Consider the following 62,156-nt stretch of genomic DNA (forward strand, 5'->3'; position numbering starts at 1 on the left):
AAGGAAAGAAAATAATATGGGTAAAGAAGGAAAAAATGTTAACAAAGATTTTTTGAATAGGGAAGGGTGAGGGATGAAAGGGAAGGAAGGATAATGGGAAAAAGGAAGAATCAAGATATATCATGTACAGGTACAAATTCCCAATGATGAATGTGATCATAATATATACCTAAAATGTAACAGTAAATTTAATGAATAAAAAATACTATGATGTAGAAAATGAATTTGAGAGAACTATGATTCTGATTAGCTTAGTTATCATTACATAAAATTGTTCCTGTAATTTAGGTAGTGCTATGTGCCTGAAAATCAAATTGCTTTAGGATTACAGAAATTTTGTGTATAGATTCTGATGTCAAATGTTGCTTCTTCCAATAAAGTTGTGAGAATCCATTTTCATAGCATATATAAGCATAAGTCCAGATCATTTTACCCTTACTATATATTCTTCCTTGTATTTCTTCAAACTCTGTACACCAACATCTGTGCAGTCTTTTCGACTGAGGGAAATCCATCTGGAACAAATCCCACCCAGTTACTTGTAAGACACCTCTATCAATTGTTCGCTTCCTTGATATATTTCCATTGAATTCTACTTTGATCACACTGTTGCTCATTACTTCCTACTGATATAACTACTGAACCCCATTTACTACTGTGTTCTTCCACATGTTGTTTCTTCAATTATAGTACATTTCATGATCTAATATGTTGTATCATTTATTTTTGCATTTTTCTGCATTGAGGGGAATGTGTCATCTATGACTCCTACTGTTGTCAAAACCAGATCCCCAGATCACTTTTTGAATCCTTTCCTGCTCTGTAAGTTATTTATACCACTTGATGACATGTGTTCCATAGATTTCTATAAGTTTGCAAAGCTTAATTACAATGAGTCATATTTTCTGCCTACAATGAAATAGAACATAAAATTAGTATTTCATAGATTTAAAAATGGTTAACTAATATGCATTTTAAAGGTGAATTCAGAAATTCATACTCTATTTAGCTAGAAAAATGTAAAACACATTCTACATATGTAATGTACAAGAATAGTAGAGAGCAAAAGCAAAACACATAAGTGAAAAATACAGTGACAGGCACATGATAAATGGATTCATTTTAGTACCATGCAACACACAAAAATTATGGAAAGCAGCTCCTAGTACTTGATGCTAGTTAGAAAAATAAGTTCAACCTAGAAAAATTGGAAAAATAAAATATAGCAATGAAAGTACTATAATTTGTCCAAATATTACATACTCTATCATAAATGAAAAGAGCAAATTATTAATCACAAAGAAATGATAAAGGTATATTTTGATGAGTATGGTAATACAGTTGAGTTGAACACTACTCATAGGCATAAATCAATTTATCACAATCTACTTTGTAAATTGGTGTAAGTATTGTCATTCAAAAATGAAAATAAGATAAATAAACATTTGATTCTTTAATCAGTCAAAGCTGAAAGGAACGAAAAACTACCATGACCATATTAAAGAGAGTGAGAGAATTACAGAAAGGGAAAAGAATAAGGAGGGAAATAAAAGTAGGAATTTAAACTATGATGAACTTGAAGTTAAAATACAGAAATGTTTACACTGAAAGGGATTATAAATCCTTGTTGTGACTTTGGTTGCTGCTGTGAAACGGAAGTTACAAGAATTGCTCTGCCATTTTAAGCAGCTCTATACATGGCCCCAGTGTGTTTCAATGATAGAAAATCTTGAGTCAAAAAATGTTCCTTGGGACATCTTGCAATCTCATGCTTATGGAGGTGATATTGGCTTAGACATTCACCCTCAGCCTCTTATTTGCCTTAAACCTCAATGTTAGGGTTATGGTTATGGTTAGGGTTTAGGGTTAGCATGAGCATTGTTAAGGTTATGGTTAGGGGTAGGTTAAGGTTGTTAGGGTTATGGTTAAGTTTAGGATTAAGATTGTTAGAGTTAAAATGTGGATGAACAGCACTGCCTTTCTATAAGACCAAGAATAATATAATACTTAACAGAACTAGCCCTTATTCTAAGTGACAAATTTTCTCTTGAAATTTCCAAAACATTTTTTTCCTCAGAGGTCACTTTTCTCAATAAATTATAGTGGATTTCATGGGGTTTGATGCAAGATTTACAATATCTATGTACTTTGATGCTCACTGTCTCTTTTTACAATTGTACATTTGCTTTCTCTTCTTGGATTGAAAATATTTAATGATATACTTCAGGTTTATTATTTTTTAATTTATTTTTTATCTTTTCAAAACATCTGATTTGATTATACATAATTAAAGCAAGTTTATCTCCACTGAATTCATTGCAAAAATTATGTTTGATTCAGTGTTGATTTTGTCTTTCTGATCATTTTATTTTTGTAAAATAAAAAATAAAATTCAGTGCCACAAAACAGGAAAATACATTCAACATGTATAGATTGTAGTTGAAGCAGGTGACACTGGCCAATTGGAGTGGAGGTTCTCATTCCTGTGGGGCATCAGAATATGCATTTATCATCTGTGAATAGATAGCTCACTCAGTGAAGAATGAGGCACCATAGAATATGTAACACAGGGAGGTGTTGGTTAGTAAAAGGCTGACCTAACATATGTCATGTTAGATTAGAGTGTTTTAGTTACAACATAAGGATGGGACTGAGAACAATAATTCTATAGAGCTATAAGTACACATCCAAATAAACTTCATGGGCACAAAGGAAAATAATTGGAAGAATTACTACTATGTAAACAAAAGGTTAACAAGTCTTGCATTCCTTCATTTTTATCTGTGAGTTTTCTGGGTTTTTTATATTTTTCTAATGAATATGTCTAACTTCTATCATCATGTCATACTTCTAAGTGCAAAATTTTTCTGGTGAAAATTGTATTTTCCATCCTTTAGAGTCTGTCTTTAAGTAAATATGTCTCTCGAAATGCATTCTCTATCACCCTAATTCTAAAAGTTCCTGATTGGTCACTTAAATCAAACATTATACTTTACAAATTAAAGTATTTGTGTGTGTGGATTTAAGCAGTAACTAAGATGCAGTTTATCCACATTTAGAGTATCTCAAGAAAACATGAAGTGATTTTTGGCTTTCAGGGTGTTGCTTCTGATGGAACAGGCAAAGTCTTTGTTTACTTAGTCCTTGAACTTTTGTCCTTGGAACCAAGCCAAGTAATCCTTCCTAGAAAACTGTACCCTGAGGATAGCTAAATGATCCCTTGTTCTGAATGCTCATTAAATGAGGCCCCCTGAGGTCAGCAGATGGGAGAGTAGGTGAAAACTCTTTGCTGTATATTCACTGCTCCTTCCTCCATTCTTTTCAGACAAGACTTCTTGGTGAAGTTTCCATGTGACTAGGCCCTGAAAAAAAGTTTCTACCATGATATAATTTATCTCATTAAAAATGTATTCACTGATACATAACAATAAGTTATATCAACAAAAACAAATATGTCTAGGTTTAATGCAATCCCAATTGAAATTCCAACAATATATTTCACAGAACTAGAGAAATCAATCCAAAAATTTATTTGGAAGCAGAAGAGACCTAGAATAGCAAAAGAAATTTTAGGCAACAGAGATGTGGCTGGGGGTATTACAATCCCCAACTTGAAACAATACTATAAAGCTACTGTGATAAAACAGCATGTTATTGGCAAAGAAACAGACCTGAGGATCAGTGGAATAGATTAGAAGATGCAGAAACAACTACAGATATGCTCAGCCACCTCATCTTTGACAAAGGAGCCAACCACCCTCACTGGAGGAAAGATAGCCTATTTAATAAATGGTGTTGGAAAAACTGGATTTCAACTTGCCAAAGATTAAAACTTGACCTATGCCTAACACCATGCACTACATTAAGATAGAAGTGGATTAAAGTTTTAAATATTAGGACAGAAACACTAAATTTGCTGAAAGATAAGTTAGGTAGAACTCTTGAAGATATTGGTATAGGAAAAGATTTTATGAACAAGACCTCAGTTGCACAGGAACTTGCACAAAGAATCAACAACTGGGATTTTATCTTATTAAAAAGCTTCTGCACTGCAAGAGAAACCACCAACAGAGCTAAGAGACAACCTACAATGTGGGAAAAATTTTTCAGCAACTGTACTTTAGACAAAGGACTACTGTCTAGAATATTTAAAGAACTGAAAAAATATCACACCTCCAAAATTCAAAGACCCAATAAAAGCAAATTTCCAATGATGAATGTCATTATAGTGTATACCTAAAATGTACCAATGATTAGAATGAATAATCAATAATGTAAAATAGGAAGAAAAGGTCCAAGGGGGTAGGGGTAGTGGGAGGGGTAGGGGAAAGGAAAGAAGGGGAAAAAATTGTTGAGAAATGGAAAAAATGGAAATAAAATCTTTGTAAATAGGGAAGGTTGGAGGGCATGAAGGGAGGGCTAGGAATGGGGAAAAAATAAGAACCAAGATGCATTATGTAAAAGTACAATTCCCAATGAGAAATGTAATTGTGTTGTATAACTACAATGTACCAATAAAAGAATTTAATTAAAAAAAAAGGGGTAGGGGAAGTGGGAGGGGTAGGGGAAAGAAAAGAAGGGAAAGGAAAAATTATGAGAAAAGAAAAAATTGGAAACAAAGTCTGTGTAAATAGGGAAGAGTGGAGGGGGTGAAGGGTGCACAGGTAATGGGGGAAAAATAAGAATTAAGATATATCATGTACAGGTACAAACACCCAATGATAAATGCAAATGTATTGTATACCTAAAATGTACCAATAAAAGAATTTAAGCAAAATTTTTTTAAAAGACCCAATAAAAAAATGGGCATCTGAAATGAATAGACATTTCTCAGACAAAGAAGTAAAGGCAGCAAATAAATGCAAAAAAATGTTCAACATCACTGGTTATTCAAAAGATGTAGATGAAAACAACACTGAGGTTCCACTTCACCCCAGAAAGAATGGCTGCTATTAAGAAATCATCTAATAACAAATGCTGGCAGGGGTGTAGGGAGAAAGGAACCCTTCTCCATTGTTGGTGGGAGTGCAGATTGGTCCAAACACCGTGGAAATCAGTATGGAGTTACCTCAAAGAACTAGGCTTGGAGGTCCCATTCGACCCAGCTATCCCCCTGCTGGGTGTCTTCACAAAAGAATTAAAAGAATCTTACCACAGCAATATATGTGCACCCATGTTTATAGTGGCACAGTTCATAATAGTGAAAGGTTGGAAACAGCCCAAGTGTCCATCAACTGGAGACTGGATCAAGAAGATGTGGGTTTTTTTATAACCTGGAGTACTACTCAGCCATAAAGAGTGAGAAACTACAGACATTTATAGCTAAATGGATGCATATTGAGGCCAGCCTCTGAAGTGAAATATATAGGACACACGTGTAAATACCGAATAGTTTCTCTAGTGTGAGAAACTGAAAGTGTAATTAAGGACACACAAGGATGAAATTGCCTCATAACATATTTCTTGGATTGTGTTTCCATCACGTGCCATATGAATGTATCAAAATTTAAATTAGGGAGAAGTTTGGCTTATGTGGATTCCGCTACCTGGAGTTTTTTCTATACCATTGTTTGTTCAATGTTGGTTTTGGTGACCTTTCTGAAATAAATCACATCCTCTGGTGTCTTGTTGGTGCTTGAGATGCTTTTTTAAGTTATGTGGAAAAATGTTTAAGTGCTTTTCAGTTTTGTTTTGGTTGAGTTATACTGTATTTGAATATTATTGTAGATTTTTCCCCTTGCATTGTTCTTCTTTGAGTGGTTTTAATTTTTTGCATGAGTGTGTTTGATAATAAAGTAATTTAATAAAAAATAAGAAAAACAAATATGTCTGAGAAATTTTCAGCTTCTTAAATGGATTTCATATTTTATTTCTCAGAGTAACTTGAGGTTGACCAGTTTTTACCCAGATAATCTTAAAGAAGTTTTATTTTTCACCAACTTTGTGTCACAGTATCATCACTCACATTCTAGTGGATTACATCATACAAAAAAATGGGTAATTCATCAGAAAAATTTCTATTTAGATACCTCTTAGGTCTTACTATGAGACCTAATAATGGTAAGATCTGTGCAGCAAGAATATAGAGCTGTTGGTTTCAAAATGTACATATTTTTAAAATTTAATATTTTTATGTAATGTCATTTTGAACAATCACTTTAAGAAAGGGTGGTAAGAGACAGACATCCATATTGCCCTTGCTACAGCAAATTGAAACAATCTTTCACAGACAGGAGAGTTGAGTAAAATAAAAAAAGAAGTTTATTGCCAGACAATAGACAGCCTCAGGAAAATGAGTCTTTCTAGGCTGACCAGGGGTTAAGAAAGTTTCTCCTTTATATACCATTTACAGAGTAAGATGTTCAAGTTGAAGTTACACAGCTGTGTGGCAGGACAACAAGGAATTTTCCATAGCTTCAAGGTTGAGGGCTTACATAAACAATTTCAAGGCTGTTCTCTTATCTTTCTGGGAACAACCTGCCCCATCTGAGGGGAAAGGACCACCCGGTGTTTTTTTTAAAAAGGGACAAGTTGACACAGATGGGGTTTTGAGATCAGTCACACAAAGCACAAAAAAAAACAACATATTTCTGCTATATTGTTATTTTAAGCTGACATACAGTTCATAGATAGATGTGCTACAGTAATTATTCATTCCAAGTTATGTTTGGCAGCTCCTTTCACTTCACCCTCACTCCAACCCCAATCCTCAAAAAATTGGAAGAAGGTTTATTTTGTTCAAAAGAAATGTGTTTCTGAATAGTTAGTTTAAAAGTAGACAAAGGGACCTGTTATCCCTCATATCACTACCTCCCCATGCCAGGGCTTCCAAGGATTTTATATCCAGGTCACTCTCAGGTCCCGTCCCCTCTTGTCCAAATAGACCCAGACCTTGGCTTCCTGATACCTGCATCTGCACATGATTTTCAAAGGGATCTGATAATTTTCTGACAGCATCACTTCTCTGTCTGCTCTTCTAAGCTGAGGTCAGGAGTGGTGGATATTTGAACCTGAGTGGGAGAAATTTGGAGAAGCAGAATATCATTAAAAATCCCAGGGCTTAAAAATTAATTTTGCCCTCACATCAAGAATATTGTAGTCAGGATAAGTACTAATTTTAATTATTCCACTGTTAATGGCAAAGGAACACCATGAGTAGAACGAATTCCAGCAGTGTACCTGGCTTCATCCTCATGGGGCTGACAGACTCTGCAGAGACACAGCTGGTCCTCTCTGTGCTCTTTCTCCTGATTTACCTGATCACAGTGCTGGGGAATGCAGGGATGATACTGATCACGCACCTGGATCTCCAGCTTCACACCCCCATGTACTTTTTTCTCACTCACCTGTCACTTCTAGACCTCTGCTACCCAAGTGTCATCACCCCTAAAACCTTACAGAACTTCACTGTCTTCTACCAAGAGCATCTCCTTCCTGGGCTGCTTCACTCAGATGTTCTTTTTTGGTTTCTTCTTTGCTGCTGAATATTTCCTTTCCTCCTCCATGGCTTATGATCACTATGTAGCTATCTGTGGCCCCCTGCACTATCCAGTCATTATGTCCACAAGACTGTGCCATGTCCTGCTCACTAGCTCCTATATGTTTTGGGTTTATAGATTCCATTATTAGTGCAGCCTACAATAGAAATCTGCACTTCTGCAACTCTATTGTCATCCATCACTTTTTCTGTGACTCATCTCCTATTTTAGCCCTGTCCTACAGTGACACTCATGATGTTGAAATCACAATATTCACTTTTGGTGGATCCACCCTGGTGCTGTCCCTCATCACCATATCTGGATCCTCTGTGTCCATTTTGTCCACTATTCTGAAAATTAATTCCACTTCTGGAAAGAAAAAAGCCTTCTCCACCTGTGCCTGCCATCTCCTGAGAGTCAACATTTTTGATGGCACTCTAATTTTTACTTATTTAAAATAGAAGACGTCCTACTGCTTGGGAAGGGATCAGGTGGCTTCTGTGTTTTACACGATTGTGATCCCCATGCTTAACCCTCTAATTTACAGCCTCAGAAACAAAGAGGTGAAAATGCTGTTGTTTGAACCATGCATAAGAGATTGGCACTAAAATAACAGTGAGGATAAATATTTATACTTGCCTTTTCTCTTTTTCCTTTTGAGAGATTCTTTGGTGTTTCTCTTAAAGCGATTTAATGTCTTTTTTTTTTTTTTTTTTTTTGGCTGAGGCTGTGTTTTACTTAACTTTTATTTAACCCATTCTTTGACATTATAATGAGAATTATTTTATAAATTAATTTTAAGTGGAAATAATGAAGTCTGTGTGGTCCATTATGGAATTTCCTGTGATGTTAAGAGCACTAATATGCAACATAAGAAAATTTGCTTGTCATTTTAAAAAAAATTAATATCATTTTAATATTATACAGTATCCACCGTAACTCTATCTTTAGAGAATTTTATAATAAAACAGAACTCTACATTTCTCATAACTCATTGTTGATAGTACAGTGAATAAGAGCAGATTAGTTAGTAGAAACTGTTTTCAAAACAAACATTATGAGAAAAAAAACAACATTATGACATTCAGATACTGGGTCTTCCAACTTTTCATTTTGTAACCCTCATTAATTTACTGAAATGTTATTGCTCAATTCATCCACCTGCACAAGATAAATAAAAATTCCACATGCACCTCATCATAACATCAGTGTAAAACCTTTGGGGCAATAATAGGATTGTTGAACCTTATCTTGAGAAGACTGGGATTCTTACCATATTTAGTTACCTAATAAATTTTTTGAAGAATATTTGGTTGTATTTTATAAATTTTTGTTGGTTAATTTAATTGACCAACACAAAAATAGAAGAAAAATATCAGAAGCCTTTAGTTCCCAATTTTCTATTCAGAAATTAAACAAAATGTTGAAATAGAATTAAATTATAAGAAACATATACATGTTAATGTTGTAGACAGTTTGGAAAATAATGAAAAACAAAGATATACTCCATTACAATTATTAAAAGTGCTGTGAATATTCCTCTAGATAACTGGTTATTAACATACATTATTTAATACAATTTCTGATATTTCCTGTGTGATATTTGCTGCTTTCTGTATTCATTTTAAAATTTATCATCTAATAATTTCTTTGTAATTGAAATCAATGAGATGAATATAGTCTCAGTATATGAGCTAAATTAATACTGTCATTGTGCATTGCTTTGAAACTAAAATACCGTGAATTAACCAAGGTAAAAAATCTGCATGTGGTAGTATCTTTTAGCTACATATTCGCTAACCATTCTGAAACCATAACATTATGTGACACACAGAGAACATTCAGCCTCCTGTGTCTTTGCCTTTCACCAGATGTCTTTAGATTTGTAATGTTATATAAAAATAAATTACAGAACTCATTGTAAGCATCACTTACTTTACATTTTAATGGGAATAATTTGGCCTAAAGAATTGAGAATGAATTTTGAATAAGCTTAGGTCAATAGAGAAATAAAATCTCATTTGAAACATTTTATCTATATTTCTATAAATGCATGTTTCAATTTCTTTTCTATATTTCAGGTTATTTTATATTATATAGTTTCATTTTCTAAGTACATGTTTTATTTCAACTTATTAATCTTTTATTATATTATCTTAATCTCAGCATGTGGTCATTTAAATGGTTTATTTTTTGAAATTTGTTACATTTTGTAAAATAGTATTTGCTTATTTTTATTGTCTTAAGTGCAATATCTCTATTTTAAAAGTTAGAAATTTATTGATGTATTACTAATTCAAGCAATTAGTTTGTAAATATCATGTAAATATGTAGTATATTATTCAAATTTCTAAATCTTTCACAAAGTTGTACCGTTCCCTAAATCAATATTACCTCAAATTATTATTTATTTTTTCTTTGATACTTGTATTTTTAAAATCCATTTTATAAATATTCCTGGTTTTCTTTGTAATTCAAATCAAGATTTTAATAAGCTTGCATTGTTCAATATGATGTTTGGGCTCATCTGTCATCACATATATATCTTCATAATTTCATATATTTATGATCTATTCCTGCTTTCCCAACATTTTGTAAGATGTGAATTTATATTGTTCTAATTTGCATGAATTTCTATTAACTAGACACGTTATGCTTTTTTTGCCAAAGTACTCAGTTGATATTATGACTTTATAAATGATATTTACTTAGAAGAAATTCTTAAATTTTTATTAAATTAAGACTAAGATATTTTCTTTAAAACACATGCTGGAAAGCACTTATATTGTATTATTAAATAAGCATCATACTAGTCAATGGCAATTGGAAACAAAAAAAATGACTTACAATGCCCAGTTACTTTATTAGATCACTGCATAGCTCACATAATGAAAGTTATTTTTCTGAAATAATTTATTATCAGCTGTTAAATGGTGCCAGGTCAGGATGTTATACAATATAAATATAATTTTTAAAAGAACATAATACATCACCGCAGAATATGAACAGCTGCTCTTACTTCTACACAGTTAATGTAGAGATACCAGTGACATTATATCTTGCTAAACACTAACCATGTTTCAAACAGTAACTGAACAGGCTGAAGATATCCAATTCACATAGTTTATCCTTACAGATTAATACTCAGGTAAGTACTGGTTCTATACATATTGAGGGTCATGTAATAGAAAATCATCCTTTCTTGGTTCAAGCAAAGGCTTAAAAAATTTTTTTCTGGAATTTTCTTTATATCTAACTGAGTTCACATTCTTTTCAACAGAATAATGATTCTTAAGATAGGTCGTATTTGGAGTCTACTTCATCACTTTTTCTATTACTGTTCTGGAATGAGGAACAATCATTTCAGTTTTAAATTATTGCAGTAGCACCTTAGCTTCTCTCTGGCTTTACTTAGCCAATTATGAAGCACACTGAAAAAGACTCTCAGGGAATGAAGGTAAAACACATGGGCTAAGAGCAGTCTCATCTCTACCACTGGAGAGTGATACTGTTTCATGGTAGTGTATGCTTTTCACAAACCCTACAAGACTTCATCATATGAGACATACATGTCTAAGCCTTTATAAGGACCCACTGCTAAGAAATGAAACTTCGCTCTCCCTACACCTCTAACTCTTGCCATACAGTGCTGTCACTCTCCAAGTTTCCACTGAGGGATCTCCTCATTCTTCCCTGGAAATATACATCCTCAAATGGCCCAGGACACTTTCAGTGGTCTGGCTTCAAACTTTCTGCTGTCAAATATTAGCAATGAAAAAAAGGCTACCCCTCAACACCTTATCTATAACTGAATCTGTCTGCATCCCTCTCCGGGCATTCTTTTCCATAGCAGTTTTCTCCCACCTTTCTCATTCCATATCTTTTGCTCTTGCCTTCTGTTTTGTATCTATTTTTCCATGTGATCACATAAGACTGTGGGCCCAGATATTTCCTCAGCACTTAGAGCAGGGTGGCAGTAAGTGTATTTGGAGGCTGAATTTATAGTGGATGCCTCTGAGTGGAGCACAGAAAAGTTAAATAACTCACTTGCAGTGTCTCCACTGGTTACAACCCATGCTCATTTGCACTTAGAGCAGCAATAATGATCATTATCTGTTACATGATGTTATTTATAATAATATGCTGTTAAAATCCGATTGAATTCCTTAATACATTAAGAAAAATCATACAATACAGGTCATTGATTAGTGTACATTGTAGTGAATTGTTTTGTGGAATTTCTGATATAAGATACAGTGATTTGGTATTAGGAGTTAATTTTTTTGAAGTACACAGGTATAAACTTATTTACAGAAAAAATCAGAGTTATATGATGGTTGGTGATGGGAAGGTTAATCATGTTAGTTAGAAAACAGGCTTTCCTAAAATAACAACAGGACTCAGGAAGACTGGCTCAACAGAAAAAACATGCCTGGATATAACCTGAGGTCTATTTAGTGTTTAGTTATTTATTCTTCTTACTCTAATTATAATTTTGGGATGGCTATATTTCCCAAGCTGATTCTGGGACCCAGGCTCTTCTCTGCTTTTGCTCTGTTACTTTGTAACTGTCACCCTCTTACCCATGGTTAAATAGTTAAACTGCTACAAGTCCATAATTTCCATGTGAGGAATAGGTGAGAATTATTTTACAAATGAAAAACTTTATAATTTCCTTTCAGATGAATGAATGGGCCTCACACAACAATGTAATTTATAAGATAGATATAGGACTATTCAGATGACCTATTTATTCTAATGTACCTTCAAAGAATTGTGTTTCTTAATTACCAAATTATTAGCAAAATTTGATTTACAACATGTTTCACTTCCCATTTTGATACTTTTGATTTCTATAGTGAGAATTGTATTTCATTCTTGATATAACAATACTTGTTTCTCTCTTTGAAGTGATAACCTTTGAATTTAAAATTGCACAATGTATTAATTTTGACTTAAAATGGTATTTAAGATGACCTTTAAAATAAGACCTTTTGAGGAGAACAGATGAAACTTTTCTTTCCAATTCTTTGTGATTTTTGACAAGGATTTATTTCTATGTTGGGTTTAAATACATAATGTATTAGTATAATTTTATTCCAGTCCTTTATTTTTAAAATAATTGTAATTACATTTTCTAATATTTTTCATATTTATATATGTATTTTATACTTTTAATCTTATTTCTTTATTTTCATAGATTTTTTTCATAAAAATTGTTCATATTGATCCTTCTAGAGTCCTCTGACCACCTAGACAGATGATTTCATGCATTTCTTATTTAAAAGTAACTGACTAGTATTTCCTCAAATTTTGCCTGTTTAATATTATTTCTACATTAGACTCTTTAGTACTGCTCTGTAATTATTGTATACTTTTATTACTTCCATTTTTTAACATTCTTTTTGCTTAGTCAACTTCTATTGGTTTATTTTTGATTTCACAATGATTTCTCAATTTGCACTGACTCTACTGATGACCCTGTAGGAAAGCCATACACATCTGATGTCTGATTATTTGTGTGTGTGTGTGTGTGTGTGTGTGTGTGTGTGTGTGTGTGTAGGGTGGGGTGGCTTCTGGAGGACTGGAGTCTTCTTCTGGAGCTGGTGTCTAGCTTCTCCTAGTTTGGAGCAATGCATGGAACAAGACAAGCACAAATGGTGACAAAGTTTGTTTGAAGAAGTAAAAGTGAACAATAAAGAGACATTGGCTGTGCACAGAGAATTTGGGCTGAATAACAGAGGGAACAAAACCTCCAACCTGAGGAACAAAGGGAAGACACCTTGGCTGTGTCCTTTTGTGCTGTCCACACCTGGTGGGAATCTCTGAGGACTTCTACATACAAAGTCCTGAGAGTGGGGTGCTGCATAGACTGTGGGATCCTGACATGCCTTTCTTCCCAGCCAGAGGCCCTTCTCCTGTCTCCTGGATGTGTGTATTTCACTATTTCACTTGCCTCTCGCAGCTTCCATTTGTCTAGTGATAATATTGGTACATTCATGCATTTATTGTTTATCTTCTCCAGGAAAATTGTTTTTCAAGCCACTGTGAATGTCTGTAGACAAATCCCACAGGAATGCCTGTATTTGAACTAGCTGACTTTATTAGTCATTCTGACAGCAACCTGCAAAGAACCCTTTGAGATTAAACAAGCTGCGCATTCTCCACTTTTGCTACATGCTCAGAGTTGACATTCAGTCCAAGGCCAGGTTCAGTTATATAGTGAGTTTAAGGCCAATCTGAACTACACAGTGAGACCCTGTCTCAAAAAAAAGAGCAATGTATTTAAAACTTTTGTATGCAGTTTTCTCATCTGTGTTTAGAAATAGTATAGTAATTTCTTGGAGATGTTATTAGAAAATATAGATACATTAAAATATGAAAAGTATTAGCACAATTTTCTTGTACCTAATAAGCTTCATATAAATGGATGTTATTACTTTTTCAAGGGAAGAATATTTCCTTAACAATTCTAGGTTTTCTGCCAGTGAAAATAAAACAGGCAAAGAGAGTTTACTTAGAATGAACATGAAAATTTATTGCATAAAATTTTACATAAAGGAGGGCTGAAAAGTGGCAGACAGGAGTCAGCACCCATAAACATTCCAGGATATTAAAAAAATAATCCACACATGTTCACTGTGCAAAATAGTTCCATTTGTTTTGGGGAGTTGGTGTACATACATACTGCATCCTGATCTTTTTAATCCCCTTACTCTCCCCACCCTCATCTCTCCCTTTTCACATCACCAATTCTCTACCTCCCTGTTTCCTCCTCTCTCCTTCATGTTGATTTTTAAATTATTTACACTTGAATTTCTCATATGTGACTAATCATACTAGTCAGTGCATTTGTGCAAGTCAACATATACCTGTGTGTGGAAACAGGGGAATCAGAGAAAATTACTCCTTTGCAATTTCAGTGAACCAGGAACCAGGCTAAACCCAGGCATATTGGTGTGTCAGGAGGTATGCAAAGGAAGTAATGCATAGCACTGAGTGAGTGACTGCCCTGTGAGGGAAGGAGGGAATTTCTCCTGTGCCTGAAGTAAGCGAGGCCTCAGCACACTCTCAGGACTGCTGGCTTTGACACCTAACAGAGCCACAGCCTGAACAGGAGGAAACCTGAGTGCAGCCAAGTGAAAGGGCTGACAGTGACAATTTGATCTTTCCTCCTGTCTCAGACAGTGTTGTGTCAGGAGTCATCTTAGAAGCCCCCACTTCCTCTGCCTCTTCATAAAAAGCAGGAAAAGGACAGAGAAGAAAACCTCTGAGTGACTAGCCCTCTGCTCTGCTGGAAGTCATTGAGAGCAAGCAGGGCAGTGCATAGACATGGGCCAGCTGTACCTCTCAAGCCAGGGCTGGAAATTGAGGTGCTAGGGCCATGGTCAGGACCTGAGCACACATTATGCAGACACCATGTTTTCCCCTCACCCTCCATCCTAAGAGCAGAGGGGATGAGGGCAGCTGTGTTCCAGGCTCCATAAGGGCAAACCTGGCAGAGGTCAGAGGTCATTATGGAGGGTGGAGCTCAACTCCAGACTCCCCTCAAAGGCTCCTCATATTTGTGCAGAGGCTGAGAAGGATACAGGAAAGAAGAAAAGTAAGATAATTGTGCTGTTCCTTCTTTTACAAGGCATCATCCACCAACAGACACAAACAAGGCTGCAACTCTCCTGTCAGTGTGGTGCCCTCCCCTTGAGAAGGTGGTGCTGTGTTTTGGAGGTGGGCAGAGCCACATGACACACTGAAATCACAGAGGGAGTGTCCTGTGTCCACTGCTAATATCTCCAGTCCTAAGAATGGCCTTTCAGAGAATTCACTGGTTTCAGCAGCACCTCCTCACTGGATCCCAGCCATGAATCCAGAGGCTCTGTGGAGCCAGGTACCCATCATAGGCCTGCAGCTGTTGTATGAGCAGCACTGCCTACCACTTCCTGGAACAGTCTAGAAGGCTCTTCCTGTGGACTGAACCCTTGTGCTATAGCACAGGTCCCCATAAAATAGACTGGCTTTGGTGGTCTTGTAAACAAGCTCCTGATTTATCTTTTGGGTAATGTGGGCTCAAGACATCATGTCTATCTGCTCAGGAGTCATGTTCATGAGTAGGGTATGTAGAGGGGTGGATTCCAAAGAAAGAGCAAAAAGGATTGGAGGAGGTTATGGTTGGGGAGCTGCAGAGAGCAGCAGCCAACAGAGCTCAGTAATGGAGATCAGCACCCAGCAGTGTTCAGAGACAGTGTTTGGTACAAACCAACTCTGGAAGGCAGTGACTGGCAGCCTCACAGGCCAGCACTTGATACAGTTGCTGAACCTTGTCCAGCAGAAGCCGGCACCACAAAGAGGAAAGCAACAGCTAAGACCAGCACCCGGGTGGATGACCATGATCAGCACAAGCTTGTGGTGGATGGCGGTGGCCAACAGAAGCCCTGACTGTCAGCTCCTGGGGCATATGTACCAGCCAGCATTGTCTGGTGTCATCATGAACCAGCAGAACTGCAAGCTGAGCTACATTTTGCCAGTTCAGAAATTCCATCTTAATTTGACCAAAAGACCCCTACTTTCATTGGCAACACAGTCAGTCCCCCTCCCAACACCACCAAAGAACAATACTTGCACTCTGTGGACCTCCTTGATAGTAATCAAAGTCTACACACTTGCATCTACACATGGGTTTCCCCTGGTGAGTCTCCACCTCATACAGGCTCCTCCCAGGTACCTTTAGGCCTCCTCCTTCAAGTCTCTGCTTCAGAGACCGATTTTTATTGAAGTCAACCTTGACCACATGGTTTCTCATTACTGCCTCCTCCTACAACTACTGAACCACCATTGATTGTGTTCTTTCCTAAGCTATTTCCTCATTTGGAGTGCATTTTATGACTTAATATATTATGATATCACTTGGGGTTTTTTGGTTTTCTTTTTCCTTGATGGGTATTTATAATCTATTCTTCATTTGTTACACTCAGATGTACACATCTACTTCTGCACCACATTCAGATTCTATGAGTTATTATACTTGATTACAAGTGTTCTATACATTTCTGTAAGTTTATTGAATTAAATGAAAAGAAGTCCTATTGTCCGATCACAGTATAATGGACTATAAAATTCATATTTAAAAACTAATGCACCAGCTGTTGACCAATATTTTAAAAATAAAACATGATTTTAGAATGTTGTTAGATGAAAATTACCTATAAAATATATGAGAATAATAATAATCCAAAGCAATATATATGAGTGAAAAATAAAGTGACACTCATAGAACAAATGCAAATATTACATTTCAGTGTGACTGAACAGGGAAAAAGTAAAATAAGGAGCTACTACTACTAAATATGAGAGAGAAAAGTTAAACTGAATAAAGTTGGGGAAACAATATAATAAAATATAGCAATCAAAGTATTATAACTTTTTATTTTTATTTACCTATTTATTGGTACAGGGGATCAAATTCAGGACCTTGTGCTTGCAAGGCAGGTGTGGTACCATTAAGCTAAATCCCTGGCTTTATTATAACTATTTAAAGTAACACCTATTAAAAACTGAATATAACCAATGTATTCACCTTGAAGAAATTGCAAAGGTATAAGTTGTTGCAAAAGCTAATTAATCTGAATCTATTACTACTCACATGCATGAATCAAAATGTCAAACATTACTTCATAAAGTTATGTCAGAATTATGTCATTTAAAACTAAAATAAAATAATGAAAATAATATACAAATATTTATGAAATCAAAGATGAATGAGAAAAAAATATATAGGGAGAATAATCCAGGGACTGGGAATTTAGCTCAGTGGTTCTGCTGCCTGCCTCTCAAGTGCAAGGTCCTGAGTTCAATGCCTGGTACAAAAAAATAATAGTAATCCGGGAGACAAGGTAGGAAGAGAAAGAGAAAAAAGAGTTAAAAAAAAAGTGATGATTTAAACTGTGATGACTATGTCCCGTTTTGTCCATATTTCCTACTAAGAAAACAAAAACTGAAAAGAATTGTTATGACTAATTAGTTAAAATATATCATGATTTAAATTGAAATGGATTATACATCCCTGGCTTCACTTTGGTTGCGATTGTGAAACAGTTGTCACAACCATTTCTCTGCTATCATAAGTAGCTCAATACATGGCTCAAATGTGTTTCATTGATAGAAAATCTTGAATAAGAAAATCTAGCTCATGGCATCTTTCAATTGCATGCCTTCTGAGGAGATATTGGCATAGAAATTCACCCTTAGTTTTTCATTTAGTTTAAATCCCAACATTATGTGGTAGGCACATAGTGTGATACTGGCTTCTAAATTTCTAAATCTACCTGGCTCAGTGAATCTAAGATATTGATGAATGGTATTTTGTCTAAACAAGTCCATTGGCAATATAATACTTGACAGATATACTCCTTTATACACCACCACGTATTTCCAATCATGAGCACCTTTTCCTAGGAGATTCTAATATATGTTTGTTCATGAATTAAGGCAGAATTCACAATAATTTTTTCTCAGATTCAAACTGTGCCTCATTTTATTCACTCTTTGCTTCCACTTTTAAGATAAATAATGCTGGATGAAATATTTCAGCTTCACTATTGTCATCATTTCTTCTTATCCCTTTTAAGACATTTGATTAGATTACACAAAAAGTGTTTGTCTACTGAATTCATTGTAAAAATTGATGTTAGATTCAGGGCTAATTGTGTCTTTCTGTTCACTTTTCTTAAAAACAAAATTAAACACACAGAGACAGTAATGCGCATTGCAGAGCATGGACTAATATGGATGGAACTGGTGACACAGTCAAACTGGGATGGAGATTCCAACCCATTTCAGTGACACCTTAAGATGTCCATTTATCAGCTGAGAGCACTCAGTTTACTCAATGAGGGATTGGACACAGTAGAATATGTAACACATGAATCTGTTGGTTAATAAGATGTCAGCCTACTATAGACACGGGATATTATGATATTTCAGCTATCTAATTAGGATGACATTGAAGACACAGAATTATGATAATTAGGTAAATCTAGCATTATGCATTAAAAATAACTTTTACAGACACAAAGGAAAACACTTTGGAGAGAGCATTGTGTAAGCAAAATATTAAGGAGTAATGAATTGTGGCATGCTTTTCATTGAATTTTGCTGTTTTCTATTTTTTTAAATAATGATGACTTACTTCTATGGTCAAATCATACTTTTAAGTATGAAATATTTCCTGGTAAGATTTTTATATTCCATCCTTTATATTGCTTGTCATAAATATATCTCTGAAAATATTTTCTCCAGCAACTTAGTCAAAAATTACTGACTAAGCAGACCTTTCACTGCATGTAAGCCCTGTTCTCAGAGGCAGCTATTGATGAACTGATAACCCCAAAGAGGAAATAGATGGCTAAGCTCAGCGTTGGTACTGGACCTTGAAAATACCTCTGTTGCATGTTACGAATGAAATTCTAAGTGGAGATTTGATTCCATTACAGAAGAATGGTTTAAAGAGCAGGTACCATAGGGAAAAGATGAAAGGAGATTTTTTTATCTCTGCATTTCCCTGAGCATTATTTGCCATAAAGGCATGGGATTTTAGGATATTAAGAATTAAAGGAGCCCACTGGGAGGGGCTTCCAGGCTACCATTCAAGCACTCTCAGCTCAGAGGTAGGGGCTTCCAGGCTGCCATTCCACTGCTCCCAACCCAGAGTAAGGGTCTTCCAGGCTGCCATTTCACCACTCCCATCCCAGAGGAAGGGGCTTCTGGGCCACCATTCCACCTCTCTCAGCCCAGAGGAGATGAGCCATGCAGGTGCTCACAGCACCCCCCACCCTGTCAAAATGAGAAGACATGTAAACAAGTCTCAAAACCAAACTTCCAGATCACCTACAACAACCCCAAAGGGAAATGAGATGGAACACTCTGATACTCAAAAACATGGACTCCCTGAACTGGCAACAAAAGAGGATCTGGAAAAAATGAAATCAGAAATAATTTCTCAGATAACAGCAGAGATTGTGCTCATAGTGCAAGACATGATTAATAAATCCAGAGAGCACAGATTAAAAAAGAAAAAGGAGGACCTGAGGAACATGATGGAATCCCAACATAGGAAACAATGGAATACATAAAACAGATGCAAACAGATTTCCAGGAGATCAAAAACTCCATTGAAAGTCTAAACAGCAGAATGAGCCAATGTGAGGACAGGATTTCAGATATAGAAGATAAGATTGCAATTAGTGACCAGCAAAAGAAAAATTGCTTCAAAATTGTAAGGGACCATGAGAAATCAATCAGAAAGTGTTAGACAATGCAAAGAAGAATAACATAAGACTGGTTGGAGTCAACAAAGAAACAGGAAAGAGTGCAGATGACATAAAAAAAACTGTTCAGAGAAGTAATGGCAGAAAACTTCCCAAGCAGGGGAAAAGAGCTTGACATACAGATAAGTGAGGCATATAGGACTCCAAATAGCCTTGATCAAAAAAAAAAAAAAACTACACATAGGCATATAATAGTGAGGATTCCAGAAACCCAATAGAAGAACAAATTTCAACAAGCAGTTAGAGAAAAGAAACAAATCACATACAAAGGAAAGCCCATCAGAATCACAACAGACTTCTCAACACAAACCATCAAGGCAAGAAGAACTAGATATGATGTATTCCAAGCCGTAAAGGAAAACAGCCTCCAACCCAGATTGATGTACCCTGCAAAACTATATTTCAAAATGGATGGAGAAATAAGATACTTTCATGACAAAGACCACTTTAGGAACTTCATGAATACTGAAGAAGCACTACAAAAAATGTTAGACTATATCCTAGGAACAGACAATGAGGATCACAACCATAGGAAGCACAGCAGAATGAACCCATCAGGTATGACAAGAAATTAAATGTAAAGGGGAAGAATCCAACAAAAAGAAAACGTCATGACAATGATATGTTAATACATATCAGTTATGTCCATCAATGTTAATTGTCTTATTTCACCAATCAAAAGAAATACACTGGCAGAATGGGTCAAGAAGCAAAATCCAAAAAAATGCTGCATAGAAGAAACAAACTTAATTCAAAATGAAACTCATAGACTGAAAGTTATAGGGTGGAAAACAATTCTCCATGTGCTGTGAACTGGAAAAACACCAGGAGTAGCTATCCTCTTTGCAAATCAAGTGGATTTCAAACTAACACTGATTAAGAGAGACAAAGAAGGACACTACACCCTTATATAGGGAACAATCCAAGGGGAAGAGATGACAATTATAAATATCTATGCACCCCAAACAGTAGTGCACCCAACTATATAAAACAAATATTAATGGACATGAAAAGTCATATTTGCGCTAATACAATAGTAGTGGGATACCTCAATACCCCACTGTCAGAAATAGATAGATCAACTAGACAAAAACTAAGTAATGAAATACTAGAACTCAATCAAACTCTTGAACAAAAGAACTTACCAGATGTTTACAGAGTCTTCCACCCCACAAAATCAGAATACACATTCTTTTCAGCTGCACACAGATTGTTCTCCAAATTAGATCACATACTCACTCATACAACATTTAAGTAAGTGCAAAGGAATTGAAGTGATCTGCTGTATATTATCAGGCCATAGTGTGATGAAATTGGAGATCATTGCAAAAGAAACCAGAAAAATATTATAAACACATGGAAATTGAACAACACACTTCTGAATAACCAATGGGTCACAGAAGAAATTAAGAACTCAGACAGTTGCTACAATTAAATGACAATGACAATACAACATATCAGTATCTATGAGACACAATGAAAGCAGTCTCAAGAGGGAAATTCATAGCAGTGAATACACATATTAGGAAAACAAAGTGAGCCCAATTAAACAACCTGATGCTGAACCTCAGTCTTCTAGAAAAAGAAGAGCAGGGCAAACCCAGACCTCATACAAGTGAGGAAATTGTAAGGATCAGAGCATTGATATTCAATGGAGACTAAGAGAATGATATAAAAAATTAATGAGGCCAAGAGTTGGTTCTTTGAAAGAATAAAAAAAATTGACAAACTCTTACCCAACCTTATCAGAAAATGTAAAGAAAAGGCCCAAATCCATGCAATTAGGAATGAAAAGAGTGAAATTACAATGGACCCAACAGAAACCCAGAAGATCATCAATACCTGCTTCAAGATCCTATACACCTATAAGATGGGAAACACAGAAGAAATGGACAGATTCCTAGATACATAAGAATTATCAAAGTTGAACAAAGAAGATCTAAAAGACTAAACAACAAAATATCAACCAATGAAATTGAAAACGTAATTAAAAACTTACCAACTAAGAAAAACCCATGTTCTGATGTCTTCACTGCTGCATTCTGCAAGACATTTAGAGAGGAACTACAGCCACTGCAGTTTAAACTCTTCAGTGAAATTGAAAGGGAAGCAATACTCCCAAATTCATTCCTGGAGGCCAGTATCACCTTGATCCCCAAAGCAGAGAAAGAGCCAACCAAAAAAGAGAACTATAGACCAATCTAACTAATGAGCATAGATGCAAAAATTCTTACTAAGATACTGAGGAAAATAGAATCCAGAAGATCATCAAGAAGATCATACACCGAGATCAAGTGGGATTCATCCCAGGAATGCAGATATGGTTCAACATACACAAATCAATCAATGTAATACACTATGTCAATAGAGCCAATGACAAAAACCATATGATTATCTCCATAGATGCAGAAAAAGCATTCGACAAAATCCAACATGCATTTACAATAAAATCCTACCAAAAATTGGAATAGATGGTCCCTACCTCAATCTGATAAAAGCCATCTATGAAAAACCAATAGCCAATATCATACTAAATGGTCAAAAACTGAAATCCTTCACACTAAAATCAGGAACAAGTCAAGGATATCCACTATCACCCCTCTTGTACAATATAGTTTTAGAAACATTAGCCACAGCAATTAAAGAAGAGAAAGAAACAAAAGGAAAAAAGATAGGAAATGAAGAAGTCAAATTGTCATTATTTGCAGATGACATGATACTCTATATAGAAGACACCAAGAACACCATCAAAAGTCTTCTAGACTTAATAACAAAATTCAATAGAGTAGCTGGATACAAGGTCATTCACAGAAGTCAATAGATTTCCTCTACAAGAACAACAGACTCCCTGAGACACAAATAGGGCAAACAATTCCTTTCACAATAGCATCCAAAAAACTGAAATAACTAGGAATCAATCTAACTAAAGAAATCAAAGACCTCTTTTCTGAAAACTATAGCACTCTTAAAAGAGTGATTGAAGATGATATCAGAAAATGGAAAGATACCCCGTGCTCCTGGGTAGGAAGGATCAATGTAGTGAAAATGGCTAAACTTCAAAAACTGGTATATAGATTCAATGCAATTCCAATTGATATCCCAGCAGCATACTTCATGGACCTTGAGAAAACAAACCAAAACTTCATTTGGAACAAGAGGAGACTGAGAATAGCAAAAGCAATTCAAGGTAACAGAGACATGGCACTGCATATCACAATCCCAACTTGCAACTATACTACAAAGTAACTGTGATAAAAACAGTATGGTATTGGTAAAGAAACAGACCTGAGGACCAGTGGAACAGATTAGAAGATGCCGAAATAACTCCAGACACACTCAGCCATCTCATCTTCAATAAAGGAGCCAAATCCTCCCACTGGAGGAAAGATACCCTCTTTAATAAATGGTGCTGGAAAAATTGGGTTTCAACTTGTCAAAAATTCAAACTAGACCTATATGTCTTGCCATGCACTAAACTAAAATCAAAATGGATTAAAGATCTAAATATTAAAATAGAAACACTGAACTGGCAGGAACAGAAGTTAGGTAGAACTCTTGAAGATATTGGTGTAGGAAAAGATTTTTTGAAAGAAACCTCAGTTGTCTGTGAACTAGCACAATCAACAAGTGGGATCTCTTCTTACTAAATACCTTCTGCACAACAAGAGAAACCAGCAACAGTGTGAAGAGACAACCCACAATGTGGGAAAAAATCTTCACCTGCTTTTCCTCAAACAAGGCCTACTATATTAAATCTATAAAGAACTTAAAAAGATCAAACCTCCCAAATTTGAACCAATGCAAAAAATGGGCATCTGATATGAACAGACACTTCTCAGACAAAGAAGTAGAAATAGCAAAGAAACATATGAAAAAATGTTCAACATCACTGGTCTTTTGAGAGATGCAAATGAAAACAATGGTGAGATTCCACCTCACTATGGAAATAATAGCTGCTATCATGAAATCAACCAATAACAAATGCTGCTGGGGCTGTAAGGAAAGAGGAACACTCCTCCACTGCTGGTGGGGGTGTCTACTGGTGCAACCACTGTGTAAATCAGTATGGAGATACCTCAAAAACTAGAACTGGAAGTCCCATTTGACCCAGCTAGTCCCCTGCTGGTTATCTTACTCAAAGAACTAAAAGAATCATACCACAGTGATATAGGTGCACCCATGTTTATAGCAGCATGGTTTGTAATAGCTAAAACTTGGAAACAGCCCAAATGCTCATCAACTGGAGGCTGGATCAAGAAAATGTGTTTTTTAATAAAATGGAGTACTACTCAGCCATCAAAAATGAGAAATTAGACCTTTATTGCTAAAGGGATGCACACTGAGGCAATATTCTTAAGTGAAATAAACAGGACACACATGTAAATACCAAATAGTTTTTCTAGTGTGTGAAACTGAAAGTGTAAATAAGAACTAAAAGGTATAATAGAAAATGTGATATAGGAAGAAAAGGGCAAAGGGGAGGGGGAAATGGGAGGGGTAAGATAAATGAAAGAAGGGAATGGAATTAATATCAGAAAATGTAAAAATGGAAACAAAGTCTTTGTAAATAGTGAGGGCTGGAGGGGTTGAAGGGAGAGCAGCAGAAGGGGGAAAATAAGAATCAAGAGATTATGTCAAGGTCCAAATTTCCAATGATGAATGTCATTATATTGTGTACCTAAAATTTACCAATGATTAAAATGAATAATTGTTAATGTGAAATGGGAAGAAATGTCCAAAACGGTAAGGGAAGTGGGAGGGCTTGGCTAAAGAAAAGAAGGGAAAGGAAAAATTATGAGAAATAGAAAAAAATGGAAGCAAAGTCTTTCTACGTAGGGAAGTGTGGGGGGTGAAGGAAGGGCAGGGAATGGGGAAAAAATAACAAGCAAGATACATCGTGTAAAGGTACAAGTTTCTAATGGGAAATGTAAATGCATTGTATACCTAAAATGCACCAATAAAAGAATTTAAAAGAAAATTACTGATGGATCAATCACTTCAATGCAAAAGCTATTTTTGTAAATCTATACATTATTTGTCACTTTGAAAAGAAAAAAATGAATTTCAGAAACAGTATCAAGGATTACAAAAAAAAGAAAGTGTTTATGGATCTTCCAAGGGAGAATAAATCTTTTGTGAATTTAGTCTTTGAACTTCTGTCCTTGGAATCAGGCCAAGCAACTTTCCCTGGAAATTATGCCCTGAGAATGACCAAATGTCACATTACTCTTAGTGTCCATTATGTGAGCACCTGGAGTTATTAGTGGGGAGGGAAGAAGCACACTGTATTGTTCACATATACACTTCCACCCTCAGATGCTTTCTTGAATAAAATTTCTTCATAGAGTTTGCATTTCATCAAGAGCTATACTGAATATAATTTACTTCAGAATAGAAAAAGGTCTGCACAGAAGCATAAAAATAAATTACATCAAGAAACAAATCTATTGGAAAATTTCACCTGCTTATTTCTTTTTAGTATTTTATTTCTGAGAACAATTTGAGCCTGACAAGAGTCTACAGAGACAAACAGGAAAAATTTTGTTTTCAGCCATTTTGTCTCACAGTAAGTATCATTCTTCAAATTAGAAGGGAATAGATTGTGCCAAATGAGCTGGAAATTTTGCCAGGAAAATTGGCATAGGCGTATCATTTAGGCCTTACCTTGAGTAATGTTAAGTTTTTTGAAACTAAATATAGAGTGGGTAGAATCAAAGTCTTCAGCATGTGTACAAAGTTTGAAACCATATTTTCAAATTAAATTAGATTTTGATCAATCAAGTGGGGAGAAGATACTGTTAACAGAGTTGTAGGTCTGTACTGCCCCTTGTCCCAAAAAGTGGCAGAAAATTTCTTTTGGTGGAAATACAAGGGTTTATTCACAGCTACTGTGAATGAGTGGGTTGGGGGCTCTTAGGGTCTCCGATCAATCTGGGCCTTCCTGTGCTCTGGGCACAGGAGCTGTGACACCAGATCCCTCCTGGATCCCTCCCTCCCATGTCCAGATTACAGGAGACACTGACTTCCCGGCAGCTCTGGGTGCCCTGCTCAGAGGGATGTGGTGTTTTTCTGAACAGCAGGACTTCTGCCTGACTCCTCTGAGTGGAGGAGCAGCAGGGATCAAGAGGGCCGCTGTCAGCAGGAAGATGCTGGAGAAGCTGTCCACCTTTATAAACCCTGATATTCAAAAATTAATTTCAGTTTTGCTATTATAAACAACAATAATGTGTGGATATTTTCTTAATATGTTTCACTTAAGTCCCTAGTAGTAAATTTAATTTGTAATTAATATCAAACAGCTTTGAAAAGTAAGGGACAGTTACTAACACAATTAAACTGTTTTTAAACTACTTTATTACATATCCTCTATTTGGTTTGCCCAAAAAAGCTTATAAGCAGGAAGAAAGTTTTCTAAGGTGGTCAAAGATTTCTTTGCAGTCAAAATAACTCGATGCAATCACACTGTGAACATGGAATTGCTCACATTTCAGATGTTACTTTCTGTGTCCTTGCTCTGATATAGATTACACAGATATATACTAGTGACTGGAGCACATTATCTTCATGAGGATTGAATATGTTAAATCAACATGGGTAGATTGAACTACATGAGTGTGCCATCCTCATGGGGTTGACAGACTCTGGAGAGGCAAAGCTGGTCCTCTCACTGCTTTTTCTCCTGATTTACCTGATCATAGTGCTGAGGAATGCTGGGATGATACTGATCATTTACCTGGATCCCAAGCTGCATACCCACATGTCCTTTTTTCTCATTCACTTGTCATTTCTTGACCTAAACTACTCAAGTGTCATCACCCCTAAAATATTAGAGAACTTACTGACTTCCACCAAGAGCATCTCTTTCCTTGGGTGGTTCACCTAGATGTTCTTTCCTGTACTCTGTGGTGATACTGAGTGTTTTCTTCTCTCCTAGATGGCCTATGATCACTATGTAGCTATCTGCAGCCCCCTGCACTATCCAGTCATTATGTCCACAGGACTGTACCATGCCCTAGTAACTGGATCGTATATGTTTGGGTTTATAGACTCCTCTGTCAATGTGGTTTGCATGAACAGAGTGGACTTCTGCAACTCTAATGTCATCCATCACTTTTTCTGTGACACATCCCCAGTTTTAGCCTTGTCTTGCAGTGATATATATGACCCCTGAAATCACAATATTCATTTTTGGTGGCTTCACCCTCCTGCTGTCCCTCCTCACCATATCTGGATCCTATGTGTCCATTCTGTCCACTATCATGAAAACTAATTCCATTGTTGGAAAACAAAAAGTCTTCTCCACTTGTGCCTCCCATTTCCTGGGAGTCACCATTTTTTACAGCACTATGAACTTTATTCATTTAAAACCTGAGATGTCCTACTCCTTGGTAACGGGTCAGGTGGCTTCTGTGTTTTACACAATTGTGATCCCAATGGTGAACCATCTCATTTACAATCGCAGAAACCTAGAGGTGAAAAGTGCTGTTTTAGAGTCCTGCAGAAGAGCAAGGACTCCAGGTAGTTAAAATAACAGTGATAATAAATATTTACAGTTGTCTTCTCCCTTTTCATTTTATGGAAATTCTTTCATACCTTTTTGAAAACAAGTCTGTGTATCTGATTTTGTGGGTGAGCGTGTGTGTGTGTGTGTGTGTGTGTGTGTGTGCATATATGTTTACTTCCTACATTTTGTTGGACAATTTTCATAGTGTCCATCTATCTAGTGACAATTCTGGCATATTTTTGCATGCTATTGTTTGTTTCAACTGTATATGTTATTCAAGCTATTGTGAAGAACTCTAGATAAATCTAACAGGAATGCCTGTATTTGATCAAAATTTTATTAGTCATGCTCATATATGCTTGATAGTACACTGGTAAAGAAGACTTTGGAATGAAATGTAAGTTCACTTCTGGATTTTCTGCTCTTCCCATCTGCACAGGGTTGGTGTTAAAAATCTCTGAATATGTACCTGAGCTCCCTATGTCCTCATCGTCCTTATTCCTTTCTCCTTCTTTTGCTCAGAGTGAGACATTTCATGTGGTCCACACAGTCCTCTTTGGAATTGGGATTTTTGATGAATGTGAAATAAGACCTGGGAGAGGCTCACAGAAAAAATGTATGATATTCTAGATTAACAGGATTTTTAAAAACAGGGCAGTAGAAGGTTCACTGTAGCTTTTCACATCCAATGTGGAAATGGAAATCATACACTCCTTTAAATCCTAACCATAGATATGACCTCAAAGCTACCTCTGATAGACAACTTGACACATAACAGTGGGGCAGCATGTGCTGCACTTCTACAGTGTGAGGGCACCTGACCATCAGTGCAGTTCAAACTGAGCCCACCCAGGCTGCTCTCATGGTGTGGCATTGTTTCTTTGCTCCTGCATTGCTTTATTCTTCTTTTCATTTTTTCTTTCTCTTTATGACTTTGTCTTATTAGTAACTCAAGCCTCAAATCTGTTACTATGTGTCTAAAAGAATGGAATCAATTACCACATGCAGCAGAAATCATTTCTTTAAGGCCTTTTAGTATGTTCTTTTTTTCTCTCTTATTTCTACCACTGGCTTAATGAAGATAATTAATGCTTTCTATTTTTTGTGGAAATTGAATAATACAATCGGTAATTGAAGATATCAAGAATTTCCTGCATTTTTGCATGCATGACAAGCTTAAAAGTAGGAGCTCTGCACACTCACAATTTAAGATCAGATTCAGACCTCACTGGGAAGAGCTATGTGCCGTTGAGCAAATTAGCTGTGCTTAAACTTTTGGACAGTTTTCTCATTATGATGAAAGGAAATAAGACAACATTTTGTTGGAGGTGTTACCACAGAAATTACATGAATTAATACATGTAAAATATTAATGTAATTATTCACTACCTAATAAACTGTATGTCTGTGTGCATAATTAGTCTTATAAGAGAGGAATCCTTCCTCAATCATTCTAAAGTTTCTCAACAGAACCTTTACAAGCCAGGAGGTCTTGGAATGTTGTGTTTCAACCCATGGAAGAAAATATTTACCAACCTATATTACTGTATCCTAAAAGATTGATGCAGAAACAAATGCTTTCTAAGAAAGTATAATCTAATGATATATTTTTCCATCTGGAACTTGGAGATACATTTTACAAAGCTTAAGAGTTGAACAGTGGGTGTGGACAGGAGTGGGAGGTTAGTAAATCACTGATAAACTATCCACAAAAGGGTAAAAGCACAGATTAAAATGAGAATAAGTAAACAGAAAAGAACCAATCACAGCACAGTGAACAATCTAATCCAACAGGAATAAATATAACTAATGCACTATTCATCTTAAATTTTTAAAAGGAAATTACATGTTCAAGGTACATTTTAAAGCCTTAGAAATGCAGCTGTGAGGCCAAACATACACAGTATCAATCTTTTGAGCATTGCAGCAACATAATAGTGGATCTAATTTGTAATCCATACTCATAGCCAAAAATATTCAAGTAGAACTTTAAAGGGGTTAGCTAGGAAAGGTGCATAAGGACAGCAAAATGAAAGAATTATTTAAAAGGAGAAAAAAATGAGGTGTGCACAGTGAAATATTATTAAATTTAGTTTTATAAAATATTATTATTTCATACTTTTTGTACTTTATACTTTTTATATTGATCTAGAATCAATAGATGGTAAGAAATTGATTTTAACCAACATTTGATTTCTGTTGTACTGGTATATAAAAGGAGACCCCAGAATCTTATTGGGACATAACTGAACATCATTTCTTGCTGAATTTTTTTTACAATATGAAGCAGCTAGATGTGGGTATCCATGGAATCATTTCACTTTATTGATCTCCTTTTTGTGTTTCTCAAATTCTCCTTATTTTGTTTAAACTTAAACAACAACACACTGATGTCTCAAAAGTAAACTTTGATTAAAACATTTCTTCAACAAATTTGGAAGCCCAGTGTGTATGACAGAAACCTAAAGTGGTTCTTGAATGCTGGAAAATTTCTGAATTTTAAAATAAAAGTATATGTAAAGATAATGTGGAAGGTTACTCCTTTCTTCCAGAAATTTCTCCTAAAACATTATGATCAGGAAAACGAATTTGATGGCTTTGAATATTATAATTTTTATAACATAGAATCTTACCTACAATGACTATGCCATGTTATGTCTGTGAAAATTGGATTTTTTAAATTTAATTTTTTTCCAGCATAAGGTGTCAAACTCAGGACTATGCTAAATCCCTGGCCCAAAATGTTGAGTGTGGACTCTGCTTCCAAACAACTTCTATGTCCAATGAAGGTGTGTGACCAATGTATGCACAAATAACCAGAAGAAATAAGAAGCAATAGTACCAAAAATATTAACTTGAGTCTCCAATGTACATTTATGAATTAACTTTGGAAAGCAATGTTATTTTGATTGCTACATTCTGATGAAATACCCCTGGGAAAGTCACAACACAATCACTTCTTTTATATTTACATATATTTTGCATATATTTCATATATATATAAAATAAATGAAGCAGATGGAGATGCAATTTAAGAGAAAGGAGATTGTTTCTATTTTCAGATCCTTGATTACTGAATATAAATATTGTGCACGAAAAACAAGCCCAAGACCATTCTTCATTATAGATCATATACAAGGATATAAGCAAGGACCTGAACTTGGGAACAAGAATTGCAGCAACAAATCAACTCTGCAGTCCTGGTAACAGCCATGTGACAGCCACTTGTAGATTTCTCTCTAGGATATGGGTTTTATCATTTTTTATTTTCCTTAGGTACAAACTCAATAAACGTTACTGTGCAGTACCAGTCTACTTTCTGGGATTTCAAGTGGATTTTATCACTCTCTGTGATTAGGCAATAGAAAGGAAGATCTCTACTAACAAAATATTTAGATTTTTGATAAAAGGGGGACAAAAACTCATACAGACATCTGGTTTTATTTGTGCAAGTTAAGATAAGGTGGGCAGTTGCAGTAATATTTAGCAGAAGAGTAATGAAAAATTAGGAATTCCATTTTAACACATGTGAGGACATTTCATGTCATAGAGTTCAGAGAACATCTTTTGTAATTTTTATTTAAATTGAATTTATAAGAAGACTGACTTAAGCAATATATCACCACCTATTATTATTTAATATACATAAGTGTAAACACAGGTATATGTATACTTGTAATATAATATACCAACATTTCTCACATACTACACTATTTGACCAATTAATGCTTTATTGCAAATAGTTTGGGAATATAAGCACTATCAAATAAAAGCAAGAATATTTTCTAGATTCTGACCAGAGATACATAGATCTACAGTCTCTATTATTTTAGGCTTAATAATTTTTAAAATTTAACTTTAGTTAGAAACCACTTTCTATCAAGAAATTTTCATTGCCTTTTTTACATATTTACTCCTCAAACTTTATATGATGGGGTTCAGCATGGGACTGACAATGGTGTAGAATATGGACACCATCATATTGCACTCCAAGGCATAGCTGGAACTAGGTATCAAGTATATGAAGAGGATAATTCCGAGATAAATGGACACATGGGCTAGGTGGGAGCCACATGGCAGAATGCATCCTCAGAATGGCCAACAGGATGAAGCCATAGGAGGTGAGGACAATCAGGATGGTGGCCACCTCAATGGCCCCCACACAGTAAAAGAGTAGAAGTTGGCTTGTATATCAGAACCGGAGATAGAGAGGAGATGAGGTATATCACAGAATAAGTGTCTAATTTCATTGGATCCACAGAAGGACAGGCTAAATTTGGCCACTGTATGTACCATGGCATGTAAAATGCCACCAGCATAAGAAGCAATGATCAGGCCCAAGGATTATCTCAGTGGTTTTGCCACCTGTTGCACAAGCGGAAGGACCCAAGTTTGATCCCCAGTTCCAAAAAAAGGAAGCAATGATCAGTAGAACATATACTCTGGGTGACATCCTTACTGAATACAGCAGTGGGTTGTAGATGGCCACATAGTGTTCACAAGCCATTGCCACCAAGAGAAAGTACTCTGTGTTCCCCAAAACAACAAAGAGAAGCATCTGTGTTGCACATCCATGAAGTGAAATGGTTTATCCTTTCTCAGAAAATAGACCAACATTTTGGGGCTTACAACTGTGGAGTAGCAGGCATCCAAGAATACTAATACACTGAGAAAATAGTACCTGGCTTTGTGGAGGCAGATGTCATGGATGATCAATGCTGTGAGACCCAAATTTCCTACCAGAGTGAAAAGATAAATTGCCAGGAATAGGGAAAACAGGAAGGCTTGCTGGTCAAAATCATCTGTGAAACCAGTCAGGATAAACATGGTGGCTTCAGTCGTGTTCCTCAAATGAATCACTTGTGAATCCCATGAGTGAGTGATTTTTTTTTAGCATTCCTGATATTTCAGTTATTATTTACATGTTGTAAAGGCAATATTTGGTGAAGATAGAATGTATTCCATGATACTGACCTATTTATATTTTGGAAAGGCAACAGAAATGCTTGTCACTGAGAGAAATAGGCAGAAATAAAGAAGTCCAGACCAGGTCCCCACCCACTCGGAATGTGCTGATTCAGCCTGCTTCAGACAGGCACCTCTGCAGATGCAGTTGGAGGGTCCCTACCCATATGGAACACAGCCTGTACCCAAGCAGCAATCCACTAGATCCCCCCACCCTGCTCCTCTAGCCTCTTAGCTGTACTGACATCTGGTTCCACACCACAAAGACACAGAGAACACTGGACCACCAGACTACTGTACTGGGTAATTTGGAGCGATCATCACCTCCCATCAGAATCAGAACTAACTTCAGGGGAAGGGCCGCTGGAACCTGCAGTACACCCCTGCAGAGTTCAAACCTACAGGAGGGCAGGGAGCTCTTCTTGGGACTTGCAGGCAGAAATCTGCCCAAATCTCATAGGCCTGTGACTGGCTTGCTGAGACTCATTGACTTATATCTGTACACTGCTACCCACATTGTCTCTTGTGACAACAGAGACATACCCTGAAAGAGGCCCTTCATTTTTATTTTTATTTTTTATTTCCAAAATTAGTATTATTGGTTTGATTTTTTTCCTCTTTTCTCTTTTCCTCTTATCTTTAATTTTTTCCTACTCTTTGCATTTTTTTCTCTCTTTTTTTCCTTCTTTCTTTTCTCTTTCCTTTCTCTCTTACACTCCTTCTCTTGCTGTCCCATATTGTTCATCTCCCTTTTTGTCCCTGTTCTGGCCCTCATTCAGAGTTCATTGTTTTTCTATTACTCTCTTTTTCCTTCTCACCTGTGTCCTCTGGCCTCACTGCTAACCTTCCCCTGTCCTTCTTCTATCAGTCCCTCCCTCCCCAACTCCTTCTAACTCCCCATCCTGAAGGGTAAAGTTGTTATATTGAAGAGTTTATTCACTATAAACATATGTTGCACTGGTCTTCCACCTTGATTTAATTCACACATTTAAAGGTGATAGATAATAACTACCACAACATGCCATTTTCTAAGATGTATTTGATGCAATGGTGTTGATGATTGCATCACTTGGGGTAAGGTGTTGTTATTCATCTAGTCAGTGATCCTTCCTAGTATAATGAAAATGAGATAGCCTCAGAGTCTTTAGAGACTCAAAACTTAAAGACCAGCTATATCTACAAGTCACCTCTGAGAAGCAATCATTCCATAAGGGTTCTAATTACAAGCAACAAAGATACCTACAATTAACAATTTTGAAGTATCAACCCAGGAGTTAAATCAAGGACAGTACCAAAAACAAAAATGAAAAGACATTTAAGCAATGCACATACTCAGACTTCCACCCCACCAAGGGTAAACCCCATGGGAAATGAGTTGGAAAAGCCTGATAACCAACAACCTGGACACCCTGAAATGATAGCACAGGAAGTAGCAAAACAGATGAATGAGGTTCTAGAAAAATTCAAAGCAGAAATAATCTCCCAGATATCTGCAGAGATGGTGAGCAGAGTGAAAGACATGATTAGATGCTCTAGAACAGAAACAGATAAAAAATAGATGAGCTCAGAAACATGCTGAAAGCCACAAATACCCAGCATAAGAAAGAAATGGAAACCATGATCACACAACATAACAAAGAAGTGGAATCCATGAAAAAGATTAAAACAGATATTCAGGGATTAAAACTCCTGTGAAAGTATCCATGGCACAGTAAGGAAGTCTGAAAATAGAATATCAGTAATAGAAGACAGGATAGCGGTAAAAGACCATGAAAACAGAACTTTATTAAAAATAGTAAGGGACCATGAGAAATCAATCCAACAGCTGCTAGATGATGCAAAGAAGAATAACATAAGACTGATAGGAGTCCATGAAAAAAACAGGAGAAAGCACAGTTGACATAAAAAGCTGTTCACAGAAGTAATAGTGGAAAATTTCCCAGACATAGGTAGAGAATTGGACATACATATAAATGAGGCATATAGAAGTCCAACTAACCATGATAAAAAAAACTATATCTAGACATATAATAGTCAAGATCCCAGAAACCCAACAGAAGAACAAAATCCTACAAGCAGTTAGAGAAAAGAAACAAATCACCTACAAAGGAAAGCCCATCAAAATCACAGCAGACTTCTCAAAACAACCCTCAAGTCAAGGACAGCCTGGAGTGAAATATTTCAAGCCCTAAAAGAACATAACTTCCAACCTAGACTGTTGTATCCTGCAAAATTATCTTTCAAAATTGATGGGGAAATTAGATACTTCCATGACAAAGAACACCCCAGAAATTTCATGAACACCAAACCAGCACTACAAGCAATTCCTAGAAAAAGCCAATGAAGGTCACAACTCCATGAGACCCAACAGAGGGAAATCACCAGGCAAGGTAAGACACTAAAGGGAAATGGGGGGAAAAGAAATAAAAGAGCCAACAAAAGTAAAACACCATGACAGGATGAATCAATATCTACCAATTAAACCAACAATGTTCAGGGACTCAATTCACAAATCAAAAGAAATAGACTGGCAGAATAGATTAAGAAGCAATATCCAACAATATTCTGTATACAAGAAACACACCTAACTCAGAAAGAAACTCATAGACTGAAAGTAAAAGGAGGGAAAACAGTTCTCCATGGCACAGGAACCCAGAAAAAAGCAGGGGTAGCAATCTTATTTGAAGACAAGGTAGATTTCAAACCAAAACTAATTAAAAGAGACAAAGATGGTCACTACATTCTTGTGAAGGGAACAATCCAAGAGGAAGAGATGACAATCCTAAATATATATGCACCAAATACGAATGCCCCCAACTATACAAAACAAATATTAATGGACATGAAAAACCAAATAAACACTAACACAATTGTAGTGGGAGACCTCAATACCCCACTATCACAAATAGATGGATCATCTAGACAAAAAGTTAGCAAGGAAATTCTAGAATTGAACCAAGTTATTGAACAAATGGACTTAAGAGATATTTATGGAGTGTTCCACCCCACAAAATCAGAATACACATTCTTCTCAGCTGCACACTGGTCATTCTCAGAATAGACCACATCCTAGCTCATAGGGCATGTCTAAGTAAATGTAAAAGAATTGAAGTTACTCCCTGTATTTTATCATACCATAGTGCAATAAAATCGAAATCAATAATATAAGAAACCAAAAAACCCTAAAAACACATGGAAACTGAATAATACCCGCTTGAACAACCAATGAGTCATAGAAGAAATTAAAGAGGAAATTAAACAGTTTCTACAAAAAAATGAAAATGCCACTACAACATACAGGAATCTATGGGACACAATGAAAGCAGTTCTACGTGGGAAATTGATAGCAGTGAATGCCCATATTAGGAAAACAGAGAAAACTCAGATAAATAACATAATGCAAAACCTCAAACTGCTAGACAAAGAAGAGTATAACAAATCCAAAGCTAGTACAAGAGAGGAAATTATAAAGATCAGAGCAGAAATCAATGCAATGGAAGCTAAGAGAACAATACAAAAACATCAATGAATCAAAGAGTTGGTTTTTTGAAAGAATAAATAAAATCAATAAACCTTTAGCCAAACTTATCAAAAAAAAGGAAAGAAAATGGGCAAATAAGTGCAATTAAGAATGAAAAAGTTGAAGTCACAACAGATCCAATGCAAATCCAGAGGATCATCAATACCTACTTTGAGAACCTGTGCTGCAATAAAATGGAAAACACAAAAGAAATGGGCAGATTCCTAAATACAGATCAATTGCCAAAGTTAAATGAAGAAGATATAGAAATTCTAAACCCCCAGTTACAATGAGTGAAATTGAAAATGTAATAAAAAATTTACCAACACAGAAATGCCCAGGTCCTGATGGCTTCACTGCTGAAATCTATAAGACATTTAAAAAAGAACTATTGCCTTTGAACTTTAAATTCATCAAAGAAATTGAAAGGGAAGTAAGGCATCCAAATTCATTCCTGAAAGCAAGTGTTACTTTGATTCCAAAACCAGGGGATGACACAACCCAAAAAGAGAACTACAGGACGATCTCCCTAATGAACATAGATGCAAAAATCTCAACAAGATCCTAGCAAACAGAATACAATGGGTCATCAGGAGATCATACACCCTGACCAATTTGGACTTATCCCAGGGATGCAAGGATGTTTCAACACTCATAAATCAATAAATGTAATACACTATATTAACAGAGGCAAGGACAAAAACCATATGATCATCTCAATAGATGCAGAAAAGGCATTTGACAAAATCCAACACCCACTCATAATAAAAACCCTACAGAAAATTGGAATAGAAGGTCGTTATCTCAACCTGATTAAGGCTAGCTATGATAAACCAACAGCCAACATCATACAAAATGCTCAAAAACTGAAAACTTTCAAGCTAAAATCAGGAACGAGACAAGGATGCCCACTATCACCACTCCTGTTCAATATAGTTCTGGAAACATTAGTTATAGCAATTAGAAAAGCGAAAGAAATAAAAGGAATAAAGAAAAGAAAGGAAGAAATTAAACTGTCATTATTTGCTGACGATATGATACTTTACATAGAAGACCCAAAAAAACTCTGCCAAAAGACATCTAGACTTAATTGACAGATTCAGTAGAGTAGCTGGATACAAGGTCAACACTCAAAAACAATAGCCTTCTTGTACACAAATAACAGACTCACTGAGAGAGAAATAAGGGAAAAAATTCCTTTTACAATAGCATCCAAAAAAATGAAATATCTAGGAATCAATCTAACAAAGGAAGCAAAAGACCTCTACACTGAAAACTACAGCACTCTGAAAAAGGAGATTGAGGAGGATTTAAGGAAATGGAAAGACATCCCTTGTTTGATAGGAAGAACAAATATAGTGAAAATGGCTATACTTCCAAAACTACTATATACATTCAATGCAATGCCAACAGAAATTTCAACAATATATTTCACAGAACTAGAGAAAAACATCCAAAAATTCATTTGGAACCAGAAGAGACCTAGAATAGCAAAAGCAATTCTAAGCAACAGAGACATGGCTGGGGGTATCACAATTCCCAACTTGAAACTATATTACAAAGGCACTGTGATAAAAATAGCATAGCACTGGCAAAAGAACAGACCTGAGGATCAGTGGAATAGATTAGAAGATACAGAAGCAAATACAGACATGCTCAGCCACCTCATCTTTGACAAAGGATCCACCCACCATCATTGGAGGAAAGATAGCCTCTTGAATAAATGGTGTTGTAAAAACTGGATCTCAACCTGCCAAAGACTAAAACTAGACCCATACCTGTCACCATGCTCTAAACTAAGATCGAACTGGGATAAAGATCTAAATATTAAAACAGAAACACTAAACTTGCTGGAAGATAAGTTAGGTAGAACTCTTGAAGACATTGGCATAGGAAAAGACTTCATGAACAAAAAACCTCAGCAGCATGGGAACTAGCACAAAGAATCAACAGCTGGGATCTCATCTTATTAAGAAGCTTCTGCACTGCAAAATAAACCACCAACAGAGCTAATGGACAACCTACAATATGGGAAAAAATTTAGCAGCTGTACCTCAGACAAAGGACTACTATCTAGAATAAATAAAGAACTGAAACAAATCAGACCTCCCAAATTCAAAGACCCAATTCAAAAATGAGCATCTGAAATGAACAGACATTTCTCAGAAAAGAAGTAAAAGCAGCAAACAAATATATGTAAAAGTGTTCAACATCACTGGTCATTCGAGAGATGCGGATGAATACAACACTGAGATTCCACCTCACTGCAGAAAGAATGGCTGCTATCAAGAAATCAACCAATAAAATGCTGGCGGGGGTGTAGGGAGAAAGGAAACCTTTTCCGTTGCTGGTGAGAGTGTTGACTGGTGCATCCACTGTGGAAATCAGTATGGAGATACCTCCAAGAACTAGGACTAGAGGTTGCATTTGACCCAGATATTCCCTTGCTGAGTATCTTCCCCCCAAAATTAAAAGGATCATACCACAGTGATATATGTGCACCCATGTTCATAGTGGCACAGTTTGTAATAGCTAAATCTTGGAAGCAACCCAAGTGGCCATCAATTGGAAACTGAGTAAAGAGATGTGGTTTTTTAATAAAATGGAATACTACTCAGCCATAAAGAATGAAAAACTAGAGTCATTTTAGCTAAATGGATGCATATAGAGGCTATAATCTTCAGTGAAATAAATAGGACACACATGTAAATACCAAATAGCTTCACTAGTGTGAGAAACTGGTAGTGTAAACAAGGGTTAAAATGATTAAAATGAATAATTGATAATCTGAAATAGGAAAAAATGGCCAAAGATGAAGGGGTGGAGGGAGGGGAAGGGGAAAGGAAAGGAGGGAAAGGAAAAACTATATGAAAATTTAAAAAATGGAAATGATGTCTATGTAATTAGGGAAGGGTGGAGGGGGTGAAGGGCGCATAGGTAATAGGGAAAAAATAAGAACCAAGATACATCATGTACAGGTACAAACACTCAATGATAAATGTTAACAAATTGTATACCTAAAATGTACCAACAAAAGAACTTAGAAAAAAATGAATAACTGATAATGTGAAATAGGAAGAAAAGGTCCAAAAGGGTAAGGAAAGTGAGAGTTGTAGCAGAAAGGAAAGAAGGGAAGGAAAAATTATGAGAAAAGGAAAACAATGCAAAAATAGTCTTTGTAAATCGGGAAAGGTGGAGGGGGTGAAGGCAGGACAGAAAATGGGAAAAAATGAGAACCAAGATATATCACATAAAGGTACAAGTACCCAATGGTAAATGTAAATGTATTGTATACATAAAATATACCAATAAAAGAATCTAAGGCAAAAAAAAAGTCCAGACCAAATCATACATTACTGCCTTCAGTTACTGAATTGAAGAAATTATGTTATTCGATTGTAAATCAAATGCATCTTATTAAAAGGATCTGTCCATTTAATGTGTTGAATTTTTAATATTTTCTCTGAAACTTCTTCAGCTGCTTTCATATTGGCTTTTCTTAAGGTTCATAAAGATGGAATAACTTTCCTGGTTTTCATTCACAGAAAACTTTTGTTATTGCTCTTAGTTTCTTAAATGAGAATATCTATACTTACATTATCAGATTGAGTTTAAGTAAGAGAATAAATGTGGGACTCACTAAATAAATATTCTTAGTTAACTAAAAAATCTGATGTTACTTTTACATTTTTATTTGTCAATGAAGGCAGCCTGTCTGACCAAAAACTGTCAAGCCCGATCTTCTAACCATTATTTCACCCTTTCAGTACGTGGGGGACTGTGGGGGATAGAAAGCATCTCTTAATTCTGATGCATTTTTTCTTTTTTTGCAAAAAATAAAAATTCAGTTTTTTAATTTCTTTTTTAGATTTTGTGTTTCATTTTTCTTTTTGGAATCAAGATATTATCATTTTCTACTTTGGGCTTCTGTTGTTAGTTTAAGCCATTATATGGTTTCATGTTAAAAAAAATACTGGTGGCAGGTGTCACAATTCCTATGCTAAATATAGATTCCATGTCTCAGGTTATATTTTTGAGGTATACTTGTGTCACAAATTCATAATGATTTCTTCAAAATATAGGTGATTTGAAATTTCTAAAGCTACTCTAAATTAATAATACCAATTAAAATGTTTATAGAAGCTGTAAAAACAGTAGTTCCACAAATGTGAGAGATGCAAAAGTGACAAAAATACAGACCTTGGAGTTTTTTACAAAACATGAATAATCTGGAAAGCCAAAAAAAAATCATTCCCTCACTTCTCAAAATCTGAAAATACTAGTTATTTCCGATGTTAAAAACAGTGAGCTAGCAAAAAGTGAGAATTTTATATAGCAGCTAGCACATTAGTTATGATTCTACCAAGGATAAAAATTGTGTGTACATTGTCTTGTGGACTATGCACAACAATTTGAACATAACAGGTTACACTTCCTTGTATCAATGAGAAAACTGTAGCCCAGGTTGATATAGAAATTGACTAAATCACACATTTAGCAGAGCCATGATTGAAGCCCAGGTTTCAGAGTCCACATTTGATGCTATTTTCTTTTCACCACACTGCAGACTCATTGTGATACACTGGAATTCTGAAATCATCATGTAGAAATAGTACAAAATCATATCTGCATGTATTTGAATTTATTTAAAAGAAATCAAGTTTAAAAAGATTATCACGTTTAAAAAAGTAAAAGCTAAACAACCTACTTGATCAGTTTTCTAACTGGTAAATAAATTTAAATCTCTTCATAAGAAAAAATTCCAAAAATACCATCTAACCAGTAGCTGGTTAAAATGTAATTTTAACTCCATTGTGCCATTTGCACAAATTATAATTCTTTTATTCTATTTCCCTCTTCTATTACCTTTTTTAGGTAAATTAAAGCAAATTCTTCATTCACTGCTCTATTGGCTGATATTTAGAGGAAATTCTCCCTATTTTCTCTGCTATATTTCCTGAAAGGAATGGGATTAATCTGTACTATAATCTCAAGTTATGTCCCTTCTATTATACTTAAATACTGACAGGCTTTTACATTCAAACTCAAGACTATAAATTGTAAATATTTCACAAGCAATGGAAAGCATCTCCTATTATCACCAGAAATGAACTGCTCATTGAATTAAAGCTAGGTAAGTTGGTATATGTTTGCTTTTCTATATCAGGTCCTTGAGCTTCTCTTGAAGTCCTCAGGGATGCTGCAGAGTATAACCAAGAACTTTTTTCTGGGACATACAGTTACCAAGCTGGTTTTGTTTTTTCTATGATAAATGGCTGAAGGATGTGGAACAATGATTTACCTGATAAAAATGATGGCATGAATGGATATTTGTCTCTGATAGAAGATGCAAAATGTATATGCATAGAGGCAGAAAGAAAGTACTTCCAGACTTGATAGTAAACATGTACAGTTGAAATGATAACAAAAATCTATTTCCCTTTTCTTGGAAATATAACCTGCTGAATTCTCTCAATATCTTGGAAGCATACATATTATCTGATAATTTAAAAGCATAAGCTAGGATTAATAATCATTTCTCAATGAGCATTGTACTTGTTTCATTTATTCCTTTCTAAATGAAATGCAGTTTACATTATTTTCTCTATCGTATTTTCTTTTTAATTGACATAATGTTTCATAATGTAGTCACATGCTCTTGAACTAAGAATCCTCTTAATTTGTAATATAAATATGTGTAGAAACAAACCTTTTGGCCGATTTAAGTTTTCTCTGTACTCTTTAGTGTTTTACTGATTTTAAGGGAGATGTATGTTTCCTGATGTGAGGATATTTCTATTTCTGCTTTCATTTTTCCTGTTTTGGAAATTCCCTACTATGGTTGCTACATTACCTTTAACAGATAAAACTCATTATCTAAGCCTTTATGTTTAATTAAATGAGATGATTGAATAATATTTTCTTTTATTTTTGACATATTTTCACGCATTCTGTATTTTTGCATAAAAATTTCAATTGCTGCTTTCTTTTCCTGTGTATTATCTAAGTGTTCTTTTTGCACATTTTCCAACTTTCTGAAGTACTTTCTAATATGTTTACCTGATTTTTAAAATACTATACTGAGGAACAGAGTAGAGGATGACTTGGAGTGGGAATATTTACTAACAACTCATGCATTTCCAAGAATCTCAACTATCCATGCACATAAATACAGCTATGGAATTTAAGTAAGAGCACAGTACCTGGATGTGGCACAATAAATCAGAAAGCAGAAAAGAACATAGGAAGGACAGTTTTCCAATCCCCACATCACACCTTGTGCAACTTAAGGCAACACAGTGAATAGATAGAGGACAACCACTTGAGACAGGGAAGTTAGCATAGGACTTTGCCTTGTACCCTACCATGGGGGCCTCTCTCAGGAAAACCCAATATCTAGGAGGATACCACAGCCTCAAAGTCAATGCCACTACTTGCAGACTGAGGGTAAAGACAGTCATGTCCTCCTGTAAGGAAGTCTTTCTGTAAGAAGGTGGGTCTCCTAGGACCCATTACTGCAACTTCCCTTCTCTTTGAGTCCTATGACTCATGTCCATGGAGGGCTCCAGTAAAGATGGACCAATTGCATGAGTTTCCTAATTTAAACTTCAGAAAAAATATGTGGAAATTAGTACTAACAAGGTGGTAGCAGTGGAAGGGATCCACTGTTAGATCACAGTGAATATATTTACATGGGCCTACCAAGCAGATTCTGAACTTCATGTTGAAGCTCAAAACATTAGGAAAGTTATAAGAATATGCCTTGTCAGCTGAAACATAGGCCAAAGGTAGCCCACACAAAATGAGGTAGAAAGGATCTACCTGCTTTAAAAAAAAAATCCATGGAAAATGTGCCTCAAAAGATTAGGGAGATTTGAAATTTAGGTATTGGAGCTGTCTTCCAAGCCTACTAACTCAGGCCAGAAGGTACAATGTACACAAGTATAGTTCCACTACTTGAGAGGTTGAGGCAAGAGAAAGATGGGGAGTTAGAAGCCAGACTGGGATGCACAGCAAGTTCAAAACCCACCTGCATAACACAGCAAGATCCTGTTTCCAAAAAAAGTGAATACATTACCAAACATGATGGTAACAAACACATTTTTGAGACGAGTTCCATCCCCACCATCTTTGAAGGTCTCTTTTATCTTTCTTTTCTATAAGAACCCATGGTGGTGAATCTCAGTATTTAGTAGAGAACTCTAAACTCAGGGAAAGTAATTAGGATATAAGCAGTCATGTTCAATCATCACAAACCTCAGAGACAAAGAGGTTATTGTTGCTGTGATCAGGACTGACGTTAATGGAACAATCAATAACCAATCTATGTGCATCTACCATGTTGGCTAGATGAACATAGCTTTCCTAGATAGGAAGAAAACTAAAAACCTGCTCGATTATTTCTTGATCAGTATAACATGAGAATTCTGGGGCAAATGGACAAGAGTCTAACTTGGCACAGAAAGAGTGATATCTCCATACTTGATCCAGTTTATAAACCTAGACTATTGTGAATGAAGATGATTCCATATGCCTGGAAGGAAGGGTCTTGATACTCTCAAAAATTTATACTGTTGATATTTTCCCAGTCTCCCCTCAAAATACATACTAACCTAGAGCAGAAAATATAGATTGAGGAACAGCATCTGTTAAGAGCTTCTGAACATTACTGAACAATGTCTCTCAAATGCCAGAAATGATAAGAAACCCAAAATGTCCCTATGCTCCAATAATAAAAGTAGTCTTATGTGGTTTAGGTAGTAAATGACATTTTATCCCAATTTAGTGTCACAATCAGTTCAAAGTTTTTATAAATATACCCTGTAATTATTTTCCAGGTCTGGGATCCATAATTGTAATAAATGCTTTCTTCATGATCAATAGGAAGGATCCTTACACTGTTTCCTGATTGTAGACTAAGTCCACAAGCACTATAGTGGAAAATGCCAAAGTGACTCCATTAGATATGTATATTATTAGAAACTGGTAAATCAAAAGCAATATTTCATTAGTGGGGGGCTTGTAGAGGTTATTGCCACTGTGAAGGACTTGAAATATGAATGTGCGGTGTGATGTTTAATTTTAAATTTGCAAGGGATCAGTAATGCCCACTTCAGGGTGCTCCTAGCTGGATTTTCTCTCCCTCATTGATTGTGAGAGCTTTGAAAGTGAAGAATAAAAGTTATTGATGTCAATGTCAATCTCATATTTCCAATTTAATTTTTAAAAGAAAAATTTCCTTGAGTACTATGTTTTCTAGTTGGATATTGCTAGTGAATTCACACAAGAGATACTCTTGGAGGACAGAGTCCAGTTTCACTGGCTGTATTCATCCTCATCCCAGACTCTTCTCCCCTTGTCTAGTTGAAAAGTTTTATGCTTTGATTTGAGCTCCTCATTCCCTTTCCTATGCTCTGCTGCTCAGACATTGGTAACCATCATTTCAACCTCTGCTCCTAAGAATTGAACTTTCCTTAGATCCCACGAATAAATGAAGGTTTGAAATTTCCAGTGCCTGGCTAATTTCATTTAACATAATGTTCTTTAGATCGAGCCATGTTATCCCAAATAGTATAATCTTGTCCTTTTTAAAGGTTAAAGAGTACTGATTATGTATATTTACCACTCATCAGTTGTTGGATTCCTAACATTTTTTAAATAATTAAACTTGGTGAATAATGCTGTAATGAGCATGAGACTAAGATTTTAATTCTTTTAGATATATCCCCAGCAGTGGTATGGCTGGATCATATGCTAAGTTATTTATCCTTTATAATGTATCTTTTTAATATATCTCAATAGTATTCTTTATGATGGCTGAACTAATTTCATTTAACTTATTTTCTAAGTTAAATTTTCATTACTTTTCCAGATTGTAAGTACATCCTGTGTAATACTGTAGACTTCTATCACTTTGAGGTATGTGCAAAACAGATAAAATCATTTTCTGTGAGTGACAAGTGGCAAAATTGTGATAATTGAACAAAACTATATGCTATTGTGCAAAATAGAGCAAGAAGCATGTCCAAAGGCTAGGATAGTTCTTAGCATGTCAGGGTAGAGGGAGAAAAATAACATCTAGGGGGAGTCAAATCCATCACAGGGTCTCTAGAATGAGGTAATACAATTAAAATGAGTGATGAAGACTAGGTCTAAACAACGTGTGGTTACATCAATACATGTAAAATAAAATTACACAAGTAACAATTATATATTGACATCAAAGATTATTTAATATGGATATCATTGAACATAGTGATAAGGATATGGTAACACAATTAATTTACATTAAAAATTTGTATTGGAGAACTGATACATGCTTTATTTGGAAATTTTTGAGGTTATACAGCACAATTACATTAAAGCAGAAAATTTGCCTTTTCGGTTTCAGAATGAAGGAAAATAGATTCAACATGAAGTCTACTCAATTCTAAATATTTACATTATTTATAGAACAGTACTTTGTAAAGATTCTTTGCATTGCCTCTTTGATATCTTTGTGCTGCAAACTATAGATGACAGGATTCAGCATGGGAAGGACAATGGCATAGAATATGGACACCACCATATTGTGCTCCAAGGTGTAACTGGAACTCTGTCTCATGTACATGAAGAAGACTGTCACATGATAAATGGACACGCTGGTTAGGTGAGAGCCACACGTGGAGAACACTTTCTTCCTCCCTTTGGCAGAATGCATCCTCAGAATGGCCAACAGGATGAAGCCATAGGAGATGAGGACGATCAGGATGGTGACCACCTCAATGGTGCCCACAAAGTAGAAGAGTAGAAGCTGGTTTGTGTGAATATCAGAACAGGAGATAGTGAGGAGAGGAGAGATATCACAGAACACGTGCCTAATTTAACTGGATCCACAGAAGGACAAGTTGAACATGGCCACTATATGTACCATGGGATGTAAAATGCCACCAGCATAAGAAGCAGTAATGAGTGGCACGTAGATTCTGGGTGACATCCTTACTGCATAGAGCAGTGGGTGATAGATGGCCACATAGCAGTCATAAGCCATTGCTGCCAACAGAAATGTTTCTGTGCTTCCAAAACTAATGAAGAGGAGCATCTGTGCTACACATCCATGGAATGAAATCAATTTATCTTCTCCCAGGAAATTAACCAACATTTTTGGAGTGATGACAGTGGAATAGCAGGCATCCAGGAATGATAAAACACTCAGGAAATAGTATACTGAGTTGTGAAGTCGGGCATCCTCAATGACCAGTACCACTAGTCCCAGGTTTCCTATCAGAGTAAAAGGACAGATTGCAAGGAATATTAAAAATAACACAACTTGCAAGTCCCAATCATCTGTGAAACCCAAAAGAATGAACTTGGTTACTTCAGTCATGTTCTTCAGATGAACCTTGCATATATCCAAATCTGATTATGATCTTTCCATTTCAGTTTTTATTACAGATTCTAATGGGAATTTCCCTTGTCCTTGGAGTCCACTCAGCCATATCTACATGTGTGTTTTTCACAATGGCATAACAATTTCCTCAGTAGGCAGGGGATGACCAATGGTAAAGAAATTGGACCCACTGGATGGATTTTGCTGTATAAGGAAAAGGAAGAAATAATTTAATTCATTTTTTGGCTGATTTTATTATGCCAAAATACTGTGTTGCCCGTATGTATGCATTTTATGTCCATTTATTTTTGTTATATTTTCTACCATCTGCTATAAGATGATTTTAAAATTCACAAAAGTTAATATAAGAATATTTAAGCCTCAAAATATTATAGTGGAAAGCATGCCTCTGTATACTCATCCTTGGTTTGCTATGAAGTACAAGAAATGTCCCTCTTTTTTATTGTTAAAATGGGAGCAAGACAATTTATGTCAGAGACTGTGTGGTATCGAAATGAGAACAAATTCTCAAAATTATTTAATTTAAAAATGTCTCCAAATCACTAGAAAAGGGGATTTTACACTTACATTTGAAGTTATGTGAGATTGCAAGAAAAATCATTTTATGCCCCACTCTGAAAACTGTTCCCATCAATAGAACATGACATTATACCCTGGAGATAAATACACTTTGTTTGCAAATGAAATCACTGCCATTTTATGCTTAGTTTTTTTCTCAAAATATATATCTCAAGTTGCCCTTGTTCAACCTCACTAGCTTATTGGATCCTTGTATTCTTTTAAATTTAACTTAACAACCCAATATATTTTTCAATTTATTTGCTCAGTTTACTTTCAAAATCTTTGAAATAATTCTGGGATATATTTTTCTTGAAAAAATAAATTGTTACTATTAATGATGTATTGTAATTGATTTTGGCATTTCTAAAACAACTATGAGATAAATATCACTTGAAAGTTTTACCTGGAAGAAGCCATTGCTAAATTTTTAAAAATTGTCAGATGCTGGTATTTGAGATCAGAGTTTTTCCCTGATATCCTTATATTTTTTCTCATTACACAGGCATGATTAAGAAAAATTCATAAATACAGAATTAGCTACCAAAAGGTTAAAGTCACCTGTTTCTTACTGAAAATTTCAGTTCTAGAAATGAAATGAAATATTGGGTCCACTGTAGTTAGGGAGAAGTTCTTATCATGGAGCTGTTATTTTCCTTTCAGTATTTTAGAGATGAAGAGACTTTTTAGAAGAAGTGAAAACCCTGATGGTCCAGGATGATTTCATAAACTTACAAATCATTTACACTCATAATCTAAAACACAGGAAGTCATGATCTAAAGTCATGATCTAAAAAACAGGAAGACAATAAACAATGAATTAACCCTATTGTTAGAAGAAAGCTATGAATGTATATTATTGACTCCCAGATCCAGTAGAAATTTTCTTTGTAATATATATAATAAATAGCTCCATAAGAGGGAGACAACAGAAAAAGCAACAAAATCTATGTTCATTAGATTCTTAACAGAACCCATATATGATTTGTAAGACAACACAGATCTTTTATAATAATGTGTAAATTTTTACTACAATGCTAAATCAGCTTTTCAAAACAATTGATAAATAATATATGTAAAAATCAATGGGTCATTCAGATGTCACAAAAATATATTTGTTTTAAAATTTTTTATTTTCTCCTTCCAACTCATCTCTCGTCTTTGACTCCCCATCTCCGAGTCTCTCTCTGTCTGTCTCTCTCTGTTTGTCTCTCTCTCTCTCTCTCTGTCTCACACAAAATTAAGGATATATTTCCAAAATATTTATTATAGATATTGAGGACAAAGAAGAGTTAAGCAGATAGGGAAGAAAATATGTAAACAAATTCAGAAGAATGTACTAATAGGTGATCTACTAATGGAATCCATTACAAAACATTTTTTGACAAAACTACACAGGAGAAATTTCACATACATTAGAATCAAACATCAATTTCCTGATGCAAATTGCATTTGGATCCTAAGATCCTATTTTAATAACTTAGAGACTAGCACCCTTGAAAGGTTAAATAGTCTCCTCTTTAAAAAAAAAATAGAGCAACTAAAATCTGCCAAAAATGTTTATGTAGATTGTTGAACTTTATGAAATTTTAATTATACATAATTTGCACAGATATGAAATACTTCACAATTTTATTTATGCAATGAAATAAGTGGGGATTTATAAAATCAAACTTGTAATAAAGGAATTGAGAAGTTAACAGACTCCAAATCAGAAGGGATTTGTTCTTTTTCTTTACACATAAATTTGTAGCATAATAGCTAATATATATTAAAATAATGTTTTCCTGAGGTTTAAATCCAGTAATCAATATTAAATCAATATTCTGATACATGAGATATTTTAAAATTAAACTTTGTCACTGTATCCTGCCAATCGGCATGTCAGTAAAATAATAGTATGTTTACTAATTTTCTCTGATCCTCGTGTCAATGAAATATTCTATGAAACACTTGACATCTGCGGTCTTCTCTATAAAACAGGAATGCAACCTGCATGTGAAAGTTCGTTTTATTACAGATCATGCCTCAACTGAGCGTTTGTCCCTTTGACTGGGGAAACCAGATTCACAGTAATGAAATGGGATGAGGTTTAGCTCCTCATCCAAAGTGCACTTCAAGCACGTTTTCCGTTAACTAATATTTTAGGAAGTTAGAAATGCTTGTGTTTGTGTCTAGCTCATTTCATTTCAGGAGACTAGAAGGCTAGAAAGACAAGTATAGATACAGAATTTTCATTTCACAGAATTTTACTAGTCTGGAACACTAAAATAATACCTATGGTCAAAAAGTACAAATAATTACAAGTCAGTGATACATGGTAATAGAGTTACTAACAGTAGGTTCTCTAAGGAAAAGCTGTGATGCAGCTGCTGCGTATTATTAAGTGTTGGCACAGTGTGGGAAATTTACTCTGCATTATTTCACAGCATCTACAAAGTGAATTACATCGACCGCAAAACTGAGGCTCAAACACAACTGTAATTTTCCCCTCCACACAGTGCACACCATGATTCTGAAAATAGTGTCCCTTAGAAATCACAGAATTGGTGCCCTTGCACATTTCACTATTTGAAAGAAACACATTTTAAATAGCCCATGATATTTTCCAAAGAACATTCAAGTTGCTTCTATCTCACTTAGCTGACTAGTAAATAAATTTGAATTTGTTTGTGATTTTTATTAAGAAATTAAGGAAATAACCCCCAAATGAAATGTATTCAATGGGTGGTGTAAAGTTCACTTTCCATATAATTATTTTTCCTAAATTTCACATATAGTCCTTCATTTTTTGGCCACTCTCTGGCTGTTATCTTTCATCAAGGAAATTAAATCAAATTTCTATTTTGCTGCCCTTTTGACCCAACTATGAAAAACTTTTTCCACTTTTCTCTGCGAATTTCTTTAAAAAGCCTAATATTCACTTTTTATTTTATTAGAATCCTTTGTTAGATTCAAGTATTAAGGTTCATATTTTGGTTTCAAGTTGAAGGTTATAACTTCTAAAGCATTTTGGAAATGATGAAATCCTTGCTTCTTACCTGTGAAAATGAATGACTCAGTCATGTCATGCAATGACTACATGTACTTGGGCTTTTACTCGTGCTTCAGGAGCTCCATTTTCATCCCCAGGGATGCCTTAAGGTTCTTTTCTGGACAGGAAATTATCAAGTATTTTGTTTTTCTCTCTCCAAATTTGGCAAGTAACAGACATTAGGATAATGAACTACATAGTTAAAAGTATTTCACGAAGGAATTTTGGCCTCTGGTTTAAAAAGGATTGCTCAGCAGAAAAGAAATCTGATGACTGAGGATTATAGCCTCAGCTCCAATTCTAACTATCCATGTGATACTGAGTTGATGGTTAAGTTCTCTGCAACCCAGTTTCCTCTTCCTGGGAATATAACTTATGAATTCTCTCAAAATCCTGAAGCAGATACATAAATAAAATAATATCAGAAATGACTTTTCAGAGAATTGATGTTATTTAATAAGTGTACTGTGCTGACTTAAATTTCAGTGTTATTTTTTGTTTATCTCAGTGTTTTTATGTTGTTTATTAGTAAGAGAAATAAATTTAAGGTCATTGAGTATTTAATAGAAAAAATGGAACACTTGAAGAAGTTGTATTGATAGAGGAGTTGGAGCAGTGTACAGATAATTGTGATATTAAATGTAACTAAACATTAAATATTGGAGCTTCAGCAGATATTAACATCAAAATTTTGAATAGGATAAGGACACTGTTTTATCTTAGGGAGCCCATTTAGTGATATATAGACTGGTAGTTCATTAGATGCATAAACAAAAAAACAGTCATTTATGTAATTCCTGGATTCTGACCTCTACATCCAGAGATTTGAATTAGTGGACAGAGACCCTGAGAGAGCAAGAGAGAGAGAGAGCAAAACCTGAGACAGTAACAGAGGAGAGAGAGGAAAGGAAAGGAAGGAAGGAGGAAAGTAAGAAGAGGAAGAAAAGAGGGAAAGAAGGAAAGAAGGAAGGAAGAAAGAATGGAAGAGGAGAGGCAGGAAGGAGGGCAGCAAGAAAGGAGGGAAGGAAGGAAAAAAAGAAAGAGAGAAGGAAATAAATAAGGCAGGAAAAGGGGAAGGAAAAAAGAGAGATGATACCACCAATTCAACTGTGAACAACTGATCAAGTAAATGCAATCCTAGTCTATAGATTTATTACTAAATAATCAAAATTGAAGTATTTTTGCATAAATGGGCAATTTGTTTCTTTATTTGAAAATATAAGTAGTCTAAATCCAAGCAATCTTGAAAAATATTAAAGTTGGAACATTCACACAGCCGGGGATTTCTTAGAGCAAAGCTGAAATAATGAAGAGTGAGGTACTGGTTGGAGGTAGGTGTCCTGTTCAGTGGAGTGCAATAGTATCAAGAACAGATTCTGACCATGATTACTCAGCTGATTTTTGACATAACTGTGGCTAATGCATGTTGTTCCATCATTTTTAAGGGTGAGTGAAGAAGAATTCTTTGTCATTTTATGTTATTTAATTCAAATACTAGTTCTGACACCCCCTATAGAGACATAGCCCACGGCATTTCTAAAATGTGTCTGAATTCTGCAACTTTCATACTTTCTCTCCTTTGCCTTTGCTTCTGTTCAGGGTATTTATAACATAGAAACTAATTCCCTCTTTCTCTCTAACATAGTGTGTCCTCAAAATTAATTTAAAAAATTTAAAACCACTAGTGATTGTCACAATTATTTGACTACTCCAGATTCAACTTGCTTATTTATGGGTTGAGAAATCATTCACCAGATCTGGGGGTTCAATCCCACCTGATATTGAAGCACATCTAGAGAACTGAAGCAAGTACTTGTTGACCTGCTTTGTCTACTTGTGTAAACTAATAGTGTCTGTGTTTACTGTATTCATGTACAAACTTCAGATGTACTACACGAAGAAGTCTGTATGTCTCTTTCATCTGAGTGACCTGTACTTTAGTTAATCTTTGAATAATAATCTCTCTGTTCTGGTTTAGATCTGCGATGTCCTCTTAGGGCCTCCTGCCCTCTTAGGTGGGGCCTTTGGAAGGTGACAGAGTCATGAGCTTTAACTGCAGTTAGGAGTCTGGTCACAGGGCACATGACCTGGAGGGGTAAATATCCCTTCCCAGCTCCTCTCTACTCCCTCTGCTTCCTGAGCTCCATGACATGAGCAGCTTTTCCTCCACTGTGCCCCTCTGCTACCCTGCTCCTGCCTTGGAGCAGGCCCAACGTGGACTGAAACTGTAAATCATAATAAACTTCCTCCTTTGTGCTGTCAGGTATTTTGCCCCAGCAATGAGGAGAGTGAGACCCTCCTGATAGATGTAGTCCTGCAGAACTGTACACTGTTGATATCTCCCACAAATAATTATGATAGTTTGTACATTTCTTATGACATTGTATAATAACCATTTCAATAAGTGCACAATTTGGACATTTTCACATCACAGGCTTTAAATCTGAACAAACTACAAGTATAATGAAATTGAATTACAGGAATTCCATTTGGTACATCCTGAAATTATACCTTGTGATTTTACACATTATAATTTATCCTTTATGCTGATTAGTCATAACATAATTAGGTTATATTGAAAATGAGAGGGCTGGTCCTTACTGGAGATCTAACCCAGTGCCAGACAGTGATATAAAAATGTCTCATGTCTTAACATTTCTCTTGCAGTGGTAAATCATTCATTTCTTTTTTGACCATGAGGTTTCAAATTTTGTTTTGCTTTTAGTTGGTATGATAACGAGGCATGTTATTAGGCCATGGCAAGCTTGCTGCAGGATTAGGCATGAACTATCAATCACCAAGACCTGTCAGATCATGGCTAGGATGCATGCACAGAGCAGCTTTGCAGACCTGTTTGTGAGGCCCGGATCTGACGTCAGAAGAATAAAATATATAAAACATGATGCTGTTGACTTCATCACCCCTGTCCTCTGGCTCATGCAGTGGCTCGCCCTAGCATGCAGGGCTTATATTCTCTTTCTTCGGAGCTCTTCTTGCACTTGAGCCATCTTTTTACTCTCCTTCACTTTTTTTCTCCTTACTTTATCTTGAAGTTCTACATTCATCAGTTGTGTCATTCAAAGCTTTGAATATGACACCAAGAATCTGGAGAGGACTGGGAACCTCACTGTTAGATGACAATAAGAAACTTTAACAAGAGACCTTCCTTCTCAGAAATGTTCAATGTGCAGTGCACTATCACTAACCATGAAAACAATGCTGTGTACCACATCTCTGGATCTCATTCACCTTCATCACTGGAATTTCACTCCTATTGAACATCAACTCCTGTTTTCTCCTCCTCCCAGCTCATCACACTATCACTGTACTTCTTGTTCAAGTATTTGATTATTGCTGTGGGACAAAAAGTTACTTTTTGTCTGTTCCTGGCTTATTCCTCTTGGTATAAAGTCCCTCAGATTGTGTGTGGTGTCAGATATGACAGGGTTTCTGCTTTTTCAAAGCTGAAAATGATCCCATTATACGTATGAAACACTATTTTTTGCCATTCATCATCAATGAGACTAACATAATTTCTACATTGTCAATACTTTGAATAATGCTGCCATGAACATGGCAATTTCAATGTCCCTTCAAGATTCTAAATTTAGTTATATTGAATAAATAGATATTGGATTACTATATGGTGTGGTAGGTAGATTTTTAATAGTTTGAAGCCTTTATACTCTTTCATATACTGGATATGTTTTTACATTTTCACCAAGAGTATACATATGCTTCAGTTTCTCCATATTTATATGACTACTTATTGTCATTCTCCTTTTATTCATCTTCATAATGTCTGTGCTAACATGTGGAAGATCATTTTTATTATGATTTTTATTTGCATTTTAACATCTCCAGATTATTAAAAATTATCTTAATGTTCAATCTTTCCGAAATCTCAGATCTCAGTTGAGTGTTCTTCAGAAATGGAGAAATCAATCCTAAAAAGTCACAAGGAGGGCCAGGGATTTAGCTCAGTGGTTCCTGCACCTGCCTCACAAGTGCAAGGTCCCAAGTTCAATCCCCAGTACCAAAAAAAAAAAGTCACAAGGAACCATAAAAGATACCAAAGAACAAAATCAATTTTGAAAAACAGCAAAGCGGGAGGTATCTTACTCTCTGTTTTCAAGTATATTACAAAGCTATGTAATTAAAAGTGAATAAACAGTATGTTATTGGCATACAGAAAAAAAAATATATATATATACTTCTGGACCACATTTGAGAGACTGGGATGTACCTCACTTACCTGTGTTCAACAAATTTTTAACATGAATCTCAAGGGCAAGAATATACAATACACAAAGAGGAGAGGGTAATGTCTTCAGAGACGGGGCCAGGAAAGCCAAATATGGAGATGTGAATGTATGGAAATAGACCTTGGTCTCACGCAATACAGAAAAGTCAGTCCAAAATATATTAAAGATTTGAACATAAGACCAAAAAGAATATTTCTGAATAAAAATCATTGTAAGGAAAAAGATTCAGTCTTTGGGCTGAGCAATAAATTTTCTTAATACAACACCAAAAGTCAGGAATATAAAAAACAATAGATAGCTTTACAAAATACAACAATATTATGCTTAATAAAGGAACCAATCAGTAGAGGGAGGAGGCAAACTAATGAAATACAAAATAGGAAATATATTTGTAAACCATGTATTTAATGTGAGATTAATATTGACAAAAAGAAACTCTTAAATTAATAGCAAAAATATTTAATTTATAAATAAATGACTTGAATATTATTTTATTTAAATAATAAAATGAGCAACAAAAAAAAATATAAAATGGCCAAGTCTATAAAAATACTCAACATCACAAATCTAAAGTATTTTAAACAGATTCTAAAGAATACTGTTTATCCATTAAGTAGCACCACATAAGGCCTTATTCTAGAACTATTTACATTTTCATTAGGATGCCCACCACTATACTGCTATTTTGAACCAGCAGATAATTGGAGTTTATTCTGCAGGGGGTGCGACCTGTGAGCCGCACCACCTGCTGCATCTGTGGGTAGAAACAGCCTCAACCAGTCCTCATCACAGTGTAAACTAGTCCTCATCAAAGTGTACTCAAACCTGATTCTGCTGTTTCTTAAGAAGGACAGAATTTCCGATAATTTGAAGAATGTTTCAGAAGACAAAAACTAAACCTGTAAGGACATTTTTTTGTACTAATCATTTTAATTACTAGACACCCTAGGTTAAAGTCTAGTTATTATTGACTATTTCATATGTAAATCACATGTATTTCTCAAACTCTGGTTTACTCCGAGTTCTTCATAGCAAGTAAGTACTGACTATTTGCTGGAAAACAAGATAAAATACTGAAGTTAGATGTGCCTAGGTAAATAAGAAAACTCCTAGCTGTGTGCACGTGTTCCTCCTCCTGATAGAGATGAATCAAAGTAGAGACCAACACGAGTCTAACAATAGAGTGTAAGAAAACATTTGACATGGTCAGCTCTCTGGTACATTATATTTCATGAATAGGAAAGTCATTTGGTAAAATTCATGTCATAGCTATGTAATCTAGTAATCATTTCAGATGCTACGTATCTCATAGCATTTCTCTAGCTTTTTTGTTTGTTTTTTTGTTTGTTTGTTTTTTGGTACCAGGGATTGAACTTGGGACCTTAAGCTTGCGAGGCAGAAGGCAGCACCACTGAGCTAAATTCCCAGCCCAATTTCTCTAGTTTTAATGGCTTAAAAATGTTCAAATATCAAGATTTAGGTTTTGCTTTATTTCCCAGCTGGAAGAGAAAAGTTCTCTTAGACTGTTCTGTAGAACCAACCTGTCAGCACATTTTTCAATTAAAGTTATTTGAAGCATTTAAATTTAAAGATAGGGATAATATAATTGCTTTAAGTTGCAGGTGCTGAATATTTGTTCCCAGCAATGGCAAAATAACAAAATACATAGAGGCAATTGTATTTTTCCATAATATGCATTAGGAAATGAATATAATTGAATTTAAGAAAACATACAGTTATCCTTCTCTATTTATCAGAATTCATAAGGTTAGTAGAATTGCCACAGGTTATCATATGTTTTACAAAACTGTATAATTTCTGAAAGACTCTACTGTGATCCCACTAATTTTGAAACTTCTGTAGAGCTGAAGTTATCATAAACTAATTTAAATAAATTGAAAATTTTATGGATATAAGAGTCAAAACGCATTACCAAGAATCCCAGCAGCTAGCCAGGCATGGTATTGCACTACTGTTATCCCAGCACTCTGGAAGACAAGGATATGAAGATCACAAGTTTTAGTCTAGCCTGGGTAATGTGGAAACTTACAGCGACCACGTCTCAAAATAAAAAAATAAAAAGAAGGCTCTTGATGTGACCCTGTGTCAAGACCCTGAGTTAAATTCCCAGCCAAAAATATACAAATTAGATGGCAAAATATAAAATTAAGAACTTTAATTAAAAATAAGGCAAATGTGATAACCATTTCTGAGCACAATTAATGTAATTATTAAGTTAAAATCCACATGCCTTAAAATTTACTATTTAACTTAATGCAACAACCAGATTCGTGATGCTGTGCAAGAACCAACTTTCTCCAGTTCTAAAATATTTCCATCAATACAAAACCTCAGCAAGTAATTTTCCTCTTTTCTTCACTTTCTTCAGCTCCTGTGTTATATCTTTATGTATTTTTTAAAATATTGGGTATTACATATAAAAACTCATATTAAATGTGACATTTTTATCCTGGATGGTTTGAACTAAAAATATTTTTGAGATTCATATCTCATATAGCGTGTTTTAAAAATTATTTTGCTTTGCTTAAATCTACATCCTTAATTTCAAACATGTGATACAGAAGAGTAAGTCCCCGACTTAAAATGAGTTCCCATTCAGGGAACATGTCCATAGGTAGGGTTTGTATGTGAGTCCTACAAAGTGAGTCTTACACACCTTTGTCACAAATATACTATGTGAAGTATAAAAACACCCAAACACATTCATAAAACTGTAAATAAACTCTCTTTACTTTTACAGTTACCTTAAAATGATAAGGTAGAAACATGGGTGACTTCCTCAATTTTTCACATCTGTGAATGTTCCTGATGTGATATCTCTCTGTACCCGTGAAAGTTTGCAACTTTAATGTTAATAAATCAGGGACTTACTGTAGTTATAGACACAACGTTTCACAGCACATTCCTGAAACTTATTCAGTTTTCCTCATGACTATTTATGAACAACTTCTCATTTCTCCCAAGTATTAGCCCTTTGCAACTTGTACCTTTCTATCTGCCTCTCAACCTTTGGGTATATTGGGTACTTCATGGAATTGGAGTTGTCTCTAGTACCTGTCCTTCTGTAACCGGGTAATTTCATTTAACATCATGTTCTACAGATTCATCTATGTTATCACATATTGATGGATTCATATTGAAGACTAATTGATGTTTCATTGTATTATAATCCACATTTTATTTGTCCATTATTCTATCAACAAATATTTGAGATTTTTTTCACATCTCAGCTATGGTGAATTTTGGTACAATAAACATGAAGATTCAAAAATGTTTTTAAGATTCTAGAAATAATTCTTTCAGCTGAAACACAGAAGTTGTGTTCCTGGGCCATTCAGTCAATTAATACATGAGCTCACTGTGTATCCACACTGTCCCTAACAATTAGAGGACCATCTCCAGACATTTCATTAAGCTCTCAGATGCTTTAGGGATAATCAACCAATTTCTTGGCATCTCCTCAGGGATAGTCTTAAAAGGTAAAAAAAAAACAAAAATCCACAAATTCTCTTCAAAAATCTTTGGTAAGAACCACATGGAAAAACCAGGAGAGAGTTTTAATTACAGGTGACAGAAGCTTGCAGGCATTGCTATATATTATGAATATCTACACAAATGCTCACAGTTTGATAAGCCTTTGCCATCCAAGGTAGGTGACCATGTGTGACTCATTTTGTGTGTTTTTCTTGCCCTATAAGGTCCTAAGAAGCAGTAGGAACTCTCCTTTCTGGTCTTCAATATTTTCAAATACTTTAAGAGTATAAGTACCAGAAAAGAACACTATGCTTGCATATAAAACATTTAATTATCTGCATTATGAGTATGTATATAGAGTCATATATATTTGCTTAATGTCCTATCTGCAGGAGACCAAAAGTGGTATGAGATGAAGCATAGATAAAGGGCCATAGATATTTCCTGAAAGGCAGAATTTGAAACTCCAGGGATTCAATATCCGATTCTGACATCCTTCCAACACTAATTTATTCTGTGAGTTTTTTGGGGGTCTTATAGAAATAAATAAAATGTAATGATTAGGTAAGTAACTATATAAGTATGATAGATTTTGAATCTTGGAAGGATTTTCCCTTCACATTAAGAAGCAATAAACATTAGTTAAAGATTAAGACGTTCCAGGGACCCAAATTTATTGCAATGGTAAAACGTTTCCCAGTTTGCAAAGGGGTCTGAATAAATTTAATATTTAAAAAATAAAACTCAAATATTCAAAAAAGGTAATTAATTATGAAAATGCAATTTCCCTATTTCATTGCTCTCCAGGGGAAGTGAGAGGAAATGTTTTTCATTTTTCCTTACAGAAAAATAGGCAATTAACTTTTCACTGTTTTACCCTTCTTAACTTTGCATGATTACAAGTTAAGCCAAACAAAAACAAAATTTATCTCTGAGTGGATTTATTGAAAGCAATCTTCTATTGTTATGATTGGTAAATATTTTCTTGTCTAAATTATGAATGGTAGGTGACAAGGGGAAGGTACAACACCAGGTAGCTCCAGCAGGACCAGCAATATTCTACATAAGACCATAAGTCTTACAACAACTAAGTAACATTTACTCAGATTTATATTTAATTTTGTGAAACTTCTGTAATTTCATTTCTTTACAACTAACAGAATATTGTTACTACAATTTTATTTATAAAATGTATGATTTCTATGTCTTATCTTTATTTTTACTTTGGGAAACAGTGTTATAATTTTTTACAGCAGTAATTATCTTACCTTAAATGCCATACATTTGTATGTTTCTCTCTGCAATCTCTGGGCCTTTAAAGATATCTGGATATATTTCATTTTATTACACATGTATTTCTATGTATTATGTACTATCATAATTATTTCTTATGACAGTGATGTACAGAAAGGTTTCAAATCCCATCCAGAAATCCACATATATCTCAGAATTAGTGTATGCAGTGAGTCTGTATAGTACTGTGTGTCATAGTAAAAGATTTTATACAGTCTTTTATTCACACATCTATGATACGTATTAAAAATTTCATTTATAAAGCCTATCAGTATGTGTATTTTAAAGGACTAGGTTTTGAAATAGTAGCTTCAACAAACAAAGCAAAAGTCTCTTAATTTTGGAATTTATCATTACAAAATTTAGATATGTCATGGGCACATGTACCATGTCATTTCATTAACTATAATGGATAAGTACCACAGTGTGATCCTAAGTATATAAATGAATGCAAACAATTAAAGAACAGTACCATCATTACACCTTTAGCTACCCTGCACAGATTTCACAATATTTAGGCTTTATAATTTTGTCCCATGTATCTGCATCTGTATCTCTATCTGGCTCCCTGTTTATTTATTATTTCAGATTCTTTTCCTTTTAGAACAAGTTTATTCCTTTGGCAAAAGTGTAGGGCTGCACACTGAATATAGTGTGATGGATGGTATCTTCACTACCTCAAAACATTAGATGCCAGGAGAAGTGCATGTCCTGTCAGTGACAACCTAACAATCTCTAGATATGGAAAGTGTTCTTTGGTGACTCAAAGCACCTTTCTTGAGAACAACTAGTTTAACTATGTCTCTACCTCTGCATTATCTCTGGTAATGATGTATTCACATCACAACATCTAACCTTGAAAGATAAGATAAACCTTAATTACACTAGGCTGGAATAATTAATCTCCCATGTGAAAATACTTGAAATATATTACTGTTTCTACTATGTCTATCTAGAATATGTTTGGTGGCAAATGTGGATGGAGGGGCCCAACCTCACAGTGGTGACCGAGTTCATCCTGCTGGGCATCACAGATTGCCCTGAGCTGCAGGCTCCACTATTCCTCCTGTTCCTCATCATCTACCTGACCTCCCTGCTGGGTAACCTGGGAATGATCATCCTCACCCAGGTGGACCCCAGGCTGCAAACTCCCATGTACTTTTTCCTCAGACACCTGGCTCTCACTGATCTTGGCTATTCTACAGCTGTGGGACCCAAAATGCTGGTAAATTTTTTGGTGGATCAAAATACAATCTCCTATTATTTTTGTGCTACACAGCTGGCTATCTTTGTTTTGTTCATTACTAGTGAGTTTTTTATTCTGTCTGCAATGTCCTATGACCGCTATGTGGCCATCTGTAATCCTCTTCTCTACACTGTCATCATCTCACCAAGGGTGTGTTGGGTACTAGTGGCAATTCCCTATATTTACTCGACCTTTGTGTCTCTTTTTGTTTCTATAAAGATTTTCACTTTGACGTTCTGTGGATACAATGTCATTAATCATTTCTACTGTGATTCTATACCCTTGATTTCTTTGCTCTGCTCAAATGCTCATGAAGTTGAGTACATAACCATAATATTTGCAGCTCTTGATTTGATGTCCTCTCTTCTCATTATCCTTGTGTCCTACCTGCTCATCCTCATAGCCATTCTCAGGATGAAGTCTGCAGAGGGCAGGCGCAAGGCCTTCTCCACCTGTGGGTCCCACTTGACTGTGGTCACTGTGTTCTATGGGACACTGATATTTATGTACGTGCAACCCAATTCCAGTCACTCCAGTGACACTGACAATGTGGCTTCTATATTTTATACCCTGGTCATCCCTATGTTGAATCCTTTAATCTACAGCTTGAGGAACAAAGATGTAAAGTATGCTCTTCATAGAACATGGAAAAACATATGCAAATATTTTTCTTAAAGGCATGAACAATATAAGTCATGCGATACTGTTGCTCTCCTGCATAGATTGGCGCCACTTATCTTTGAAGATTGGAATTTGTGGTTCTACTGAAACTTCAAAAAGTTATAAATGCATCAGTGAACAAAACATTTTAAAACTGTTCCTTCCTTGATGTAGAGAAATCAATTTTAGTGTAACATTAAAAGAGTTTTTCTAGTGCATTACAATTATGTGGTCTATCAATAAAGCTGGAATGCTATGTGGGAGTGTAAAGGAGCAGTCAGCACAGAAGATGAGAAAAAGGCCTTTTTTGGTCTTTGAGGTATTGGGGATTAATCCTACAGCCTTCACACTAAGCTACATCCTCAGTATTTATCTATTTGTTTACTTATTTATTTTCAGACAGGTTCTTGAAAAGAGCTTAATTTGTTCAGGTGTGACTTGAACTTATGATCCTCTTGCCTCAGTCTCTCATATTGCAAAAAGTTTTGGGGGGTATTCTCAGCAATTACAATAAACTTTCCTGTATCACCTTATGATTTTGTCTCTGTGCTTCTGTTTTTGTGTAAGAACAATCTTACTATTTTAGTCTTTGTATACTCCAAGGTGGTTGTGTTACAATCAGACTTGGTTGCATTTTCAAGAGGTTCATTTTAGCAGAATGATCACAAAGAATATGTCACATGAACATATTCAAGTGTTGTAAGTAGATATCCTAATATTGTGATCCTAGCATATTTTTCTTTTCTCATTAATGACCTTATGCTAATATATTTGTTTGTTTGTTTGTTTGTTTTTGGTACCGGGCATTGTACTCTGGCCCTTGCGCTTGCGCAGCAGAGGGTGAAACCACTGAGCTAAATCCCCTGCCCCTTATGCTCATATATTAACCTGATAGAACCTATTCACTCGACAAAATGTGCTATTCAGCAAGCCGTAGGTGAGTGCATCATGCAGTTTTGTGTAATTCAGTGTGAATATATATGTGACTGGAAACACAGAGTGAATACACATTAAAATATGAATAAAATATTATTTGAAGAATAAAAGCTCAGTATAATGAGTTTAGGCAGTATATATCTAATTCATTTTGATTAAAATATGCAGCACAGTTTAATTTATTTGTTCATATATACAAGAAATATTATAATTCTCTACAAAATGCATCCTGCAATGACAGAATTGAAATGTTAATATTAGTTATTGGTGATTTTAATAATAGATAAATTAATATATTTTAAATTACTTTTTATTTTTGAGATTACTTTCACCAATTATTACTTTTAGAATAGTTATTTTCCAATACTTTAATTTGAAAAATCAAAATGTGAGTTAATGTACCCTAATATACTATTTCTAAACAAATGTTCAGAATTTGAATAGATCTCAAATGGGCATAAACAAAATGAAATATGCTTAGATAAAATAATA

At 35.3% G+C, this 62,156-nt stretch overlaps 1 protein-coding gene and 2 pseudogenes across 2 annotated transcripts; 1 reads left to right on the forward strand and 2 right to left on the reverse strand.

Annotated features, from left to right (window-relative positions):
* Nucleotides 1-31,181: 31,181 nt before the first annotated feature.
* LOC147828855 (olfactory receptor 5T17-like) lies at nt 31,182-43,128 on the reverse strand (annotated as a pseudogene).
* A 1,892-nt stretch (nt 43,129-45,020) lies between these two features.
* LOC147828856 (olfactory receptor 5T9-like) lies at nt 45,021-49,964 on the reverse strand (annotated as a pseudogene). The gene is made up of 2 exons (XR_015450001.1): nt 49,777-49,964; nt 45,021-46,047 (listed from the first exon to the last, which is right to left on the reverse strand). The product of XR_015450001.1 is annotated as an olfactory receptor 5T9-like (transcript).
* Nucleotides 49,965-59,795: 9,831 nt separating this feature from the next.
* Nucleotides 59,796-60,743, forward strand: LOC101705425 (olfactory receptor 8K3-like). Its single transcript, XM_004874075.3, has one exon. It carries the CDS (start codon nt 59,796-59,798, stop codon nt 60,741-60,743), a length of 948 nt encoding a protein of 315 aa, XP_004874132.3.
* Nucleotides 60,744-62,156: the final 1,413 nt, after the last annotated feature.

The sequence above is a fragment of the Heterocephalus glaber genome, unplaced genomic scaffold (genome assembly GCF_053883595.1).
Source record: "Heterocephalus glaber isolate CG9 unplaced genomic scaffold, H.glaber_assembly_v1.0 deba00000896, whole genome shotgun sequence".
Lineage (NCBI taxonomy): Eukaryota > Metazoa > Chordata > Mammalia > Rodentia > Bathyergidae > Heterocephalus > Heterocephalus glaber.

Bases quoted from the DNA above. Each gene is read 5' to 3' on its own strand.
- LOC101705425 (XM_004874075.3), top strand. From the start codon at position 59,796: ATGTGGATGGAGGGGCCCAACCTCACAGTGGTGACCGAGTTCATCCTG.